The 65,146-nt window shown below is 33.1% G+C and overlaps 4 protein-coding genes across 5 annotated transcripts; 1 reads left to right on the top strand and 3 right to left on the bottom strand.

The window, feature by feature from the left end:
• Positions 1-14,977: 14,977 nt before the first annotated feature.
• On the bottom strand, positions 14,978-28,459 carry LOC133295468 (fumarate hydratase 1, mitochondrial). 2 transcript variants are annotated; one of them, XM_061494307.1, is made up of 19 exons: positions 27,389-28,459; positions 20,817-20,887; positions 20,607-20,724; positions 20,316-20,465; positions 19,912-20,022; positions 19,648-19,731; positions 18,948-19,046; positions 18,776-18,826; positions 18,639-18,688; positions 17,832-17,913; positions 17,599-17,693; positions 17,434-17,500; positions 17,250-17,300; positions 16,994-17,089; positions 16,034-16,132; positions 15,904-15,933; positions 15,761-15,826; positions 15,378-15,461; positions 14,978-15,082 (listed from the first exon to the last, which is right to left on the bottom strand). In XM_061494307.1, the coding sequence occupies exons 1-19, from the start codon at positions 27,518-27,520 to the stop codon at positions 15,062-15,064; spliced, it is 1,557 nt and encodes a 518-aa protein (XP_061350291.1). In that variant the 5' UTR covers positions 27,521-28,459; the 3' UTR covers positions 14,978-15,061. The 2 variants fall into 2 exon arrangements, with proteins under 2 accessions (XP_061350291.1, XP_061350292.1); XM_061494308.1 differs by lacking the exon at positions 27,389-28,459 and having other exon boundaries at positions 20,817-21,089.
• On the top strand, positions 27,421-31,160 carry LOC133295470 (probable polygalacturonase). Its single transcript, XM_061494309.1, has 6 exons — positions 27,421-27,530; positions 28,453-28,767; positions 29,157-29,277; positions 29,387-29,561; positions 29,651-29,721; positions 30,068-31,160. Exons 1-6 carry the CDS (start codon positions 27,519-27,521, stop codon positions 30,739-30,741), a joined length of 1,368 nt encoding a protein of 455 aa, XP_061350293.1. The 5' UTR covers positions 27,421-27,518; the 3' UTR covers positions 30,742-31,160.
• A 1,939-nt stretch (positions 31,161-33,099) lies between these two features.
• Positions 33,100-39,055, bottom strand: LOC133295460 (kinesin-like protein KIN-14I). Its single transcript, XM_061494300.1, has 19 exons — positions 38,854-39,055; positions 38,313-38,479; positions 38,087-38,230; positions 37,668-37,904; positions 37,487-37,558; positions 37,316-37,384; positions 37,084-37,158; positions 36,857-36,988; positions 36,686-36,767; positions 36,473-36,568; positions 36,192-36,365; positions 36,002-36,108; positions 35,745-35,923; positions 35,439-35,600; positions 35,087-35,340; positions 34,794-34,957; positions 34,511-34,699; positions 33,505-33,992; positions 33,100-33,395 (listed from the first exon to the last, which is right to left on the bottom strand). The coding sequence occupies exons 1-19, from the start codon at positions 38,960-38,962 to the stop codon at positions 33,269-33,271; spliced, it is 3,027 nt and encodes a 1,008-aa protein (XP_061350284.1). The 5' UTR covers positions 38,963-39,055; the 3' UTR covers positions 33,100-33,268.
• Positions 39,056-47,398: 8,343 nt separating this feature from the next.
• LOC133295465 (nicotinamide adenine dinucleotide transporter 1, chloroplastic-like) lies at positions 47,399-52,139 on the bottom strand. Its single transcript, XM_061494304.1, is given in 10 exon segments — positions 47,399-47,732; positions 47,734-47,934; positions 48,949-49,043; positions 49,124-49,212; positions 49,311-49,405; positions 49,980-50,089; positions 50,200-50,248; positions 51,260-51,366; positions 51,580-51,675; positions 51,795-52,139. Coding segments are annotated over 10 exon segments (954 nt in total). The 5' UTR covers positions 51,871-52,139; the 3' UTR covers positions 47,399-47,696.
• Between the last annotated feature and the right edge of the window lie 13,007 nt (positions 52,140-65,146).

The following is a 65,146-nucleotide window of genomic DNA, read 5'->3' as shown; positions in this document are numbered from 1 at the left end:
TTCTCAATTGACACTTAGTCTTCCCTTTAGGCAACATCAAAAGACATTAAATAGCCCAAGATATATGACAGAGCATTCAAATGATTCAAGTAAGTGTAAATATGCTTTAGAAGTGGATTTAAATCATCAAGTGTTCAATATATCATAAATCCAACATAAATGATACATTCAAGTCAAAACATCCAAATATAAGCATATGGTCCAAGTACAAAGCATTTATATCACAAAGATATAGGATATGCAAAGATCTAGGATATGCAAATAATAATGCAATACGAAGCATCAAATCCTAGTTGAACATTGCATAGAATATGACATGATTTTCTCCTATTTTTGCTAACATAAAATAATATGTACAAGTTGTAGGCATATGACTAGCATGACTTTGATAATAGCAAGCATAAGATTTGTAGACATGTATTAAGCAAGTGGCTTTGATAACATAAATCATTCGACATATCTACACAAATATTTATAGCAATATCATGTCATATGCAAGCAAATAGAGAGATTAGGAGACTTAGCTAACTTATGGAGTATTTTCCAAATTAAGCCTTTTTGAAGTATCTCCAATGTCGTTATTCTCCATTCTTTTTGTAAGCTCTTAACTTTGTTCTTGTTGTTGAGGTGGATTTTCAATTTTGACTTCTCCTCTTTACCACTTTTCTTCTCACCAAAAAGATGTGGGTCAACTTTCCAACAATATAATCATCACAAACATCCTTTCTAGCCACAATGAAGTTAGTCTCTTTAAAAGCAAAAATTATTGACTCTTCCATTGTCATAATTATTTTATAAGCCAAGTGATGGATATAACAAATAAATGCTAGGCTCCCCCTCAGATCATGCATACCAGTATAATATAATTCATATGATTACACATGCATGTATTAAGAGAAATGTATCCATTGTTATGTATTAAGAATTTTCTTAAACAAAAAAAAAGTTAAACTTTTCCTTTTTGAAACACAAAAGAGATCAAATGAAGTATGTTTGCCAAAACCATATAAGCATATTATCATTAATAAGAGCTTGGCAAAATGTACTTTCTCTTAATCCATTAAGTATAGATATTCTTAAACTTAATTCTCATTTCAAAAAGAATTTATGAATGATAAAGACGTTTTTCATTTAAGAAAGTATATTCATTGAGTGTAATCAAAAGAATATTGAAAACATCTCTTCTCTTTTTCTCATTAGTTAAAAGCCTTGAAATAATATAGAAATTTTGAAGACTAAGACTCATCTTTTGAATTTTCAAATGTTCACATTTGTAAATCATTTCAAAATATTGATGTTTGGAACTTCCTTAAATTTTCTCTCAATATTTGATAGCACTTTTCAAAGCAAGTAGAGAGACTGTTACATTTATATCATGTATCCAAACATTTTTCCAATTTTCAAGATAACAAAAAGGTGAAAGATACTTTCAACATCTTGAAATAGTTCTCAAGGGTATAAGGTTTTCAAAATCTTCTCTCAAATGACATAAGAGATTTTTCTTCAAAATCAAATCAAAAACTCATTTCATAACAAAAATATTTTCATAAGAATTGTATCACTTAGAAACAAGATGATTATTGATTAAAGTTTCATCGTGCTATTGGAATTAAAATACGTATATATTCAAACAAGGTTTACTCTATATACAATGACAAAATTCAAGATATAAGATCTAATTATACATTTTTGTCATGCTAAGCATATTTCTCATGTAAGGAAGGAACAATAATCATATCATTCATATTATAGAATTCCATAAGATTTAGGGATAGTGATACTTATCAAGATCAAATATGATGTGATGTTCTTTATTCATGGTGATCCTAGCCACTTGAGCTTTCTTCCTTTGTTGTTTTCCATTTGTGAGCAAGTGAAGAAAGTCTCTTTTGGTGCTACTCATTCATCTCTTTCTTTGTCCACATATGCTTGGCACTTCAATATTTGGTTGCCATATTTGATTACCAATTGTAGAATTAACTCTTAAAGCATTTCAAATCAAAGGTTAGTAACAAATATCATTTAAGCACATTTCCAAGCATAAATTACATTGATATACAACATAAGCCATTTATCATATTATCAACCATAAATATATATTCAAACATATAAGGAGCACACATGCTCTTGAATCTTAAAATATATATTTAAGCATATTCAAAGCATGATTCAAGATTAGCAAGAAATATATGGCCATCATCAAAATATATTGGGACATTTTGAAGCAAGTAATGATCATATAAGTCATGTTATTATAGATGAGCAATTTTAAACATAATCACATGCCAATCCAAAAGATACAATTTCTTTTCAAAAATCAATACTTGAAAGATCATGGAATTAACATTTTACACATATCTTTCTTGTTTCAAGAGTATGACATATATCAAGCAATTAATACAAGAAGATATTTAATTTCTTAATTTTCAAGTAAGCATGTGATACATTTAAGCACATAACAAAAAAGTGAAATCATTTTTGTGCATGTATAACTCCAAGTAAAAACAAGGATTTACTTTAAAGTTCAAGCTCAAAAAGATTATTATGCTATTGTAACAAATACATGTGCCTACTAGCATATATAATAACATTTAGGGCATATTGCTAGAATAACACAATCAATAGAATGTGTAAGCATATCAACTAAATCTCAAAGAAATCCCTAATTATCATGTATATAGCATTTAGAGCACAAAGAGGGATAAAAGTAACCGAATTTGAATTCTTTCAATTTAGAATATGGCTCCTTGAGATTATCATGAATATCCTTGTACTTTATTATGCTTGCATCCCTCTTATATGTTGGATACTTTCATGCTTTCCAAGTTTCAAGTTGAATAAACTTATTTCATTTGAATACATTCTTGAGGTAGTTGTATTCCTGTAATTCAAAGCATTTTTGGTATCCGTTTTGGATTCATAGGGGTTAGTCATTGATCATCAATTCATTATGCTCTTATAAAGATCAATAATATCACACACAAATTGAGCATAATAAGTTAAATAATTAATTTAGCATTAAGCACAAAGTTAATAATATTTCCATAGTTTCTTTTTCATAAACCCGTAATCTTGTAATTAAAACTTGGAATTCATCAGTACTTCAAAAATATCTAAATTTTGATATGATATAGTACACATCTCAAGTTTTCTAACAAGATATAGATCATGTCAATCAGAGTTCTATAGCTCAAGATATGATCAGTTAAATTTACTGCATTAGAAATAGAGTATTTAACAAAATAATCACAATCACGAATTTACTGGAACAATGTACACATCCAAAAATTCTAAAGATTTCCAATATTAAACTTAATTGAGTTATCTTTGTAGTGTCACTGGTTTCACTTAAAAACGATTTTCATAACTCAAGATATGCGTAAAACAATTCAGCTGTGACAGAAATCAACATATAAGTGAACACTATAGATATGATTATGTGCTATTCATAATTTTCAGCATTCAAAACAAGCACATATGATTTTATCCATTAACTAAGGCCTAAAGGATATATACCTCATATTCATTGGATTCACATGTGAATAAGCATAAGAGGTAAAGATATTTGATTCCCTGGCCTTTGTAATCAAGTGGAGACTTTTTCTTACTCATTGCTTCTCTTTTTGGATTTTGAACCTTCTAGGTTACACCTTGCGCATGTGAGAAGCTTTGTCTGTAGTTCCATTACTTCTTTGATTGATAATTCTATCATTAGGCCTACGAAGCATTTTCCTTGATGATTTCTTTTTCTCTTGACCTTTTTGTCCATAATTCTAAATAATTTTCTGCACATTGGAAAAGCTAGGAGGACTTTTTGGTATCCATTTCAACTTGGGTCCTTGAGTGTTGGGAATAACATTTATAGAAGTTTTGACAACCCAAACCAACTTATTTCTCATGCAATAATTTCTTCTATGATAGCCCAAATGAGAAATATGTCCTACTTTACCACAATAATTACATACAATGTGTTTGCAAGATAACTTGTTCTTTTCAAGCTCAACTTTCAAATTTTTGGCTTTCTTGCTATTATCATTATCCAAGCTATTATTTCCACAATAATTTATAGGTTTTCCATGTACAAAAGTATCGTTATTATTTTCATTGTCAAACATGGAATATGAGCATGTAAGATTATTAATTATGGAAAGTTTGGATGATAATTTCTCACTACAAGAAAAACAGGATTCGGCGTCAGTTTCTTCAGGGCGGTTGATAATCACCGCCTTTAAACCTGAAGCGTAAGGTATGTCAAGTGGCAGCTTCCAAAATTCATTCCTTATTTCTCCTAATTCCTTAAGCCAAGTTTTGTTCATTCTTATTCTCTTTGTTCCAGATTGATAAGTCATTTATCTATAGCCACACATTGTCTTACTATATCTCAAGCCATTTCCTGCGTGTTTATTTCTAGCACTCCTCTTTCTCTAGACCCCAATTTCTATTCTTCTTTATTTTCCCTAATTTATCTTCTTTTTCTGTGCCCTAACCTAATCTCATTGTTTCAGGTGATCCTTCCCATTGATGAAAAAACAACACTGGCTCCATATCGTGCTTGTGTTGCTGCGGAACAAAAGGTGAATGACGTTTTCATTTTCCGATTTCCGCTGGTACGTCATGAAGGAATGGACATACTTTGAATTTTGAATAAATCATTCTTTGAACTTTCTGATTCAAAGTATTATATATTTTCGATTTTTACTTGTTTTCCTTAATATATTATGGGTTAATCGAATGACACTCCAACTAGTTTGGGATGAATGTAATGGTGCTGTTTTGAGCATGATTTGCTACGCTTGGGTGACTTTTTTTTTTTTGATGTTCCAGGATTTTGATAGGGTTTGGCCAATTTTTTATTCGGCACAGCAATCGCGTGATTTTCGCAAGGTATTATACTAATTTTTGTTGCTTTATGGAATCCTGTGCTTTTGTGATTTTTTGAATAGTGGTGGAGTTGAATGTTTTCTTGGCCAGGTTGTGCAAGGGATTATTAGCGGGCTCGAGTCATAGGGTGCGCTTCCCAAGAGCAATTCAGGGGTTTCTTCACTTGCTACATGTTGTGGGCCTAGGTTGGTACTCCACATTTCTTTCTTTTGCTCCTGATTTTCTCGTTTCGAAAATTGTAGGATTTTGAATGCTGGGAATGGTTGCAAAATCTGCTACAGTTCTATTAAATTAGTTGTAATAGTTTCAGGTGATTGTGGATTTTAGTTGTCTTGATCCCAATGAGTAGATAGATATGATATTGATACCAACTGAACAAATTTAACTTGTTTAGCTTTTTAGTTTATTATATAAATTGTATATTGTTTGAGATAAATGTGTTGTTGATATAAATTGTATGGATTTGGTGAGAATTAAGAAAGAAGAGGGGTTAACCTAGACTAGTGGTAAAGTTGTTCCATTGTGACTGAAAGTCACGGGTTTAAATCTGGAAAACAGTGTCTTAATATGTAAGGGTTTTTAGTTAGTTAACAGAAATTGGGTAGTCAGGGGAATTGATGGACAGTTGGTATCTAGGGAGTGTATCAGACTTATTTGTTATCAAGTAACAGGTAATTTGTAAAATCTAGTTTGTTGAAATTCTTAATCTCCATCTTGATTGAAATTCTTGCTTTTCTTATAGTTATAGATCTAATCTGTGTCATAGTCATAGATTTAGTAGACCATCGCTTAAGCCTCGTGGCTTGAGAATTGAGAAGGTACCACTCTCTCAGTCGAACTCTAGACTCATCATTATTTGTATTTTCAACATATTTACTATTTTTTTAACATTTATTTTTTCAAATCATATATATCACATACGAACCAAAGCCCTTCGAATAGTGTATTCTTGCACTTCTATGATGGGGACTATGAGTGGTGTTTATAAGGTATTTTCTTCCCACTAACTGCGCACAGTTAGTGTGGGTTGCTGCATGTTTTCTATTTAATTATTAACAGATCTAGATTTCCTGTTTAGGAAGAAACAACTTCTCTGATAGTTCCTATGCTTAAACCTTGGATGGACCAATTTTGCTTCTATTCTAGAAATTTCAGTTCAATCTAAAAATCCAGATGATTGGAGTATCAGAATAGAGGTTAGTCTGGTTCTTTTTCTAAGTCTATTTTATCTTTCTTTTTTCTCCTAGTTTCATATGTAATTATTTTCTTCTTTTAGGTTTTAAAGTGCTTAAATTAGTTTATTCAGAATTTCTCAAGCCTCATTAAAAGTGAATGTGAGGGTAGGTTTGTTCCCCTTGTTAAGTTTCCAAGTCTTTGTTATTAGTTCTGTAATTATTTGTTTTACAAGATACTATTCACTGTAGTTATATTGGGACCATTGTGGAATACATATGTCTCCTCTTTGAGAGTTTATGAGCAAGCATCTATTGAAGGAACAGAAGATCCATATGAGGGAAGATATGATTCTGATGGTGCAGAGAAAAGCCTTGATTTGTTTGTTATCCAGGTGATGATACTAGCAATTTGTTATGTTTATTACGTTAATTATTTGATAATGCAAATGATATTCCAGTGTTTGCAATAACTGACTGATTTTAGCTATCATAAGTGATTTCTTCAATCTTCTTTTCAATGGCTTTTTATTTCCTTGTTACATTATTAAGTTGATCGCCTGCCAATGCTGCTTCTTATGGGTGACTAAATGGAGAAACTCTATAATATCACCCAATAAAAGATGCCCACTAATCGATCAACATGAAATTTGGCAAGGAAGACACCCCTGATTGTCAAAAGCAATTATTTGATAATTGTTATTTTTAATATATTGTAATTATGAATATTGTTTTACAATCATTATTTCTCAGATAAAAGATCCATACAATATAAATTTTTTTGATTTTTCAAATAATTAGTAGCATAATGAATTAAAAAAGACAACACAAAATTTTGATTGCAGAAACTCGTGGGCAGGTTCAGTTTTAGTATTTGAAAAGAATTAAGAAAAAAAATTGAAGTTGCTGACGGTTAGATTTCTTCCATATGGTAAACGTATAGGCAGGTTGAAAGTAGTCAGATGTAGGTTTAATGTACTAATTAATGGATTCAATTAGCTTGGTTTGGTTAGTTAAAATTATCTAACTAATTGATGAGGCTATTAAATTGTAGATCATAGGTTTCAGGACACACGTTACTCATTTTGGTGAGGCAGGTGAGGATTCTTTGTTGTTATATGTTAGAAATTTGAGCAAATCCAAATTAAAAAATAGAAAAGTTTAGTAAATTATTATTTGAGTGAATAATATAATAGTGTGTCCTGAAATGGAAGGATTTACTGGATTTCATATGATAGTACTAAATTTTCGTAATGCTCGGTTTGGCTCTAGGAAAGCTTCCTTCTCAATAAAATTGGTATTTGTTAAGATTTTGGGTTCGTTGCATTTTATTCTCATGGGCATGTTTACTGTTTAGTTTATTTACCTTGTAAGAGTCCCTTAATTCCTATTATCTATATTTTTTATGCCACTAGAATGATCATCATATCAGAGATGAACCATACTCCAGAGTATCATCATGTTCATGCTGTCCAGTTCTTTGTTTTTTTTTCTTATTATTATTTTTACTGCACGTCCCTTGGTTGATAGAGACGTTTATATAATTATTTTTTATTCACATTAAACAAGTTGATGAGTGATCATATTAAAAGTATAAAAATATACTAGGTTTTTTTTAACTGAACCAGGCTAATTAAAAAGTATATAAATAAAAGAATATGTTAACTAAATTACCCTTTGGAGAAGAAAGAGAAAGACCCATGATTTTCTTACTCTCCCGTTACAGAGAAAAACCTATAACTTTGCTCTGTGCTTGCAGAATTATCAGCACCCACTTCCTTGGGATATGTTGCTAATTGAACGGTGGATAAGTTTTATGGAAAATTGGAATTTTTGTTGGGGAACAGTGGTGGAGCATTAAAAGTATCCAACGGTTGTGATGTTTCTGGAAGAAAAGGAGCAATCTTTTCCATTGATGCATTTTGAAAAAGTTGTTCCTTGTTGGACGGTGAGGATGTTGCCAACAGGGCAGGAGGTACCAGAAGCGTGAGATTTGGCATCATGGGAGACAGCTAGCCTGCAAGTGAGCCTTTGAATTTATCACACTTTGGTAAAAACTGACGGGGAGAGTCATAAAGGTTATAAAACCTCATTTATGCCGCTACCTGTTTGGTTTCTAGCCATATTTTCCTTTTTCTGAAAGAACATAGGTCTTCTCGCCTATAGTATTCTCTATTGCAAAAGCCCTTGAGTTCACTATATTCACCACCCAATCACTTGAGAGTCCCTTAACAACGATCCTTGTTTCAAAGTTTCCTTCTTTTTCATGGAGGCGTCTAGTGATGGTAACACCTTCTCCAAAGATCTTCTCTTTTGAGCTATTTCATCACTTTGGGTCAAATCCACTATCTCGTATTCTTGTTTAGGAGATTATGTGATGTTGGGGTTAACATCTTCTGATAAAAGCGGCTGCTTGGGAAGTAGTGAAGGTACTTCTTGGAGAAAATTGTTATGCAAACACTGTGTTGATTATGCAAACCCCTCTTGGGGTCATTATTTTATGTTGATTGTCCTGTTTATATTCCTGTGGAAGTTCTTTTGTGTTTCAACTTGTTAAAAATCATGGTTACTGCTTTTGTTGCTTTGATTCTTTTTTTTATATGTCCATCTTGTTGTCCTCGTTATCCACTTTCACCTCAACCTCAATGCAATTTTGAAGAATGGTTGAGGGTTCACAATTCAAGGATATGTCCTCTTCTTGAAAATCATATATATTTTTCAATTTCAATGAAGCAAATACTTTGTATAGAAACCAAATTTCTATTTTCAAGTTCAACAAGCTATCATTCAAATCATTATACGCACATTGCAAATTATCAAGTGAAGGAATATAATCAAGTTTGGTATTTGTTACCTCAAGTTGAATGTCATCATCCTCAAAAAGAGATTTTGAGATTCCTTGATTACTTTCAATTCCTTCTTGAATATTTCTATCAAGATTGTCTTCCTCCAATAGGTTTTGCTCTACTTGCTCTCTATATACATCTTCATGCACAAAGTTATCATTAACAGGATAGATAGCAATAAGAGTATCTCATATATCTTTAGCATTCTTACAATGTTTGATCTTGGCATATGCATCATCATATAAACTTTTTCTAAGCATTTGCATAGCCTCTAAATTGAAGACAAAATATCTTTTATTGAAATCATTCATGCATTCTTCTATTTTCAATGAAAAACCTTTATCTACAACATGCCACATATAAAGAGGAATTGATTGAATAAAAACTTCCATTCTTTTTACCCAATATTCAAAATCCTCACCATCAAAGAATGGTGGTTTATCACATTCAAAGCCTTGCATTTTTTTATTTGATTTAAAATTAAATTATATTGGAAGCCCCAACAAGGATCTTTAACTATCGGTGGTTAAACCTCTAACTGAGCACTAAGCTCTGATACCACTTTTTAGGAATGTGACTTCCATATTTCAGAGGGGGGGTAAATTGAGTATTACAAGATTTTCACGAAAGCCCTATTCTAGTTTCTAAATAATCATTTCAAGCACACTTTGACATATGAAAAGCTAATCAATGCATTCAAACAATCCATAACATATAATGTATCACAATTGTAGAATTTATACTAGCACATACAAGATATCAAAGAAGCAATTAAAGTGCTAGAAATAAAAAGTTTAGAGTTTAGAGAATTGCAAACATTATATATCCTGGTTCGGTCACCACCACTTGTGACTTACGTCCAGACTGAAGCCGCTCGATCAACTCTTTCACTAATGGTCAAGCTTCACGGGTGCTTGACAAACCTTTACAATCTTCCAAGACTTCGGGTTCTTGGATACCTTTCAATCTCCAAGTTTATGGGTACTTGGTAACCTTACAATTCACTCCAAATTTACTTAGGTATTTGGCCACCTCTCAAACAATGGGTCTCACAACCCTTTCAACTCAAGAATACAAGGAGGAAAATATTTAGAAATGAATATACACTCTCAAAGTGTGGGTATACAACTTGAAGCACTATGGGTATATGAATTTTCAAGATGTGAGCTCAAATATGTTTGATCTTTGAAAGATATCAAAGAATATGAAAATGATAGTGTAGAAGCTCTCAAAGAATGCTTAATATGTGTAGAAATGATGCCCAATCTTTTTGAGTCATTGTGAATGCATATATAGTGTATTTTAATTGAAAACTAGCCATTTATAGCCGTTGGGATCTCATTTGAAAAACTAGCCGTTTTATAGCTGTTTATAGCCGTTGGGATCACTTTTGAAAAACTAGCTGTTTTATAGCCGTTGGGATCTGTTGCAGTGGTAGTCGATTTCCAACTTGACAACAAGAACATTGTTTTGTGTTTTGGCTATAATTTGAGTTATACTTGTCGGATTGATGTGATCTTGGTCTCTTTAAAAAGATAAAAGAGATATCTACAATTTTTATGAAGAACACAAGATCTAAATCCATCATATTAGATACAAAAAATTGTATGGAAGGCAGAAGTAAAATTAAGCAACAAATTTTAAGTTCAAATGTGTTCTAGCTTGCTTCCAACTACTTTTTGTGAAAGATCTTGACTTGATAAATATGTTTTGAAGTTATAAAATATGTCAAAGGTCTTTTCCATGAATATTTCAAATTTCTTTCAAGTATATAAAGGTTATGATTATGCAATTTGAAAAACACATTTACTTTGAGAAAAACTTTGAGCTCATGCAATGCAATCTATCATATACCCTCACATATATTCTAAGTCCTAAAGATATATTCTAAATATGATTTTAGACTTAGTTTCATGTCTTGTGTCTTGGATATTTTCTTGAACTTGATGTTTTGACTTGTTGAATATGACAATACTTGACACTTTGTTGGTTTTGATTATTTTTAATCATGGTTATGATATTGAGCTTCTCTTAGATGTTGTCCATGGTTAGTTGTCTTTGATCTTGTTATTGCTCTTCTAATTATTCATTGTTGCTCTTGATCCAATGATCTTGCCACTTTGATATGACATGACTCTTCTTGTGTGGCTACATCATACATCTTCAATATCCACATATGGTTGATGCTTTTTGCTCTTGATCAAACGATCTTGCTTTTTTGTTGTTGCCACTTTGTTATCATCAAAACATACTTTGTATCTACAAGAACAAGATAAGAAGAAGAAGATAAGTTGATTTAATTTCAAATTTTAATAGCAAAGTAGAAACGTTATGGTAATCGTGGATTAATTCAAAGGAAGAGATTATTCGTGGTTTTTATTTTTTTGTATTTTTGTGGTTTCTACCGTGTTCAATTATATCAGATTCAAGGAATTTTGAAAATTATACTTATCTAGCAGAGTTATCATGTCATTAATTATTGTATGGATTTAGATTCAAATATAAATTGAGGTTGTAAATTACGCAAATCAATAAAGAGAAAATGGAGGAGAGAGAAAGAGTGCGGGAGGCATTGAGAAGAAAGAAAGAGAAAAATGGTTTATTTTATTCCACAAATATCCACTGTTGGATGATATTGCAATTTAACGGTGTTGAGAGGGATAGACAAAGATAGGCAAAATAAGAATAGGAAGAATAACCTATCCTTATATATAGGGGTGCTAAACGAACCAGGGGCCTTTGACTCGGCTCGTGAAGGCCTGAGTTTACATGTCTAAAATTGATTGTTGGCACTAGGCTTGAACTTGTATAAAAGCTCGTTTAATAAAAAAGTCTCAGGCTCCAATTCAAAAGCTCGACCTTGGAGCCTCTCAGGCTTGCCTAATATATTATTTTTTTTATACTACTTATAATAGCCCTCTCTTTCTCCTCAATCCATTTCACCTAATTTTATTGGTTAAACAAACTTTTTGAATGATTTTGTTTTATATTATGCTGTTTGGATATACATTGAATTTATGAATATTTATGAAATTACTAGTGTTGTTGATTGTATATTTTATTTAGATAAATTTTTGTTGTCTTATTTTTTTTAAACAGGTTAAACCAGACTTTTATATTTTGTAAATAAGTCAGACCACAAGCGGATAATTATATTTATAATAGGTAACAGTTTAGTCAGGCTGACACATTTAAACACAGACTTAACCTTTTAAGATCAAAGTTCAGCTCGGCTCGGTCCATTAACACTTTTACCTCTGTGTGTGTCGGCTGCGAGAGAATTTATTGTGGTCCGGGACCACCATTTTTAGGTGGTCCCTTAGTGTAAATGAGAGGATAAAATTGGAAAAGAAGAAAAATAGAAGAGGTAAAAAAGAAAAGAAAAATTTAATACTGTGAGAAAGAATACCAAATTATTGGAGAGCATAAAAAATATTTGCGTCGGCTGCAACGTTTCTCTAATATTAACCACATCATAGTTTTAGCCCCTAGCTATATACGTAAGCCAGCATCTTTTTTTTTTTTTTTTTTTTTATAACATAAGCCAGCATCTTTGTGCAGCTCTTCTGACTACGACATATAAAAAGTCAAAATTTAAAAAAAAAAAATTAGCGTATCAAACATGTACGTATAACATGATCCAGCCATTCTTAATTCTATTTTACTCTACACTACCGTCCAATTAATGAATATTCGTTTGTATAGCATGACATACATGAAGAATATCAAAACCGAATATTCAGAGACAAAACCAAATATCTTTCTAAAAACAAACGATCTATATTGCTAATGAAATCCATAAAGAATAAAATAATACCATACAATATTTAATGGACGTGTGATCATTGGTCGGACAAATCAACATAAGCAAATCGAGGAATGAATATTCTCTTTTGACATGACTATAGTATTAGGAAATTTTATTTCTTAATAATTATGGGATGCAAATTAAATTATCAATTATATTATATTATTTAATTATGGAAAATGATATTGTAATAATCAATTAGTGTTACTACCAATCAATTTCACCGTTAGATCGTTATGTTGATCGAACAGTTATATTTATTTTCATCTTTGTATAGTTATGATTCTCCATATTTTATATTTTATATTATTTTTACATTTGCATGGTTATGATTTTTCATATTTAATGCTTTCACATTAAATATGGTGAATCATAACTGTACAAAGATGGAAATAAATATAATCGTTGGATCAAAATAATCGATCTAACGGTGAAATTGATTGGTAGTAACATTGGTAGTAACACTAATTAGTAGTTATAATATACTACCCTTTAATTATTGAAAAAATTAAGTGATTAAAAGAAAAGAGCCTAATCAGATTCCTAATTTGGTATGGACTAAGAGCCTGTTTGGATCCTCTTCTTTTTAAGCTAGAAGCTACTTATAAGCTAAAGCTAAAAAAGAGAGCTTAAAAAAAGAAGCTAAAAGCTGTTTGATAATCACATAAAAGTTTTAGCTTAAAAGTTAATTAAAAGTACATATTTCAAGAAATTTATCTTTATCTATTTTTATAACTCTTTATTTAAAAAAAAAAACACAATTCAAGAAAAATAGATAAGAGCTTAAAAAAAAGCTTTTCCTAAGAGCTTTTAATTTTCAGCTTTTTTCTTTATTATAAAAAAAGAGCTTTTCATTATAAGAGCTTTTTCCAAAACCTGTTTGGCCTAACTTATACTTATAAGTAACTTCTAGCTTAAAAAAGATAGAATCCAAACAGACACTAAATCAGTGAATACCTAATATTGGTCCAACTAGGTGCAATGGATGCCTAATGAGACAATATATAAAGAAACTAAAAATTAAGATTATGGTCTCCAATATATCAAATTCTCCCTCAATTTCTTTTTTCCCATCTAGAAAGAGAATACCCACTATGAAAATAAGGATTTGATTGAGGAAGACCAAAGTTGTAAGGAAAAGGTTAAAGGCACAAAGAATTCAAGGGTTAAGGACAAATAGTTGTTTTTATGAAAAGAGAAACTTTTTTTTTTGATATCCTCAAAGAGATACTCTTTATTTGTTTAATTTCCTTCGCGATTCAATATTAGGGGTGTAAATAGGCTAAATTTTAACTTAAATATGACAGATTTGTGTAAAAAAATTGGGTCTGACCTGACTTGTTAGCCTGTGTAGGCCCCAAATTACAAGGTTGACCTGACATATATTTAAAAAAAATTGACCTAGGCCTGTTAGCCTGTTTAAGCCTATTAAACATTCAACAATTAAAAGAATAATTAAAATAATATTATTTTATTATTCAAAATTATTAAAATAATAATTTATTTTATTTTATTTAAAATAAATAATATGACATATTATAAATCGATCTGTAGGCTTCTAGGCCCGACATGTACAAAAAAAGTCTATGCCTTACTTTTTAAATAGGTTTTTTTAAAAGCCTAGGCATGTTCTATTTTATTATTTGTAATAGGCTAAGTCACCTAATATAGGCAAGACCGTAAGTTCCTATAGACCGACCTAGCTCATTTACACCCCTATTTAATATGATGTATATCAATTTATTGAGCAATGATTTTTCATCAAAAAGTAAAACGGAAAAGTGAAAACACCTCAACAATATTATTGACTTAATTCTTTTTTTAAAAAATTATGTTTATTTTCCTTTCATTATTATTTTTGAAAATATTTTATGTATAAACTGTACATAAAAATAATGAAGATATGTATACTTTTTTTATAAAACAATCAAAGTATAAAAACAATACATAAAAATAAGATAATGTAATTTTCCAAAAAAGGATACGAATACAATTAACAATAACTTCAGAAGGGATCAATGTACTTAACCATAAATAATATAATCAGTAGTACTATTGTCTCTTATATCAAGCAATATAAAGAGACTAAGGAGTTAATTTAGACAATAAATTAACCTTTAAGCGATGTACCGGGTAAAAATCTTGGACCATTCTAGCACTAAAAACGAGCATGCATTATGTCAAACTGAAATATGGTGAACAATTTGGAAATTTGGAAATTCAACCCGATTATTAAAAACAAAAGGAAAGAAAATTGCACTGAAACAACAGGGATATTCAGTCAATGTGTAGATTTAAGCCATTTATAATTAAATTATAAAAGATACTCTTTTCTGGCTCCCCTTCCCTTTTTACTACCGACACAGATTCGTCGCCTGTGCAAGACAGAACTAGATATCAACAATAACTCAAATATTACAATCCAGAAATCACTATAGAAACAAAATTATAATGCAATGACATGAAATAAATTTTTTTCCTTTATTTGGGTCAGTAAATTTCTGCACATGGTCTGGTTACAAATTTGGAGGAGCTCTTCCCTCAAGAATATCCACTTTGGAAGTCAAAATTATTGGTTATTGGATTGCTCTTTCTCAATTTAAAGGGTACAATTCAAAAATACTACTTCAACGTAGCTGATGAGGAAACAAGGAAATATTTGAACTAAACCTCAGATGGGCCAATCATTTTCTCAGGCACCACAAGATTGTCGAAATCTTCAGAGCTCAGTACTCCAAGCTTCAATGCAGCTTCCTAAACAATCATTTCAAATTCGATATTTCAGCCAAAATTTATTGGACATTCCCGAACAGCACAGAAATCAGTGGAATCAATTCATCCGTATAAACATCATTACTATTAATAAGTCAAACGAATACAAGAATTGGAATGGTTCTGCAAGCATATTTGCAGAAGTATATGCTTCTTAAATTTAATTTGCTAAGAATTAATATAAGCCATAATAAAAAAATTTATATAAAATTTATTATTCATTAAGAGAGCTCAAAGTATGCAAGACAAACAGAAAAACAAAAAGAACAAGGCACCATCACCTTAAGAGTAGTCCCCTCTTTGTGTGCTGTCTTGGCAACTGCTGCTGCCTTGTCATACCCAATTTTCTGGAACAGAATTTAAATTTAGTTTCAAAAGAATGTGAAATTTAGGAAGTGACAGGATTAGACGAATGGAAACTTACTGGGTTCAAGGAAGTGACGAGCATTAGTGACTGCAAGGTAAATTAAAAGTGAAGCAACAGAGTACATTAGCTTAGGGATCAAACATTTGGCATCATTGGAGACTTGTTTTCAAATAAGTCATCAACTCACCTCATGCAGTAATTTTGAAATTCTTTCCCTATTAGCTTGAATACCTCTTACACAATTCTTTTCGAAGGAAGCAGATGAATCTCCCAGCAGTCTCACTGACTATCAGAATCAAAAAATCGATTAAGTACATCTTTTAGGTAATGAAGTAGGATACATTATTCCACATTGCATAAATTTGGAATCAACAACATAAAAGCCAACATGGTGTCATTATAGTGCAAACACCTCAGCCTTTATCTTCTTTTTGGGGTCATCACCATAAACCATGTCATCACATAGACACATAAGCAGCCTAAAAAAAAAATCATGAAACATAATGTATCCAAAGTATCTTTCATCCTCATTTCTTACTTTACTGACATAGCAAAGAGTTCCTATCTTTACAGCCAAGTCTATGTCAGAAAATTTCTGATGCCAAACTGACATACAGGAACAGTATAGAACTTGAATTTTGATCCTATGCACCAATGGTGCTTGGACCAATTCAAAAGTTCAAGTCTTAAAGCATTCATCTTCCTTTTGATATTATTAAACTCAGGGCCAAAATATTCTAACTAAGCTTATAGCTGATCTAATATCAGGTAACAGATTTGAAACAAATTAAAAGCTAGCCAGAAGTTCTACATTTGCGCGATTTATAAATTAGAAATAACATAACAAGTCAATGGATATATATAAAACATGGCTGATGACCATATTGCCCTTGTTTTTTAAAAAAATTACCACCTTACCTCCCTTCCCAAAATATGTACCAATCTGTCACTCTTCTCAAATTATTTATTAATCTGTCCCTGTTTGACTCATGTTTGACCGGCACTCAGGTAAGTTGAGAGATAGGTCAAATAGTGTCGTTAAATATTGGTCAAACAAGGGCAAATTGGTATATTTTGGGAATGGGGACAAAGTAATAAATTGATTTTAAAAGGGGAGGAAAATGGTCGATCAGCCTGCAAAACATACATGCAGGAGACAACTGGCAATCATTGGCTTGAACACATTGAGCTCAAAATGACCATTTGATCCACCCACTGTGATCGCAACATGGTTTCCCATGACCTGAAATTTGTAAATTAACACCAATTCAGAAATTGCTAGAGTTACCATAAAATTCAAAATACATGACTTTAATACAAGTTGTAGAAACTGTTCCCTAATTAGTACTCTATTAGTCATAACATAAAATTATTTTAGTAAAATGAAGGGAATTGATGTCTACCTGTGCACAGACCATTGTCAAAGCCTCACACTGGGTAGGGTTAACCTTGCCCTGAAAAAAAATAATTTTGTAGCTCAACGTCAAATCCCAACAGTAAGACAAATAAAATAATAAACTATAGCATGTAACAAGAAAACAGCTCGTTCTGTGACAAACATATATTCATTTAGCATGAGGACCTTACGGGCATAATACTGCTTCCTGGTTCGTTTTCAGGAAGAATGAGCTCACCAAGGCCGCAACGTGGACCGCTATAATAGGATAGCATTAAGAAAATCCATGAAAGAATATGAATAATTTTTTAAACAAAATGAAATATATCAATCAGTGTCATAATCTAGCAACCTACCTCCCTAATAACCGTATATCATTAGCAATCTTCATTAAAGAAGCCGCAACTGTGTTGAGGGCTCCACTGGTTCCAACAAAAGCATCATGGGCAGCCTGCAAAAGGAGAATATGAGCATGCCGCAAGCCAATGTCAGCTACATACGATGCAAGATTAATGGAAGAAGCTAGTGAAATGAAAATAACATACGACAAATTAAACACAAGGAAAATAAATAAGTTTTAGTAACAAACCAAAGCCTCAAACTTATTTTCTGCTGTGACAAAAGGCAGATTTGTTTCCTCAGCTACTGCTGCTGCTATCTTAACATCGAACCTGAATATGATCCAGAAAATTACCACTGCTTAACCAAATTTATTTCTTTAAGAAGTAAAACCACAAATGTTTTCTTAGGCCTGAAAAGCAGGCCTAGGATATTTATTTTCATAATAAAATAAACTCATATCGATAAGATCTCTAGAGAAATTGACGTTAACTTTTATAAATCACGTCTGCCAGCATCAACATCAATTTTATCCCAAACTAATTGTGCTCAACAATAGACAAACCAAAAAGAAAAAAAAAGAATAAAAGAAAAAGAAAAGCAAGAACAAATTGCGGAAAAAGGAAAAAAATAAATAAGAAAAAAAGACTAAAAAGGGTCATCTAAAATATACAGAAAAAAATCTAACCCTCCACAATGCGAATGGCTTTCTTCCAATCTAACATAAAGACAGATGATACACCAATCTATTTCCCACTTCATTAAGTATGGTCTTACTAATTTTTCGCACGAGGAAAATTAAAACCTAATGGGAGAAAACATGCATGCAAATCCGTCCAGGAAATGTCCATTACATTTTGGTATTGGAATTTGGATGATAGTAAGAAACAAGACCATGGCTGATGAAAAGTTCATATCAAATGGAATAATATGCCAACAGTAATAAAAAGAAAGTGGATATCATACTCATTTAGGTAGACATCAAATACCAACGTACAAAAACAATACAATAAAATAAAAGAAGAATAACAACTTAGCTACCAAAAAGCATACCTACCCCTTCTTTGTATTCAATCCAGTCCCTACAGCTGTACCGCCCTGAGCAAGCTGGTCAAGTAACAACTCTACTCAGTCAGAACTCCAAAAGCAAATGAGTGAAGAACAAGCAGTTAACGTTTGTATTGAGTGTCTAACCTGATACATGTGTGGCAAAGTACCAATCACCCGATCAATACCGTATTTCACCTGCCGATTAAAGGAAAAAGTAATGAGAAATCACTCCCCACAAATTGTCAGGATTTTACAACGCATTCACCAATAATAAACAGAGTAAACAACAGCATAAGCTAAATGAAAGTAAGCTTACTTGTGTAGTATACCCACTAAACTCCTGTCCAAGAGTCAAAGGAGTTGCATCTTGAGTATGAGTGCGTCCAATCTTGACAATATCTTTGAATTCAATTGACTGGTAATTTGTTTTTTTTTAAAAGGCAAGAAAACAAATTAATAGTAGTAAAAACAAAGATAGTGAATGATGATAAATGTCATTTAAAAAATAAATAAATTACAAAGCCAACTTCGTTCAGTTTATAAAATTCCATCTTAGAGGCCAAGAGAAATAAAGATGTTATCGAAGTTAAAAGGTCTCTAGCATGTTTCCTGTAACAATAAGTCATTAGTTATTTGCAAATGCATATTGCATACTTGATAGACCAAAAGGAAAATTGAGAGAAAGAGCCAGAGAAAACCATTAGCTAAGAATAGAATTAGATAAATTTATCATGCCAGAATTCAACCAAGGGAGCCTTGTGTTGAATATATTCGTACTGGTGTTGGAAAATGGCTAAAACCATACAATAAACAGACAAAACTGAACAATATATTAAACCGTCACAATTTTTATATTTATATCACAAATTTTGATGTAGTATGGAAAAAAGCATGTCAGGTCTAACGCAAATCATTCAAAATCCCCTCTAACCAGGATGACACATGAGATAGCACGAGGGGGACTGTAATCTATACAACATACTATAACTTGTCTAAAAGTAAAGTAGAATTCAAACCTTTGAGTTTAGTGTAGTATGTAAGGTTTTCAAGCTGGGGATTAGTCTTGAGTTTACTTCCATTGCGGCTGCAATGTGCATTACCTGGAAAGAGGGAAACAAGTACAGATTAAAAAGAAAATATATTTTTAAGCAACAAGAAAAAAATAGTAGGAAAATAAAGCATTAGAAACAGTTTACAAGAAATTGTACTACACAGATAGCAAGCCAATTTAATAAGAAATTTCTGATGAAGAAATTGCAAAAGATATAAAACAATCTTACAGTTGGGAAGGTATCGTTAGAAGATTGTGCTTTATTGACATGGTCATTTGGGTGCACAAACTTCTCACCACGCTTATGGCCAAGAATCTCTGCTGCTCTGTTTGCAATAACCTGAAAAGTTCAACACAAACTTTCTTTTTTAAACAACAGGTCACTGCAGTAAATTAGATTAACCGCAAAGTCAGGACAAAACAAAAATTGGGAACATATTACTTCAGATATAGTCCTTGGAAAAAGAAAAAAAAAATACTAAATGGATTCTCAAGTCTTTAGCATAATTATATAGAATATATAATAAAGATGGATTTTTATTATCACAAGTCCACTAAACTTAGATCCTTAATGAGTGGCGTAATATTTCTGTAAGCAGGAGCGAGAACAAAAAAACAGTATAAAGTACTAACTTCATTAGCATTCATGTTACTTTGAGTGCCACTGCCAGTTTGCCATACAACGAGGGGAAAATGGTCATTTAGCTTTCCCTCGGCTACTTCTTGTGCTGCTTGCATTATTGCTTTCCCAATGTTTGGATCAAGACCATGCTCCATGTTCACCTATATTACAACAACAATTGAGTAATTGAATGAGGATGATAGAATTTAAATTCCATAATTCTTTAAAACAGACAATTATGTGGAAATCCACGACGAAATAACTAATAATAATTATTATTTTTAAAAAAAAAAAAAAAAAACCTTAGCAGCGCATTTCTTCAAGATGCCGAAGGCGCGAATGATAGGTTCAGGCATGCGTTCGCGGGGCCCACCGATATCGAAGTTTTGCAACGATCTCTGAGTTTGTGCTCCCCATAATCTAACGGTACAGAAAAAACAAGAGAGTTATTAGATGATGAAAAAAAAAAAGGATGAAGGAGGAAGAAGAAAGGAAAAGGATAAGGAACGAACTTGTCAGAGGGAACTTGAATGGGTCCGAAGGTATCTCTTTCTTCCCTAAAGGAAGAGGAAGAGTAGGATCTGGAAGATGTAACAAAACGCAAGGCGAGGGCCGTCGTTGAGGTCGATCCAGCTGATAAACGGCGTGACAGCACGTACAACGCCATTTGAGAGGAGAAAATAGTGTGTGTGAGTGATCAATACAACTGGGAAAGGAAAATGAAGCTCACCTACGCTTTTCAACTAATGAAACAATAGCCAATAAGGGCACTTAACGCCGCAGTCTTCTTGGAACCAGCATTTTTTATTTTATTTTTAAAGCAGACATCACAGTATTTTTCAATTGTACGATTTTTCTTTCGTGTCCATTAAAAACATGAAAATGGACCACTAGTTTAGCCCAAGCCTTAAAAGCCCAATGGTAATGAAACAATTAGCCAGCCCATGGGTAAATGCTATCTGGACTCATATTGCAGGAATAAAAAGAAAATTACCTTTATAGTCATTCACCTATTCCTTTTTTTTTTTTTTTTTTTTTTTTTTTTGTATTTAGATTGGTCTTTGTCGCTACGTTAAATCGCAAAGAATCATGCAAACGCTTTTTCTTATGAATTGTCTTCACTTGTATAGGATTCTATGCAGTTCGTCAAGACAATTTTGACTATATAAGGTGCACCTCATCATCATCATGACTTCATGTCATTCGCTTTTAAACTGTCCGCATGCCTATAATGCACATTCTTGTCGAAAGCTATTCGCACGATGAATTTCAGCTCCCTTTCATAAGCAATCGCGACTTGCTGTTTGCATGAGAATGGTCCTTCCCTTCACGGTTTTTGCAACCAAAAATTCACTTTTTAAGTCTTACTCGAGCATTTGCACAAGCGTTGTGTATAGTGGCATAGTGGGGGCCATTGCTCCACAGTGATTCCATAATTCAGTTTTCGTTGTTAGTCGAAGGACAAATTTTGATTAGAGAATTACGTTTTATGAAATAAAAAACCTTTTTAAGAAATTGAAACTAGCTTGGCTATGTAAGGATTATGACATGTCCTAATATTAAAATAGAACAACTTTTTTATTCATTAAAAATATCAAAAAACTTTTGCACTCAACTGTTGTTGCAGCTTATCTAAGATTTAGAAAAGAAGAATTAAATGCAATTCCATCTGCAATTAAACAAAAAATTGGATCATACCAGATCAAAGATAATATAATCACTCCGATTCAGAAAGGTTATATCTTTCTAATAATTCAATCTAGCAACCATTATATATATATATATATATATATATATATATATATATATATATATATATAACATATGAATCTCTGGTTTATTTAAGCCTAGAATATTAATTGAAGGGGCATCATCACGTACATCATGATTGAGTTGGTAAATGCAGACCCTTGGATTCTTTCTCTCCAGAGGGATGGGGCCCTGACATTGCTGCAAAGAATCACCAAAATAGTCTCTGCAATTAACAACGGCACCTGTAAAAGACTATATATAAGGACAAAAAGGCCACATTATCGTAGTTACAACTTACAATAGACAATATGCCTTAAATGCGTTGTACCGCATCAGATTTAAAGCGGTGCACATGTGGTGTCACTAGTGTGGAGTTGCTCTACACGCCACACTGCACCTACCACTCTCATAGTCATATTCCAAAATAATTTCATTAAAATTTGGAGTCTGCCAAATTATCATCACCGCAACCACTTATCAGCAGTCAATTATCATAAGGACTTTCTTACTTCTCCTGTCTCATTTGGCTACTATAGTTCATGTAAAATTTATTAGATCAAAGTTTGATCATCCGAATTTCACATCAGTTCAGTTGAAAATATGTTAAGCGTACTATGATAATAGTTTGCTCAATTACTCACGGATCTATCACCAGTATTTTTTTTATCTTGCAAGACAATTGTTATGTGCGCGCTGATCAATAACTTGATGACACGGCAAAAATAGGTTTCACTCTCTAATGTGCAAATTGGGCATTTACTTCAGGGAGTTTAATGATATGTTGTTTGGTAGCTTAGTTTTTGATGTAGTTAGCATTTAATTCTGTTATTACTCTCTTATCAATGTGAGACGCATTTAGCAATCAATGAAATCAACATAAATTTTATGCAAAATCTATTAAGATGGATAAAATTGAAGGGAATTTTTTTTAAAAAAATAAAAAATATTGAAGGGAATAAAACAGTTAGACTTCTATAAGTTCTAATCATACCGTAAAGTCGATTTGTTTCTTTGAGTTTTATTTCCCTGTTTTACAACTACAACTAGCTACTAGGCAGGGAAAGTGAGAAAGTGAAAAGGAAGGAAAACGGAGTAAGTTGTTTTTGGTATTTTTCATGAATCGGTGGAAAGAGGGTAAAATGGTTCTCAAGAGGGAACCTAACGTGACAGTGGTACATAACATTACATTTGTTTAGGCTTCAGAAAAGGATGGTTTCTTGTTTTTTTATTCATAAGGTGCGTTTCAATAATATACACTGTTGGGAGTATCTAAAAAATTAAAAAAACTCATTAAGAATGATATTTGTGGGACCCGTCAATGAGACCCCCATGTACTTCTCATCTGGCAAGCCAAGTAATGCCACCCTAGCATTTTCCACACATTATTGTTGCGGGTCCCGCTCTTATATTCTTGTGTAATAATTGTAGAACAATGTAGAGAAAATTTGTATAGAATTTAAGCAATTTAATAAATAAATGAGAATGATTCTATAATAAATCGCAAACATGTAATAAAAAAAACTCATTTAAATGTCAGTACTATTTCCATTTTGACTTTATATTCATAATAAATATTCATTCAGAATTAATCAATTATTAGAGATTTTTATGATAATCTTATTATGATATATTATATTAGGTATAGGAGCTGAATAGATAGGAACAAGAGTATGTGTTCGATTTTTCCTAATATTATTTTTTGGAGAAATTTAAAATCTTAATTCTGGATTAGCCCTGAACATGATTGCCCACCGTGAAGAATATATGTTATTTATTCAAAAATTAAAATTATATATTATATTATATGTGTTTCTTTTATTTAAAATATTTAAAAGTTATAGTATTTTTTTTTTAATTTCCCAGTCCATCATACAGAGTTATTCTCCAAAGTTCTGAAAACTTTTTTCTTCAAGTTTCGAAAAGTTTCATTATTCTCTTATCTTGACCATAATTATAAAAAATATAATATGATGTAATAATGTTCAATGATTTTTATGGTTGATTTCATATGGGGCAAAAATATCACTTGGTTACTAGGTGGATAAAAAATCAACACAGAAAAGTATGGTTACTTGCATTTAGCTTTCAATTGCCCAACAAATATCTGCCAATGCTTGTCCAAGCGAGCTATTTTATGTTAGGCCTATTAAATGTCATGAAAAAAAAATACTAAATCACAAAGGAGTAATGTAATAAACACTTTCTTCAACCGGAATTTTTTTTTTTTTTTTTTGAAAAAAATAATATTCAATCGCTTTCTAGATGTTAGTAGGACCCTAATATTTTCTTTGATAAATCTTCTCTACCTAAAATTCTTCATCAACAATTGCTACATCTTGACTTTGGAGATATTGAACTGTTAGATTACATGTTTGTTACGAATAAGTACAGAGCGGAAGATGAGGGTAGGGCAAATTAAAACAAGATGAGTATGAAAGTTGGTTTCATCTTGACTTGGAGATAGTGAAATGTTAGATTACACGATTGTTACAAATCAAAGGATATAAAGAGGGCAAAGTAAAACGATACTTTGTCACATGGGAGTGAAAGTTGAATTCCACCTATTAAATTACAATTAATATCATCACATATGCTTAAAAAATGCGAAACATCATTAAAACTTTTGTAACACATAATTCCATTATTTCATAAATTCAAATTAAATATTATTGTGAACGTAAAAAAATTTACATTGTTATCATATTCTATAATGAAATTTACATATCATAAATTCATAAATTTATAAATAATGAATGTATGAAATTGTCTATACCTTTAATGAAGACCACCAGTGGCAGCTATTGGATCTGTGATGCCGGAATTTGGAGGCATGAGATGACATTGGGAAGAAGGCCAGTACTAACTCCAGCATTAAAAATGTTATTTAATGCCACGCATATATGAAAGTCTCGACGCGGTCGAAGTGGAGTGCACCTAGATAAAGAAATGAATTTCCTGTTATCAAAAAAAAAAAAAAATGAAATGAATTTCCATTAAATATTTCTTTAAGAAAAATAAAAAAAATTAACTCAAATAAAGTAAAGTTTGTGGGATATCATGACTGACTCGCTTCAAAATAATAATTAGAGTCGATATAAAAAAAAATTGCATTCTTATTAGTTGAATTATGATCAATTGTTGCTTCCAGGGGCGATAATTCCTACGGTGTTGGATGGATAAGAGTTTCTGTTGTGGAGAGTGAGGTTGAGGTCGGAGAGCATTTTGGGTATAACGGTAGTATTAAGAATTTGGTGTGACAATATATTTTAGATTAAGTCCGATTACTAAGAATTAGTGTAAAATACAAAAGTAACTTTTTTTATTCTCTTTTTTTAAAAAAAATTGCTGATGTGGCTTAATGTTATTAGCTTATCGTAAATACAACGGTCGTATTATAAATTTTTTCAAGGTTGAGATATCATAGATTGGTTCTCGAAGAGCACAGATGCTAGTGCTTCTAGCATGGAGAAAGAGTGGTTGATGAATGCACTATTGTAACGGATATTTTAATAAATTAGAAGAAAATGTAAAAAGAGTGAGAAGAAGGAAAAGATTGAAGAAACAAATGAGATGATTGAGGAAGATTTGCATGAAGGGGAAACAAAAATTAGATTAGAGATAAGGGAGAAAAATTAGGGAATATACATGATTTTGGGAGGCAAGAATTGGGGGAAAGCGAGTGAGAGAATCCAGGGTAGAGAAAATCGAGTAATTTCATCATTCATATCCCTTTAATTACAATTCTCCCTACTAGTAACAAATGATTTGTTGCAATAGAAAGATAAAAATACATAATAGAATTGATATTGAATCTAGCCTAATAAAATTAAAAGAACCTAGGAGAATGGTGAACTGAAGGGATTAGGTCCCTTTATACATCTCCAAGTAGCCTTGATTGCTACATTGATCCCCTGCCCCCTCCCTCTCTTTAAAATACAAATAATTATTAATTATTAAATTATACACCTATAAATATTCAAATTATGTAAAATTTGATGTACAAGATGATTAAAATAAGATAATATGATTTGATAATTAAACTAAGGGTTTAAAGTTTCTAAATAAATAATTTTATCTAGTGTTCATCAAAATATACAAAAAAAAATATACAGGGTCCATATAGACCAATGTGAAGAGAAAAGAAAAAAATAAAATAAAACATGAATTTCACACATTTTTATGTGTATATTTTGGTAAACATTAGATAAAGTTATCTACAACTAATTTTAGAAACTTTAAATCCTTAAGTAATTAACTTTTCATTTTATACAAAAATTAACTTTAAACCCTTATCGAAAGTGTCCAATACTTTACACATGGTGTATTATTTTTAGAGATATTTCAATCGATTTATCACTTTGTCACTAGTTCGATTTAAGACGAGTCTCAAGATTAATGCTATAAACTCCCTCTAAAGATGATATTGGGAATGATCAAACCTATACTCTTTTTTTCAGCTACTCAGTTCCCTAACACCAACTGAGTTACTATTATTTGATCACTCCTTCATGCATTGTGAAGTTAAATGACATGTGTTGGAAAGAAAATACAAACTACAGGCAAAACAACTTAATTAGATGCAGATTTCAAATAAAGCAACTCTCAAAAGAGAATTAAAAAAAAAGGGAACCACTTAAACTTCAGTTTTTTAAGATTATATTTGTATATTAATTAGACTTACCAAACCAAAAATTCATTCACGAGTTTACAAGCACAAAATAAAATCTGAATATTTCAACTCTCAATTATTACATTCTAGATTTTTTCATTTTTGTTTTTTTCGTCCCTTTCATTTATGAGAATTGTTAAATCAAATAAAAACAAAAATTGATTCTAAAACAAATAAGGTATTCGCTAGTAGCATTTCCAAAGTATAATATATAAGAGCAATGATTAAGGGAGGTAGAAAAACTGATCAGACCTGTCACTAGCTCAAATTGTCACTTAAGCGAGAATCACGTAATTATTTAGTTTCCACATTTAACCAAAACAATGAGCATAAAATATTATTTCTCTTACAATTCGAAAGCACATTGACCCTCTCCAATCTCCATTTGATAACCTTGGGCCGTGTCCAAAGGTTTTTATGTCGGCAAGAGGGAACCTCAAATTGAGATTTTCATGGGAAATTAAGAATTTAGAAATATTGTTATTAATATTACACTGTCCTTGTTGAATGCGTGGAAAATTGTTTAATACACATAAATAAGGTAAATGAATATCAGAGCTGGCATTTTCCTTGATAGCCGTCGCTTTCAATTACCTCCCCTCGTTTGTTTTATTGTTTCTATTACTTTGGTTGGCATTATATACGAGACAGCACCAAGGTTGTTCTGTCCTTGTGTTCTTGTTCTTGTTCTACTTCTACCCTCTTCCTCACTCCATCCTCTTGTTCCTGCTCTGCTTTTAGAGAGGTTGCTGTTTCACTTTGTTGGGGTTGAAGAAGAGGGGAACACACCCCCATGAAGAGGCTAGTAAGTACGTTGTTAACAAGTTAAAGAGCCAACAAAAAAAAAAAAGATATATATATTTTTTTCACTGGAGGTTCATTTGTTTGGAATTCTGTTGCAGCTTTCAAAATATTTTTGTTTATTTTACACCAATACCCACAATTGATCTTGATGTTTGTTTTAGCTTTTGGAGTGACTTCGAAGGTTATATTGTGTAATAATGTTTGGGCTTCAATCATGAATTACTGTCAATTCCTTGTTGTCAACAGTGATTTTTAAAATGGTTTTTGCGGAAACAAAATTAGTGAATATAGATTGGTGATTGTGGCAGGTTGGTTGAGACATTGTTTTCTTGTCTCTGAAAATGGGTCTAGAGATCTCTTTTTAGTCAACATTTATGATTTATTGCTTTCTTCTGGTCTCTTGATAAAAGTATCAAATTGGAAATCTTCTATTAATGGTTTGCTTGCTTGAATTACATGTTTAATTTAGTTTCTAATAATCCTATTTTAATTATTTTAAGTATAATATTCTCCTTGCAAGATCTCTGATTTAAGTGTAGGTCGTTATTTGTTATGGTGTTTCAAAAGTATCCCTGGTTGCTTGCTTTTTGAAAATAGGAAGTGTTCATACCTGTAATATCACATTGCATCTTCTATCGGTTTGTTTTTTGTAAATTATTTTCCCTTTCTTCTTGTCCGGACCGATTACTTTTAACTAGCAATGGCTTGGTTCTCTGGGCCAAAGGCAAAACCTCTTCAAGCAAAAGCTGAAATGGAATATTTGTTTTGAGCTTCAAGATACTATTTTATTGTTTGGAAGTTTGATGACTCACTGCTTTTAAATTTAGTAATATCTTCTGTTCTGGTGTCAACATTCCCCTCTCTACAATTCTTATGCAGCTAGTCCTCTACTTTAAAATTTCTCCCTTTCTCTTTTCTTCTAGGTAATTGTGCTTGTACTTTTAGCATTAAGCATTGCTCTAGAAAGCAATGGAGAAGATGATCGTGGACCATGTAAACAGAATGCATTGGATCCTAGGCCTCACAGTGTGTCAATCTTGGAGTTTGGGGCAGTTGGAGATGGAAAAACATTGAACACGGTTGCATTCCAAAATGCAATTTTTTATGCCAAGTCATTTGCTGATAAAGGTGGTGCTCAACTATATGTTCCATCTGGCAGATGGCTTACGGGAAGTTTTAACCTTACTAGCCACCTCACCCTCTTCCTTGAGAGAGGCGCAACCATCATTGCATCACAGGTTTTAAATCTTTAACCTAATTACCTTGCCTGTTTCATTAAAAAAAGTGAGGGATACCAAACAGATTTGTTTCTCGCACTCCATCAAAACTGTCTCACTCACTGGAAATTCAATCAGGGTGGGAAACTCACGTAATCAGTTCATTTGGCCGTCTACATACATATATAACAGTAAAGGAGCAGTGAAAGGAAAAATGGAATGACTTCTTTAATGCCATTGTTTAAAAGTTTCATAATCTTGTTATCCTGCTTACGAGCATAAAAAGTGTATATGAAGTGATTTTTCTGCAACCTACCGAAGGAACTACTAATGAACTATATTTAGTGAAACACCAATTTTACTTACTTTTGAAAATTACACATGTTCTTTTTATTTTTTTATCATTTCAGGATTATGCACAGTGGAGTGTCGTGGATCCCCTACCTTCGTATGGGAGAGGAATTGACGTTCCGGGTCAGAGATATCGCAGCTTGATTTATGGACAGAATTTAAGTGATGTGGTGATTACAGGCAGGGATATTATTCCATTACAATATTGTCTTTGTTGAAGTATTTATTGGATAGAGTGAGCATTGCTGTGCTGCCATACTCAAATTGATGTATTTAATAAATGTATCAGGTGATAATGGAACTATTGATGGCCAGGGTTCTGTCTGGTGGGACCTGATCAATTCTCATTCCTTAAATTATAGCAGACCACATATTATAGAACTCATTGGTTCTAACGATATTATAATCTCAAATTTGACATTTTTAAACTCTCCTGCTTGGGGCATCCATCCGGTATATTGCAGGTACAAGTGGCTCATGTTTGTGATCACTCTTATTTCTTAAAATGGAAGTGCTCTATTTTATATGTATCTTTTTTACACAATGCATGCAGCAACGTACAAATTCAGAACATAACAGCTCATGCACCTGCTGAATCCCCTTACACAAGTGGTATAGTTCCAGGTAAATTGAGGAGTTGTTAGTTGTCACATATCTGATTCACGATACTGCACAAAACCCGCACACCTGTGAATCATGAAATGATTTAGTTAGCTAATTCTTCTATTTGGCAAGCAGTAACAATTCTAAATATGATTTCAGAAAGCTTGGCTTTCTGAATTTTTTTATTTGATTATTCCCTTCCACAAATCTTCTGATTTTGTTTCCACATTTCTAAAAGGTGTTTCTCATTATATTCCAATATTCAACGTGTGGTTTAGTCATGTGATAATTTCATGTACATTGCTTTTCTGTGAAAAAAAAAATAAAAGTTGGCATTATGAATCTCATTAATATTAGCCACTTGCAGATTCTTCTGAGTACATTTGCATTTGCAACAGCAATATTAGCACTGGTCATGATGCAATTGTGCTGAAGAGTGGTTGGGATCAGTACGGAGTTGCCTATGGCAAACCAACCTCGAGTGTGCACATAAAGGGTGTCTACCTACAATCATCATCAGGTGCTGGCCTAGCATTTGGAAGTGAGATGTCTGGAGGTATATCTGATGTAACTGCAGAGCGGCTCCATATTATCAACTCTAGTATTGGCATTGAACTGAAGACAACTAAGGGTAGAGGTGGCTATATGAAAGATATATTCATTTCTGATGCAAATTTGGAAAATATTTACTTGGGTATCAGCATGACGGGATACTATGGTTCCCATCCAGATGACAAATATGATCCTAGTGCTGTTCCAGTCGTTAGTAGCATCACTTATAAGAATGTGATTGGCGCAAATATTGCTATTGCTGGGAATTTTTCAGGACTAGTTGATTCACCATTCACATCTATCTGTCTTTTAAACGTGACTTTTTCTATCAGTTCTGAGTCATCTCCTTTATGGTTTTGTTCTAATATAACGGGTTTCTCTGAGGAGGTGTTTCCGGAGCCATGTCCTGATCTGCAGAGCTCATATTCAAACTTTTCCTCTTGCTTTTCTTCCCTATATCCATCGTCTAGTTATGTCTCAAGCGCATGAGATCATCATCTCCAAGAATCTAGTCATTCCTTTGATTCAACCTGTACATGAGACACAAAATTCATATTCCATCAAGAACTTCTTCATTACAATTTTCCAATAAAAGGAAATTCTTGATGTAAAGATGTTCTTTCTCTCCAACATTTTAATGTACCTTCCTTTATCTGTTTATGAAAAGTCGTATGGTGTCAATTTCAATTAGTATATTTATGTACAGCCTCAATTTCTTCATTCATGTACAAGAATTTTCTTATGTTGGTGTACAGCCTAAGACCTATCTGCTTTCAACTTACCATGTATAATGTGGAGAGTCATGTATAATGTGGATTGCTATATTGATTTGTAGTAATGGCAGGCCATTGAGAGAGTGTGCAGTGTGCTGGTTTTGACAAAGCTATAGTTTTCTTTGCTTAATTATAGTCGTGTTAGATCAATGGATTAATCTCGTGTTCATGTTAATGAAAATATTTTCAGTGTTATGGAAATATCAAGTATTTGGTATCTCTTTTATTACATATGACAAAGAGTAATATATTTATATTACTTTTATCTTTTTTTCTTTTTTTTTTTAACAGGAAGTATTTTATTGTTGTTGCATAGAAAATGTTGTTCATATGTTTATTGCTTCTGCTGATTTACTTGATGTTGCATATCAAAACGCATGAATGATATTTATTAGCTTTGAATTTTAGGATGCTATTTTGCTGTTATGACAAAGTACAACCTTAAACATTGATACGAGTCACGGGAGTTCTTTCGATGATCAAGGTTGAAAGATTCCTGTCCAAAATGTCGTGTGAGTGGTCTCGAATCATTTCAAGCATTTTCCCATTGCTGGACAGTCATTCTTATCTGTACCTAATATCCTTCCACTGGCAAGTCTATTTCCGTGTCACCATTAATTCCATCTATGACAACTCACATCTAGCATGCAAAAAAATAATGATCATTCATGAAATCTAGTGGCATGTTCTATCATTTAATATGATTGCATGATTTTTCAAATAGCTAGTAACTTATAAGGGGGGAAATTTAAGGTGCACTCGTTATAGTGAATTTAGTGCGACGGTAATATATTTTTATTAGAATAGTAGGTAGATTGTGGGGTTTTAAAAATTTACATAGAATTCGTCTAAATATCCTAGTAAAAATGCACGGGTACACCAAAAATTTATTCTTTGCAAGGAATCTAAACTCTGATAAAATATTATTATTATTGTACTGGTACAATTATTTTTTTATAAAGCTAAAGGTTTAAGTAAAGTTAGATATTAGTATCCCACCAAATCTGGGAAGACTGTACTGGTACAATTATGACGCTTATGAATGTGAGCTTCCCATTCTTAAAAAGAATTTATGCGGAGTTGATCTATTCGGAGAATCTTTTAAAGATAGTTTGACCTAATAAACCATTATGTAAAAAATAATAAATAAAATAAAAAATTCCCCCACTTTTATCTACCACTCAAAAAATTTCTATTAATTGCAAATTAAAAAAAAAGCGTAATATTATTTTAAAATATTTTATCTAATTAATGCTTATATCTTGTACGTATTAGGTGCGTGCATAACTAATTAATTAATTATGTATAATAATTAATATTTTTCTATTAAAAGTAATTTTTATAATCAAATCTAAATAATCACTTATCAAAATTATTTCATAAATATAAATTTTAATATTTTACTACATAAATTTTATGTATAAACTTAACTCTCAACAAAAATAAATAGAGGTAAGAAATCTGCTTATCACAGGGATATATTTTATAAGTTTAATTTTGGTCAGAATTAGTATAAAAAATAGAAAAAAGTTCAAAAATTCCTCCAAGATTTACTCCAAAATCATTTAACACCCAATACTTTTTTTAATCACTTATCTTATCTTATATTGTTATTATTTTTTTTTTGGTATCCTATCTTATATTGTTATTTAATGGTGTGTTGACACCCTCGTTTAATTTTTTTTGACAATTCTTGTATTTTGAAACTTACTAAATAATACGATAAGACATCAATGTAATTTTGCTCACCGAGAATACATATAAATTAAATTCATCTCCGATTTATTATTGCTTCACAGTCGTCATGTATGACTTTGAAATCAAACAATAAAAAGAAAGAAGGAAAGAAAAGTCGGGAAAGAGGAAAGAAAAGTCGGGAAAGAAAAACCAACAGAGGAGATAAGGAAATAGACTTGACCAGAAGTTGCAAATCAGACCATTTTGCAACTTTGATCATTGCAGAAAAAGAGTTTGGGGTTTTGAAATTTTTACATCACCTAAAAAGCAAGCTATAGTGTAAAATGAAAGAATGCCAAGGACCCTTGGTACAAGCAACAGCATTATTGCTCCATTATCTGTGTAAATACAAGTTACAAAACTCAAACATAAACCAATAAGGTAAAAAGAAAGAAAAATTATTGCAAAAGCTCTCTCTCCTTGAACTAAAAATTGAAAAAATAAAAAGGAAAGAAAAAAAAAACCTCCCTTTTGACTTTTGACGTGTCTTACAAGTAACAACATGTTCACTTTCTATTACCAGTTTTACGTTTCATTTCAACTGGAGCTGGATGTCTTCCTGTTCGATGTGAGACAGCATTTGATTGTTTCCGTGAAGGTGAAGGACCAAGAGAAGAATGAATAATATTCTTGCTGGAAAAATTGCAAAAAATTATTAATATCTAAAAACGAAAAGAGAAAGAACCTATTTGAAGTGAAGCTATTTGCACATAAATCTCAAATAAGACCATTTTTGCATTACCTCAATTCTGGGTTTTTGGCTGACTTTGAGACAGGTCTCCTAGATTTTGATTCATTTCCATTGGCTACGCTGGCAAGTTTGGAATGATTAAATTGCCAAAGTACGTCAGGTTCCGAGGAATCACTGGTTGCGGCATCAAGATCATCCATTTCATCTGAACCAGCAACGTTAAACTGGTTGCTTCCCATGAATGTATTGTAGGATTGTTCTGAGTATATTTTAGAAGAATCTTGGAGATATTTCTTATAAAAGACCTCGGATAAGTTCCCATTGTCTGCCTCCCAACACCCTAAGATGTTTTCAGTTTTGTTTACATCTTGTTTGTTCACCATGACCTTATCAACCCACTCTCCACAACCAGTTTCTTTATCATCTTCCCCATAGTTTTGTCCAGGACTATTCACCGGGGGCCATGGTGGTGAATTTGCTGATATCTCATCAAAATCAAAGCTCTGAGTTTTTTGCCTCAATGTGGTATTACTGTGAAGCTGGAGGATCAATGGTTAGAATTCCAACAGGGTTCAACAAGGAATAGCAATAATCAAACAAATTTTGCATGATATATTTTTGCATGCTATGCACTCATAGTCCCTCCAGCCAATAGATAAGTAAAATGCCTGCAATATAATTTAAACAATAAATAGTCTCTGATTTCATGCTTGAATTAGCCCACTATGCCAGTTTGTGGCAAAAGTTGAAAACATTCAGCATTAAAATAAATAGAAACCACTATTTTGAGGATCCATCCATTTTTATTGGTACATATGAATTTTTTTCCTAAACCATATAAGGAGTTGAGTCCATAAAACTAGATTTTGAGGATCTCATTGTACTATTAACAAACATGCCTTTATTCCAAAATCATATCAGGACTTACATTCTAAAATTTCTGAATATCACTCTGAAAATTTAAGGGGGTAACTCTTTTCCTATACATTTGCAAAATTGGGGAAATTATAATTGTTTATCAACATCAGAGAACAACCAGCAAATGAAGTATACATACCTCTATGTTGCCTACATCAACCATTGGTTGCCGGCACACAAGGGGATCACCCATAATATCTGCCCCCCTCTGGTTTGCATGATAAGGTGATAGCTCACTAGTTGTCCTATATTTTCCAGCGCTGCCAGATAAAGAATGTTCTGATTCCCCCTCTTCTTTTCTTGCCAATGCTGCCTTAAGGCTGGCGATCTGTAACACAATTCTAATGTTAAACTTTCTTGAAGTGGTACGACTTCGTAAGATTATTATGAACAACAACATAGGTCAAATTTTGAATATCAACTTGTCCTTTGAGCTCTTTGACATCTGAACCATCCTTGTTTACTCGAGCAGCACCAAGTTCAACTGTAGCAACTCTTTCTGCAAATTTTAAGGTGCTTATTGTTTCTCCAATAGCATTGACCTCTGGACTTATGTGAACAAACATTAGTGTCTTGGCCTGTCCTCCTGAAATAAACCTAACCAACATTATGACAAGTTCAAATTTGAGAGTATAACTCAGGAATGGAAAAGAATATAGCTGTCTGAAATACAGTTACAACTACTCTTCTAGAAAATCAACTTCTTGAACCTTACCAAGTGAATCTTGGAGTAATTGTGTGAGTTTGCTATTTCTGTAAGGGACATGTTGGTTTTTCTGAGCAAGGGAAGCAATGACATCACCCAAAGCTGAAAGAGATTTGTTAATATGCTGTGCCTCCTTTAGTCTGTCTCCCGTTGCCTCAGATTTGTCAACTCTCTCACTTCCTGCCAGGTCAACCAGATGCATGCATCCACGTAGGACAGTTCCAGATGTCAAGTCTCTTCCTTGAATATGAACCGTCAAGCAACTGCCAAATTGATAATTTCAGAAGCCAATGGTTAACTGTTTCATAAAAAACACTACCATAGGAAAAAGAGTGATAACTGGACAATGAATAGGATATACCTGTGAGATCGGCTACTACGATCATTAAGGGCTGTTGCTCCTACTGCACGGTTCCTTTGGCCCAGGTTCATTAATTCAATAACATCATTTGTTGATGATACTGGGACAAGGCTTGCATCTGGTACACTGAGCCCTCTATAAGAATTACTACGAATTTCTAATGTATAAATGGTTAAGGGGTGAGCATCATCAGTAAAGGCTGCTTTCATCTTATGCTTGACAAATATTTTTTAAAAAAAAGAAAAGAGAAGCTGAAGGCAATTATATACATATTCTATAATTTTAAGGTAACTCGTAAAAGGATATCTTTTGTTTGTTCCATCAGTAACCAATAGATCTCTGACTTGCTCATTATATATCTCAATCATTTGAACAGACACATCATAGCGAAAAGTGTCCTTTCTTTGATCTGCTGTAAGAAACAAATCACTTAGAGCCCTGTAATTTACACCTTGGCTTTTTTCTGTGATCTCTTTTGGTCCAGTCTACAAGTAAAAAACTTTAATTAGAAAAATATCATCAAAAATAAGTTTTTTAAGGTGACAACTTTAAGAGTATCTTACCATAGTGAAAGTTTTTCCTGATCCTGTTTGGCCGTAAGCAAATATGCAAACATTATAACCATCAAGAACAGACCTAATGAGTGGCTGCATGTCAGAGAAGACCTCCGCTGAACACGACAAGAATTTTTTTTTAATAAAATACTAAAATATAATAATCCTGGAGATAAATGAAACAGAAAACCAAACCAACCTTGGGCTGCAGATGGTCCAAAGACTTTGTTGAAGTTGAAGGATCTGCGCCCTTTCGCATTCTTTGATGGAATATTAATTGTGATAGTTCCATCTTCTATATTATCCACTGTGCTAAAATTATTTGGTTGTCCAGGTAAGAAGGGTCTTACTCGACAATACACCCTAATACTTCCTGATCAAACAAAATTAAACCCTTAATTTTATTTTGGGATAAAATCCTTACAAAGGCATGAATGGGAGATAGGCTTAAAGCAGTCAGCCAACCAGTAATCTTCTTACCCTTAAGATCCTGGACTTGATTGTATAGTTTGCGATTTTCTTCAAGAACTCTATGATATCCAGAAGCAGCATGAGCTAAGCCATGAATGTGTGTGCCTATAAAAAATGGAAAATCAAATAAGATAGAGCATCTCATCCACCAAGGATAAGGAAAAATAGAAAGGAATGAAACAATAGAGCAAAGAACTTCACAAATTGTTACCAAAATATTACCTAGATTGGAGAACTCCTCATGAAATTTCATTTGCATGAACTGCATACCAGCTTTTGTGATGTGAATTGTATGCTTTAGTTCCTACAAAGACATAAGGATGGTAATATTTTACTAATTAATAGAAAAATTGCAAAGTTAAAATGATTAATACTATCTTAGCAGCTCCCTACTTGAATATCTCTTTGCTGTTGGTCAAAGAGCATTTTGTGCTTCAGAAGTTGCCTTTGTGATTCCTCATCAGCAACACGGTTTTTATGGATGAACTTCTCTTTCTTTGTTACCATAGGAATCTTGTTATCCAACTAATCAATCAAAAACTAGATGAGCATAAGAATTCAAGCATTTTAAAGTTTCATGAAGGTCCTAGAATATGTTAATATGAGAATAATATTATTACCTTTTTATTTGCCCCAACAAACTTCGATACAGATCCATTGCTTTGAGACACAGCATCTGTTAAAGTTATTTTCGTCTGCAAGTTATGTGATAGATAAATAACCAAGAACACAACTTGTCATAACATTCAACTTTAGCAAGAACAAGATTTTTCTAAGAATGAAGTAAAAAGAACATAAAATGCCAATCACATAAAAACTAATGACATTACTAAAAGGTGAAAAGTTCCATACCTGTTCACCCTGGCTTGCAATGCGATGCTCAAACTCCTCTACAACCTTATTCAAGACGGATTCAACCAACTGTTCCATGCAAAGAACAATATCACTTTAAGAAAATAATCTCTAAGGCACTCTTAGTATTATGAGTGACAAGATTGAAATGCACTCTTAGTATTCCCTCACCTTTGGTACTTCTTCTGGCTTCTTATCATATAGTATTGCACGAACAAGCATACTCAAAGAATGAGAACCAGACTGCAAGCATAAAAATAAAAATAAAAAATATATATATTTAGTTATTCTTTATGTGTTCAACTAGACAAATCCGGAGTACGTATAAATGTAAAACATAAAGCTTACTAACCATTTTATTAGATTCAACATCCGGGGTAAAAGCAGTCAAAGATTTTTCATCGATGGATGAGTTCCTTGACAAGGAATTAGTAAATGGCTCTGAGTTTTTTCTCGCAAAAGATTTTGCAGACATTGTGGGTTTGATAGTTCCTCCAAATTTCCACATACCATTAGCCCCAGACTGTTTCCATTCACTATAGGATTTAACGGCCAAGACGCTGTTCACAATCCTGGCTGATTTCCCTCCCTAAAACATAAACCGATGATTTAGCAGAAAACCAAAACAAAACATTGTTAAACTTCGAAGTTTGCAATGTTATTAAGTGCCAAAGGATCATCTGGTGTTGTGTTATTAACAATTCAATTAACCATGACGCATTTTTTACACAAAAATTCGAAATAGTAAGAAGTTTCTGGTCCTTTACATACTTGTTCCAGATCAGATGCCTCAAAGGTAGGAATTCCAATTTCCTGGACAGCCACCAGAAAATTCCTCACATTTTCGAAATACTGAAATGCCGATAATGGTGCTCCATCAGGGATAAGTGCAGAATCAACAGGACTCTCGACAACCTTAAAGAAAATCACAGAGCTTACATTAGCAAATAAACAATTACTAAAAGACTAGAATAAATCAAATTAGGATCAAGCTCACCTTGGGTACAGCACCAGGTTGAACCTTGTTAAGAACATTACAGAGGATGATACCACTTCTCAAACCAAGCCTAAACCCTTCCTCAGAGGGTTCTGCTGGTAAATCTTTAGCCGCAACAACTCCAACCATTTTTCTTAGCCACCCTGCTGCTTCATACCTTCTGAATGCTGCATATTAAACATTTTCAGTCTCGGGGTAACTGATACAAAATCCAGATAGCATTTTTACAAGAAATTGATATGCATCAAGCCATCAACCTTCAGTAAAAGCAACTATCAGAGGGGGAAAAAAATGATAATTAGACACATTCATGGAAAAAAAATGACAATTACACCCGGAGCAATAACCTTCCTAAAGCTTTTCCCATCATTTTCAGCAATTAAAAAAATAGCATTTCACAAATTAGATTATAGATGTAGGAGAAAGTATAAGATACAACAACACATATAAGAGACTTGTCACAATGAAAAACACATACAACCAACAATTCCAAAACTGTATTTTCACAAAAAAAAACCCAAATGGGAAATTCCGAAATTACCAGCTTCTTCTGCTTTTCTAGATTCCAAATCAAGATCTTGGAGACGAGTACCATGCTGTTGAAGCACATCCTCCACCACGGATACCACTGAAAACGACAATGCCGCCATAACAAACAACACCAGACACTAACCGAACCGCAAGCTGACCTCTCAATTCCCCACCAGAGACAAAGTTCACAATTCAACTCATCAACATTGTCCTGATCAAGAGAACAGAGAAGAAAGAAAGAGAGAGAGAGAGAGAGAGAGAAATCAAAAGTCGATGAAGAGTGATCTCTTCTCTCTCTGTCTCTGTGATTTTATATTTGATGATGGTATTGAGTGAAGTTGAAATTTCTATCTTTGTTACCAATTCAAAACACACATACTCAGATTCTCTATCACCTTTTGCTTTTTCTCTCTTTCTCTGTAGAGATACAGAGACAGTACTCGAACAACACAAATACCTCTCCGTTTCTCTTTCTATATCCACTTTATACTCACTACTACTGCGTTGGTTCTCTCCTTCCCATGCCTCAACTCCGAACCTATCTATGTTCCAAACCTCTGTTTCCTTATTTTTAAACATTAAAAAATAGATTTTAATGTTTTGTTATGTTCCCTAACTACGTTATCTTCTATAATGTTTTCTCTCACTTCGTTTCACGGCGCGTGCAATTTAGCCTCCCAAACTGCGGGTAAAGTTTAGGACTGTTAATTTTTATAGCTAATTTGTGTGGGATATTTTATAACGTAAATGGAAATTATGATTGGATTTTTTCACAAACTAAATGAACCTTTTAACCTGCAATGAATGATTGCCGCGTTTTTCTTTTTGGCGGGTTTATTTGTCCAAATTATTACCAGTGCTGCAAATCACCCAATGAATTTCTCATAAGGAAACTGAATAATTATTTCATAAAAACTTGATTCTCGTGAATTACAATGAATTTGTTTGATTAATTATAGTAAATTTAGTATTAAAAAAAATTCATTATATTACTTGACACATGATATCATGTATGGATAGAGTTGGCAAAGTGAGCGGGTCACCTCGTCTGCTCCGCCCCACTATTAACATGTCAAAAAAAAAAGCTGTCTGTCCCGTTTTTAAAAATGGGCTAAAAAATAAAGCCCGTCTTGTCTCGTTTGGCGAACGAGATGGGTTGGTCCGCTGAGTCGAACTTATTTTACATTGACCCATCTGGCTCGCTCCTTCTCACTATCAACCCTTCAAAAAGTGAGCTCGTCCCATGCCAGCCCTATATATGGATACCAAGACATTTATTTACGGAAAAAAGGTTCGTCATTTTAAAGGATACAAGTTGTGTCATTTTAATTTTTAACATTATGTACTACGGATAATATATAATAATAATAATATGAAAAGTTTTTTTTCCTCTCTCTCCTCAATCACTTCAACTGACATACATGAAGAGAGAAAAAAAAATAATTTTTCATATTATCATTATATACCATCTATAATACATAATATTAAAAACTAAAATAACATAACCCTTTATTTATATGATAGTTCCAACTTGGTGATTGTTAACCGACCAACCCTGAATGCCCAGTTTTCATTTTAGGTGCCCCGTTTTTACTGCTCCATTGCCACCAACCTACTTTATGAAAAACCAACTTGTGGGCTTTTTATTGTTTTGTTCCTATGCGAATTATCTTTTTCTTATTAATATATTTCCAAGTTCCTAGTTGAAGGATTTCATTAAAAATCAAATATATGAATATTGCACGCGTGAACAATGCGCTTAGGATATGAGCATGAATCATAAGTACCTGTCCTTAATACTCATAGGTTATATTGGTTGTTGCCATAACCTCTTTTTCTCTATACTTTTTTTTTTCTTAAACAAATTTAAGTCTATAGTACAAGAGTGATGGCATGATGACAGTCACTTAATGCCAGGACCGTTGAGACGACCCTCCTTATTCTATATAATATGCTGCCCACTCAGAAGGGGGCAGAAGATAATAATCCAGAAAAAAGAAAAGTGAAGAAGTATGTTCTCCTTAACTTAGAATAAAATCCCTCCTTTGAGGATTCAAAATAAAAATAAAAATAAAAATAAAGTGTGTGTCATTTTAAAGGATGTAAAGTTGTGTCATTTTAAGAGAGAAAAAAAGATAGATAAAGGAGGAGAGAAAGTTTACAAAAAAAATAAAGGTGTGGATCCCACTTCTTTGTGAGAGTGAAAGGATATAAGTTGTGTCATTTAAAAGGACAAACATTTTTTCCAAAAAAATAATATATAAACACTTAAAAAATTCTCTTTGAGAAGTTGGGGGTGGTTGGGTTTGTCTACTTCGTTAATGCTCATCCACAAAACATCACGTTTGGTCAATCAACTTTGTACTTCAAAAACATTATTTGGCTCATTGATTCAAAATATAAGAATTTAGTTGGTCCCCCTCCTACCGCTGGAATTTCAAATTAATCATGGTTTTCACATTATAAGAATAAGATAATGATGATGATGATGAGCTTGTAACACTAAGATGCTCCTAATTAGCTTTATGCCCATCATTGTTTAGGCTAATTATCCTGAAGAATAATTTAACTAAGCCAATGTATGTTTAATGAATTAGAATTTTGTGAGAATGTGTTCAGTTCAAAGAGGGTCAGGTCATTATCTGATGTAAAGTATCTAGCTTTTTTCTCAAGAAGTTATGACGCACATAAGAATATATACGTAGAGTTCAACATTTTGATCCATCATGAATGGAAGGTGGTTAAGTTTCCAAATTACGAAAGTGGATTATGGATAGGCTTCAGCGAAATTGCTGCATACCTATGTTGGCTTGAGCAAGTTAACAAAAGTTGAAAGCAAGCATTCACAATTTCACATAGTCTTTTATAATAAAATAATAATCCATCTAACTCTTAATTGTAACTTAAAAATGAGTGGGGCATGTCACCACATCAGTTGGTAGACAGAACGTCTCTGTCGGTTAGTGAAGCGGTTGTTGGAAAACAGTTACCTCTAATGGTGCAAGGATTCAAGTTTTAATGATGAAAAATTAAAAATCAACGTTGCAATTTGCAATGCGATGCAAATCAACTGTGCCCTTCTCATCCAAGTCAATTAAGTTCGTATAGTAGGTTTTCCCCACTAAAGTAGGACCTAACCCTGAGAGTCTTGAAAGTCCTACATTGTTTTTTGAAGAGTGAAATATAATTCAATGGTTCTGCGTATTCGTTACATTTTTCTTATTTTAAAAAAATAAAACCATTTTTAGTATAATTATTATGAATAATCACATTCACCTCCTTAAATGCGTAATCAAATTACAAGAATCTTCTTCTGATTTAAAATATTATAATTGAATCTCTTATTATACTGATTAATGTGGCATTATGAAAATCTTATCTAGATATGGATAAATTCTGTCGATATTATGTTTAGCTATCAAATTTAGAACTAAATAACCAAAGGGTGTTCATCCTTTGTTGCTCTGAGTGAGTTGATGCACTCCGACCATCCTTGGCCGTTAATTCAGCGAGGGTATTGTATAACCTATGGTGAGATTCTCGTTATTTCTCTCTTATCGTGATATTCTGATTCAATGGTATTGAAGATGATTAAATAAGGTAAAAAAAAAGTAGGTAGAATAATCTATCCTATTTAAAATATTGGATAAGATATTATTACTATCAAATAATGTTATTATCATGTCTTAGCTGTTAATTTTTGTCAATCAACGATTATTATTTTCACAAATTAAACTCATTAATTAATTATTAATTCAGAATAAATAATAATCGTTGGTTGACAAAAATCAACGATTAAGATATGATAATAACATTATTTAATAGTAACAATATCATATCCTATATTTTAAATAGGATAAATTATTTTACCTAATTTTTTTTTTTTGTTTACCTTGCTTAGTTATCTTCAATGCCAATGCATCAAGAAATAGTGAGAATCTCATCGTAAGTTATACAATACCCTCGCTGAATTAGAACGTGGAACGAGAATCAAAGGCCAGGGCACAATTGTGAAATCGATTACCGTATCACCGTAACGTTCGAAATATTCAAAATGGTGCTTCGGGACCAAAGCGATGAGGTTCGGGAGCATGGTTAAGGTAAGGGCCACGTAGAGCATCTAAATGGGACCCACTTCGCGGGCAATTAGAAAGCATTTTCTATGTAATGGGCCCACGTACTCGATCGCAGGTCATTTAGAAGAAAGAAAGAAAAAATCAGACGAGTGGGATAATCTTTTCCTACGTGGCTCATCATAACCGCCGGCAACTGGCAACGTGCTACGCAGTATTCACCCCCTCAATCCACTCTCTCCTACAACCACTTCCACCTCAAGCGCGTGTGCACTGCTCTCTACACACATAATGGGATTAGGGAATACAACACAAGCGTTTTCGTCGCATAATAATTTCCTTCTTGACAATTCAGACTCTAAACCTATTCATTACTCTTTCTTAATCTTACCTAGTAACGTAACAGTTGGAAACATAATTGTTATGTAACATGAAATATATATATATATATGAATAAGAAAAGTTATATTGACAAAAAAAATTTCTTACAAACTACACTAAGTCTGATTAGTCAAGTTTCAACCAAGAGTATATGACTAGTCAGACTTAGTGTAGTTTGTAAGTTTATAAGAAATTTTTTTTATCAATATAACCTTATCCTATAAATATATCATTAATTACATTATTATGATCAATATATCCTCTAGCATTTTTTTTATATACAATGATGACAGTGATGGGGAATCTATAACTTGATACATACTATTCAAATCTCTCACCACTGAACCAATCTTTTATTATTTTGTAGAGTATAATTCAACGATTTGCTAGCCAGAGTATAATCATATATGATTATATTCATGAACTCCCTTTCTGAGGTTCATGAATTCAGTTTAAGTAAGGAAGAAAGTTAATTAGTAACAGTAAAAGGGCTAAAGCTAGCTACTGCTTTAGCGTTTAGATATTGTTAATCAGGTCAACACCAAAGGTAGTAAATTGTTGGATTATATGTGTGTGTATATATATATATATATATATATATATATATATATATATATTGTTAATGATTCTGGAATTGTTGGATTATAATTTAAGATGTTGATGAATCTAAGGAAGCTTCATAGGTACGAGATTATTATTGAAAGGTTAAAGTTGTATGTTATTGCTTTTTTCTTTATGACTTTCACATGATAAGTGAGCCCGGATGCTGACCATAATATATGATTATATTCATGAACTCCCTTTGTGAGGTTCACATCACTTTGTGGTGCAGAAATGTGCAGATTCATGCTGTCAACCCTGAAGATGGCAAGCCACATCATACAATGGAAGCACATGCACCCTCATTTTGTGGAAAGCAACACTCAATCCCGATGACCAAAAATAAAAAATAAAAAAATACTCAATACCCTCCCAAAAAGAGAAACAACAAATTAATCCTCCTCTTAATGTATAGGCTTATTCTAATTTATTTATTTTTCCTTAATGAAATTGTATCAACAATACAAACGTACGTGAATTTCTTTACAAAGATTGAAAGTCTAGAGATTTCAAGTTTAAATATACTTGCCTTAAAACAAGAATGAGATGTTTGTAAACAAATCCATGTATTAATCTGTTAAGGACTGATAGTACTAACTAATTACTATTACCAGTTGTTTTGAGTTTTGACATTGTTGAAACATGAAAGAGGACAAAAGTTGAGCATTATTACAATCTGGTTGGTATTCCTCTTTAGTCTTTATGAAATGTAGGTGTACCTTTTGGCCATGATCCATAACATGATCCCCTAAATATAAGAAGATTGTCACCTACTCTATTCATCATAGCAGTGACTTTCTGGAGGGTATAACTTTAGTCTGAGAGCCCCTTTTTGCTGTCATAGTTAAAGCATTAATCATGGTCGTTATTACTATCATAAACTTATTATATTTCCAATGGCCTTCCTCGGAAGATTACACCAGCTATAAATTGCATGCACACAATTTTTAAACCAACAAAATATATGTACAAAACTTGAATAAACGGGCATGTAAATATTTATATAAACAAAAGAGAAGCCTAACCTTTACTCTTAAGGGAAAAAAGAGTTAGTTGCATTACCAAAATGTGGCAGTAGGTGGGTTTAAATTCTTTGTTTGAAAGGGGAAAAAAAAAAGGTTAATTTCTCAGTTAATTAATGGAATACTAATTCTCAAAAGGAAAATGGTCCAGGAAGAAGAAAAAAAAAAAGTTAGTTCTTTGTCATGTCACTCTTTCTCCCCCACAAGCACCGCACTCTCTAAAGAGGTGGGGTAGTAAGCATTCCAAAAGGAATCATGAAAGCATAGCACTCCCGGTTGCTTTGATATATTTATGAATTTTGGACCGACCAAACTATGATGAAGGTGAAAGTGAAAGAATAATGTTGCCCTTGCTCTGCTCCTTATATCCCACTCCTTTTCCTAGGTCCAGCCATGTTTTCTTCCTGTTATCCTCAACGTATGTACTTGTGTTGAAACCTTGTTTCTTATATCACAACAGCGATAACGCCACTCAACAAAACATTTGAGTCCCCATTGTCAATTAATACCATCTTTGACTTTATTCTAACTCCTACCCTTATCTGAACAAAAATTATAAATATAAATTGTGCTTATATACGTTCAAGAAAGCTGAAAGTAAGACCATAGTAATTTTTCTTTTGTTCCCTTTGGATGTGATGGAACATTACAAACGAATCCAATCCCATGTGTCTTGTCCAGGGATGTCTCAAATTTTGGATTGCCAAGAAGTCGACATCTTCTTCTGTACATTTGTAGTGGGTACATCTGTCATTCAACAAGTGACATTTGGATAAAAAAAATATTTTTCTCTCCTTTCCGTACAAACATAACAGTCATTCTTCATTTTTTATTGGATAGATGCACTGAGTGAATGGTACAGTAGTACTAGAATAAACATTTCCCAAGAAGTGGTTGCTAATCCTTAGTCTTTAATCTCCTTAGTTAGATGGTACCCCCACTTTATATTTACTAATGAGTTGTCCAATTATGGACCATCATTACCTTAATTTGCATGAGTTAACTGGCATTCTCATGGAAAGAGGAGATGAATTTTCTAATCGAGATCCAGCGTTAAATTAGAAAGCAAAGCAACAAAACAGGTTTATTTGGTTGTACATGATAATACACTTAAAACACAATATAATTGAACCAAGTGTTCCTATGGGGAAAGGATTGGATGCTTGGCAAGAAAGCTGATTGAGATGGATTCTCTTGATGGAGAAAAACCTCCCAGCTGTTAGACGTTTAGTTAGGCATTCAAAGTGCCTCTGATTATGATGAGTCAACTAGCCTAAAGCTTCAGTCCTGATAAATTGACACATTATGTTATGACATCTGATCCCGTGTTTAGATTGAATTTTCTTCGTTGTTTAATAGAATTTTAGATGAGGAAAGCAAGTAAGCAACCCTCCTAAAAGATTCGATCCTCCATTTTGAGTCATTTCGGGCCTTCGTCCCGTTTTCTTTACTACATTTTTATGTTTTAAACATCCAAAAGGAAAAAGCAGTCATAGACACTTTCTACTTTTCAACGACACAAATTTATATCCTTTTAAAAGAGAGATAAATATGAAGATGTATGAATTCTATTAAAAAAAATAAAAGTGTAAATCTTATCTCTTTCTTAAAAAGATATAAGTTTGTGTTTTTTAAAAAGACACATATTTTTTCCTTTCCCGTCCTTTTCTTTCTGCCTCCCTTCCAAAGGCATCTCCCGCTACCCCCTCTACAATAATAACAGGTAACACTATATATATATATATATATATATATAGATATAGGGTGGTTGCGTTCAACCTAAGTTTAACCGGGGCCTACTAGTCCTTAAGGTATTGGGTTTGCTCCTCTCCTCTACGCCTTTCTGGGGCATGACGATAAGGGGTCACATTCAGAACCTCCCAAAAGGGGCACATAACAGCCCACCACCGAGTATTTCAGCAACAAAAGTGCTGAGTTGTACCAGAGGTGCCCCTGTGCGACCAGAGACCTCAAAGTCGTGATTTTATTTCCTAGTAGTAATATTCCAGCCTAGGGAAAATATTGGAAAGTCGGAACATCTTTGTGACATTTAACTAAATATAAAATGCTTGATCCACGTCAATCAAATATTAACCGTAGATGAGTAAATGTGCATACATACCATTAACTAAATTGAATTTCGTTTTCTCGTAGAGAACGGAAAAAAGAGGGGAGGGGAGAGGATAGATTAGTTAGTGAATAATGAATTATAATGCTAAAGGGGCAGCGACTGCATCATCAGATTATGTATTAATATATTTAGCAGTTTTTGACAGCCAAAAAAATATATGCAATCGATTTTACCACTCATTAACATGCGCCCTATCTGTACAACTTTAACTCGCTAAGGAACACGAGTTTGATGATTGATATTGTAAGTAATGGGCCTATGAACCAATATTCCGGGATCCTAGATGCATGAGATGCGAAGCAAAGATTGAGGTTGCGAATGTTTAACAGGATCTGATTATTCAGCAGATTCAAAATAAAATAAACAACGCCACGTTGTAACACTAACATCTTTATCGTCATTATCACTTTCCAATATACATTAAGACCTCCGTCCACCACCACCAAAATCAATTAATTTGCAGGGTTTGACGGGGGAAAACGACTAAATTTTGGTTCAAATGATGTGGAAATCTACCATACATAACAATTAAGAATCGCAAAGAATAGGATCTTAATCACCAAAAAAAAGATTAGTTGGCTGGACTAGCTTACGTTTTGGAACCATTCTACTGCTGCAGATTATAGACAACCACCATGCTCCATCATCACAAAATGTGTGGCTGTGGGTCAGAAGGAAAAAAGTGAAACAAGAAAACGGTGCATCATTTCAAAGCTGGTGAATGTGATTACAGCAGCTGGGGTTGTCCTCAGGAGATTGGTGGCACACCCGCGGTAAAAACCAGGAAGCCCCTCTTGTTGAAATACCTTTCTAATGCAGTCAGTCATACCAGAGTACCGCTTCTCTGAGTGGTGCCCTTGTTCTTGCAATCTAGAACGAACAACCTGCAAACAAAAATACAAAACCATTCGTTACTTTCTGATACACCCCAAAGAATGGAAATGAGGAATTCATGAATCCTTCTGATAGGGATCAACCCAGAGAAATAAGAGAATTAAAAAGAAAACAGTATGACTCTTGCATTAACAATAAAACTGCGATACAAACAGACAAATTACAAGCAATGAAGAACTAACACATTAAAATAAAAGAAAATAAGGATATTCCTGAGCAATTCGAGAGGCTCAAGGTTCTCTCCTAATATCCAAAAGGATCCCAATACTTTGCAAAGATGATTCTTCTTCAGTCTTCCCCTCTCTATATATAACAAATTGATTGCAAATAATGTGACTCCTCTAACCAACTTTCCCTCCATTCCCCCAATACTGACTCACCCTTTAATTATAACATATGCTGTGCACATGGGTCTTCTAATCCCCTACACCTCTTCCTCAGATGTATTCTTCCATATTTTTTGTCGTACAGTATCAATACTCTCCCCCCCCCCCCCCCAAAAAAAAACCTTTCAACTTGTCCTCAAGGTGAATTTCAGCCCCCATAACCTTATTTCGGGATCCCATTGCTTGAATTGTAGGGATCCACATATGCAAGAAGTATGATTACATCCTCCAGGGTAAAAAAACAATACGGTTATATACATAGCCAAGGCATTCCGGTAAGACTCTTGGGTTGGTAGCTTCGCCCCCTAATGGAGGATTGGTACCCCTGTATAGCATTTTACATGGTGACACTCCCTGCTCGACGGTTGGAACTTTGGAGACTGTTCCTTATTCTAATGGATTCCTGATTATGGTACCCCTGTATCAGTCATGGTACCCCTGAAAATGGCAAAGTGATTCTAATGGATACACTGTTCCTTATTCTAATGGATTCCTGATTATGGATTCTAGAAATGGCAAAGTGATTAAATTCACAAGGCTAAACAACAAGGAGTATGAGTATCCATGATTAGGCATGAATATCTTCAACTAAACTAAGTCAATCTTTCGGCAACATACCTCATGAGGATATGTTAGTGTGGATGCGAAAACTTTGGAGACTGATGAGGCAATTGCAACATCACGAACACCGAGCTTATCAATTGCTGTGTTATCTGATACAAAACAATGATCAAATTAACTGACCGCAAAAACTTTCAAGCGGTTGCAACAAACTAGAACTGGCATTAAATACCTTGTTTCGCCAAATAAAATTTAATTTTCTCATATGTTGGAAACTGTATGGCAACATGACTGATACCAGCCAGAGCAGGTACAAGGCCACTGTTTATAATAAAGGATATTTCAGATGTCAATAAATTATTAATTATATAGCATTATACATTAACCATGATGTTACTTTAATGATAAGCAACGCCAACCTGTATAGCCCTCGGATGCCCTCCTCATGAGCAATTCTCTTCAAAGCAGATAGTGTGCTCCTATATGGCACAATACCAGGTCTCATTCCCTGGGTCTGCAGTAACAAAGGAAGCAAACTTATTGTGCAGAATATACATGCACACACGCACTGATGATAAGCAGGGTAAAGTAAGTCCTGTAGTTTTAACGTACATACATCCTTGAATACTTATAGGAACACTAGTATTCTTATAATAGCAATCTGTTCAACGACCATATATCCCTGCTCCTAAAGGGATAACATGATCCACCCAAGGCAAAAACATAAAAACCAGCAGGTTTATGAGTTCATTTTTTTCCCAGTCAGAAAGTTGTCATCTTGCATGGATGTTATACTCAAAGCCAGCAAACTAAGTCAAATTTATGATGCCTTTGTTGCCTTCTCATCTGATGAAGACATAGTTCTAGTAGTGGTATGCCAAAAAGATAATAAAATTCTAATATATCTACTTCCAAGACACTAATGATAAAAGATACATCAAAAGAGTTTTTAAACTTAATAAACAACTAATTGAATATGTTTGAAGCTTTAATGCACTCATTAATCATGTCAATTATATATGATAGGTTGATAGCATAAGCAAATCGATGATAACATAAGTTTCAGCATGAACCGAAAAGAAACACACTTGGAGTCTAGTCTTGACAACCCAGAGTGGATTTGTAGCAATGGTAGTGGCAGCTCCAGCACCTGAAGCAGCTAACATGTTAGCTCCAAATGAGAGATGATGGCTTTCATCTGCATATGTACCATAGCTATTATAATTTGCACATGTCACAAATTAATACACAAACACAAAAACAGCAAGTTAGCAAGCTCAAAACAAAAGTAATCAACAATAAACTAACCATCAGAACAAAGTAGGCTCTTGAGCTGCTCATACATTGTAAAATAGACCTGCATAGTAACAAATTGATACATTTTAGAATATTAATATAATAGAACAGTATTCTGCTTCACAAAAAGACTGTAGACAGACTGAACGCCAGTATCATACAGAGATATGTAGTGGACAACAAAATACATTATCCAATAGTAAGTTACATTGATTAGGCAGCAAGAAAATACAAAAGGCATAAGGTTAAAAATCAAAAGATCTCATTAGTTTGGTTTTAAATTAAACATTAGTGCTGATGGTAATACTTATAGCTCTACAGAATCATAACTATTTAGATTTATCAGGTTTATTATGCAGTCAACTAGTGCTACTTTGGTTAATATTATATTGTTTGGTCCAAGGGTATATTAGTAATTTTCCATTGGTGTCTTAAAGTTAGGTATTTAGCCTGATCAGTATACGTGCTATAGTTTGTGAGCTATTCCTTGTTTACTTAATTGGGTCATTCATTTTGTTTATTAGTAGCAGATTTATCAACTTGGGCCTTACTGGTATTTCGTCCTAAATTTTGACTTGTCCTACTTAAGTGATGTACTCAACTATTAAATAATAAAGAAAGACCAGTTATACAAATTATTGCAGTCAGATTGCTCCGTTCTTGATTGTGTGATGCAATCATACCAATCATGTAATCTAGGTGTGATATCTAGGTGAATTTCTACTTATCAACATTAATCTCTTTTCTCTTGTTTTATAGTCTGCCGATACCCCAATCCAATAGCATTCCTACACAAACCTAGTTGATGATTGGTTAAACCTACCTCAGAAACCATCAAACCCCATATACCATATTTTGCAGGTATTACTCACAGCACACAATCAGTCACCAATGGACTCTTTAAACACCATTCTATTGGCTACAAATCACCCTTTCTTTTACGCGTGTGCCAAACCTTTTCAGTCCACCAGTTTTAACTTTTAAGCCTACAGTCGTCTTTTTTCATAAGTAGTTCATCAGGAAAAATAATGCGTACAAACAGACATCAGCAAGAAGCAAGAAGTGAACGCACCGCCCAGTTTGGAAGTAAGGCCAGCACAGTTGGGGCTAGCCCACGGTACATGCCACGCAATCCCTCCTTGTGAAATATTTGTTCCAAACTACCAACTATAACACTGCCTGATGACAGAAACACCAAGTTTTTAAAATGTTTTCAGTCCGTTTCCATATATTAACAAATCTAAGAATGATGAATCAAACTTTAAAACTAAGATAGTAAAAAGAAAGTACTTTGTATAAGTAACTTACAGGGCAGTCTCCATTGTGTTGGTTTTTTCATAGTAAAAAGGTTTATACTATATCAACATAAGAAGCACACAAGTCAGCGCATACCTTTAACACTTCCATTAGCGAGCTGAGGCGTTCCATGAACCTGAAACCGAGTTTTGATAACATCTAAAGGACACACAAACGTAGCAGCAATAACTCCTGCATCAATTTTTTTTTTTTTTTTTTTAAAAGTATGAATAAACGATTTTCTATGATTAAAAGTGTTTCTATGAATAAAAGGATGCATAGAAGAAAAGGATGAAAAGAAATTGGTATACCAGCGGCAGCACCAGCGCCGGCATTGCAGAGGAGACCCTTGGGGTAGGGATTAGGGGCATGTGAATCGAAGGACATGATCGGTGAATTGTGCAAGAGTATCCGTATGCTGAAAAGAAACTACGAGTTTAGAAGCGAAATCAAACAAGTCCTCTGTGGAGAGGGCGAAGGGGGAGAACCAGAGTCGCATGGAGTCTCGTTTCGAGACGAAACTTTATTAGGGATTGAAATTCTCTTCTCTGGTTTTTGGTATTTAGGGGAAGGAGATAAACAAGAATAGGGTTCAATGAGATCGAAGCTAAGCGAGATCGTTTAACTTTCAATCACCAAAACGACAAGATAGTGTTTTTAAAATCGACGCCGATTATCTAGCACCTATCATCAGTTCGCCACCCTGACTATTCGCCGCGATAGGTGGGACCCGCCGTTTTATTTATTAGTTTTCCGAAATATCAGTAAGTAAGAAATTAATTTACGTGACACGATCCACCTCGAATGTGAAAATATTTTGGATCTAGATCTTTCACGATTAAAGTTCACGTCATGATGTCATGTGAAGAATCATAACTATATAAAAATAAATAAATAATAATAAAAAAGGAGAGAAAAATATTAAAATAGGTAGTTAGAAAATCATAACAGTTCATTTACCTTTGTATAGTTGTGATTGTAGTTGTTAAAATCTCAATTTATTACTACGATTTTACGTTTTTATGATTTTTCTTCATCAAAACGATTTTATCAATATTCCAAACGTTTTTACGTTTTTACGATTTTTTACATTACGATTTTACGTTTTACAATTTATTAATCACCTTCCGATTTTACTTAAAATCTCAATTTTAACAACTTTGGTTGTGATCTTCGTACATGACTATCATATTTTTTTTTCACATAAGAAGATATTTTCAAACTTTTTTTAATCGGTATTACTTTATGCATATAATATAAGTTCTAAAATTAAATTAAATCAAATCAAATCACGTATTTAAAGAACTCCATCTCCTTTCACTTGAACTAGTAAAACATTGTTAAATTATTAATTGTAGCTTTGATATTATTTGTCATAAATGATAACTATTTAATTATAGGTTGTTTTGGAGGCGCTGCGTTTCCATTACATTGGGGTTTCATAAAGGAAAGAAGAATGTAAAAGTATCGTTTTGATTCGTCTGAAAAAATGTGAAAAACCAAATTAAAGAAATTTAAGTTTGAATATATTTTAGGATTAAATTGATAAAAAAATAGGATAAGGACAAGAAAAATAAAACTCTTATCATAAAAGTCTTTGGATAAGACATATCATATTTTGTGTTTGTTGCGTATTAAATAGTATTATTATTTTATATTGATATATATTTGAAGTGAACTAGATAATATCCGGATATAACATGAATAGATAAAAATATATTTTATAATATAAATTTTAAAAATATTTTAAAACTATTTATCACTTATTTACGTACAAGCTAATTTTTTAAAAAAATATTAAAAAATTAAAATCATAATTTTAAATAAAATAGATGAAATAATTTATAAAATTTACCAAAATTAAAAAATATACATATATCTTCTTTAAAATAAAATTTAAATTTATTATCAATATTGCTGACAAATGGTTAGTGATAATAATCTAACAAGCACAGACACAGATGTTTTTTGAAAATTTTGCGTGTCGGACACGGAAGGATATGCGGTCAACTCTTCGACACGCTCCAATATATTTTTTTGACACGCAGATAATTTTTTCCGACACGTTCCGACACGCTTTTTTTTAATCTTAATTTTATTTTATTATCTAAATATAAAAAAAAATTTGTTATGAAATTTGACATGAAAAATTAACAATGTACGAAAAATTATTTTTTTATATTTATGTTATGAAATTTAAATATTTGATTGGTTATATAACTTATTATGAACTCTTATATGTATTAAATATAAATTATATTGTATATATTAAAAATTTTATTTAATATAAAAACATGTCCCAACGTGTCGAAATATGACATTTTTTAGAATTAATGTGTCAGCATGTCGTGTCCCGTGTCGATGTCGGTGCATCATAGATAACAATAATAATAGTAGTAGTGGTACATATGGGTGAAGCTCGGTAGTAATTCTGAGCCGATAATTGGTGATGGTTGTGGCGCTCTTACGTTTCCTCACAAATTTTTAATAGAAGGGAAACAAATTGCATAAATGATATAACATTGACTCCCCAGATAATCAATTGAACCAATATAAATGATATCACGTGGTCTCGCCAAATAATGAATAATATATATATATATATATATAGAAGTAGGATCATTTGACACCAGTGTTAAATTTCAAATTTGACACCATATCTGAGAGACATTCGATCAAAAAACAACCACGACTCTGATTTGCAAGCATGTGACACCATTGATCTTTTTTATCTAATGTCTCTCAGATATGGTGTCAAATTTGAAATTTGACACTAGTGTCAAAGATCCTGCCTCATATATATATATATATATATATATAGGCAATTGGACAAGTTATTATTTTGTTTTTTTGTTTTTCAAGGTATCCTCTAGCCGACGGTCGAAGACTAATCCTTTCGAGGCGGAAGATCACATTAAGTGGGTAAACCTCTCCCAACAAAGCTTTTTCCATACGCACAGCCAAGAATCAAACCCCTGTCAGCATGCTTAAGGAACCTAGCTATCTACCAACTGTACTGGACTTTGTTGGTAGGACAAGTTATTCTTACACATTGTAAAAATAACAAATTTTACATTAAATTTAGGTTATTGATTTCCTTGCATTAAATGGCTTACATGTCTAGTAAATCAGAATTGTTAGATAAAAATAGGATTAACGGTCAAGATTGAGAGTATAACTTAAACGGATAGGATTAACGGTCAAGATTGAGAGTATAACTTAAACAGAGGTAAAATAACATATATATATATATATATAGGGAAAAATGTTTCTGCAGTTACTGCAGATAACTTATCTGCATTTTTTTCAAAACGACGTCGTTTTGGTATTAAAATTTTAAAAAATTATAAATATAAAGACTATTATAACCCTGAAATAAATTAAAATTACAAAAACACCATGATTTCCGCCTCAAAACGACGTCTTATTGGGCTTACTGCAGATAACTTATCTGCAGTAACTGCAGAAAAAGCGAACCCATATATATATAGGGAAAAGTGTTTGTCATTTTAAATGACATAAAGTTATGTCATTATAAGATAGAGATACACACAAAATAATTTTTTTATTTAAAATTTAAATTAAAAAAAACTACCCATTTTCTTTCTCCCATGATTTTCATTTTTTGTGCCTATCTCTCTCCTAAAATGACATAACTTATGTCATTTAAAATGACAAACACCAAACCTATATATATATGGGAAAAATATTTATGCAGTTACTGTAGAAATGTTATCTGCAATTACTCCCAAAACGACGTCGTTTTGGGAGTAAAAAATTAATAACAATAATTATAAAATTTTTAATAACCCTGAAATAAAATAAAATTACAAAAGTACCATGATTTTTGTAACACCTCGTATATATCTGGTTTGTTATCATATCATCGTATTAAGTCATGCTTAATTTAAAAATGCGGAATATTTTTTTCTTTTCAATTATGACGTCATTATCATTAACCAAAGTTTAGTAACTTAATTCATTTCATAAAACATCGTCTGTATGTAAATTGCAAAAGACAGCTAACTGAAATACCTCATAACATAGATGTGAATATCTAAGTCACGAATTTACAACACGTAGTCCGGACAACATCCTGATACATTATTAATTACAACTAGAAACAACTAAACATAAAGTCAAGTCAATGTGGCATGGATAATCCCCATGCTCACCAAATAAGACAACAAAGCCCCACAGCAGTCTCAACAATAACATCATGAAAACAGTCAATATCCAGCATCCAACATAAGCAGCATAACAACATATAATCAGCTAAGCTCCGGCCTCCTGCCGCTAGAGGTCTCAACCCCCACATTACCTGAACCTGAAATATGTGCCCCAAACGTGGGGTGAGATCTCTAAAAAGACATCTCAGTAAGACAAGGGGTCCTCAAGGATCTTCCACCCTAAGCTCACTTACATGTGCAATATAAATTCAAAAGCAGTTCAACAGTATAAGTTCCAAAATAGAGCAATGCAGCAGATAATCATGTCATGTGTGTTATAACAATTCTACTGATCAGAGAAGTGCAGGAATACGTCTATTACCCACACAGTACCAGCCCATGCTGTACCCTCCCCCAGTACCAACCCATGGCTTCCTGACTAGGCGAAACACCACATACATATCATAAACATTTTGCACTTAATAGCTCCATAGCATTTCAATAAAACAGTACATGAAAACACATCATGCATATAAACCATCCCCCCATGGGACATGATGGAACATACAATGGCTAAACCGAGGACACGAAAGCTTACCTTGCAAGCTAACAATCCAAGCCAAGAGTCCACACAAGCTCAAGGTCCACACACAGCAGAATCACAATCTGTTTTGGACCAGCAATCATATCAATAACTATAGCTCACAAGCATATACATAAAGACAACATTTTTCCTTTGTGTTCTATGTCTTAAGGCTTCTCACAAAGCCACAAGCCTTTAATCCTTTGATTCTGACTTAACTAATTATTACAGAGGTTCAACATAACCCATCATGGGTCCACAAACCCATAAAAATCAATCTGTATGAACATAACAGCTTCTGTTCTTCAAAAACCCAGAATATCCGGATATTCATCGGGGGCATATCCGGATACCAATATCCGGATATCTCTCTCTCAATATCCGGATATTCAGATCCCCATATCCGGATATCATATCCGGATATCAATATCGAGATATTTCGCGACAGAATGCAGTTCTGTATTTCGCGAGATATCCTTCCCAAAGGTGGTTCATTTCATGCATACCGAAGCTCAAACATGCGATTTAAGGTGTGTTTAGCATTACACAACCTTAAGTTATCAACTTTAGTTCATTACATGCATCAAGGTTTCATTTTTAACAAAGAAACTCAAGCACAAGGGTGATGATCATACCACAAGCTCAAAACAGAGCAAGAAGGTGCTATTGGAACTCTCTAGCAGCTCCCAAAGGTTCTGACTTTGCAAAGAACGAAAATGACAACAAAGTAAGGTCATTTCTTCACAAAGAAAGCTTCTTGAAGCTCAAAATGCCAACACCAAGGCTCCCACAATCCAAACCAAATAAGTCAGCCCACAAAACACTCCCTAACAGCACCCTCTACTCAGCAAGAGCTGGACCTCATCCTCACAATGCACTCACTCAAGTGTTTACAATGTAGAAGAGGAAGAAATCAAGTAAAAAGATGACAACTTGGTGGTTTTTCAAAGGAAGGAGAGCATGAACAGAGAGGAGGCTGATCACAACTCCAAAACCCACGTAGAACTCAGATTATGGCCAAGGGTTGAGTGCCAAAAGTTGTATATATAGTCACTTAGGAATTAAACACACAGTATTATCGTTAATTTCTACGCTTAGAATTTTAATCCCGAACTTAGGATTCTGAACCTACTCAATTTTACAAGATTTATCATATTTTTATTTTATTTTTCGCAGCACCTTTCCGGTACGCGCTTTTCCATAGCCAATATCAGTTCTGGCACCAGTTCTTATTATTTTAACTTGAAACTTAAAATCACAGTTCTACATATTATTCTAGGAATATATACTCACTTATTATAATTTTCCGGGATACTACATCGGTACGCATTTATACCGAGTAAAAGAACCGGTATCTGCCCTTTTCGTCAGAAAAGCGACTTTCAACATTCTTACTCACTTTCTCTATTTATTTAAGCCTTCTCATAATTATTAAGGTCAATTGTGGAATTATTTCCTTAAACTCATAATTAATTAAATTCCTTAATTAATGGTACTGGTTCTTACAATTTTCGTCCCAAAACGACATCGTATTAGGCTTATTGCAGATAACTTATCTGCATTAATTGCAGAAAAAGCGAATCCTATACATATATATGGAAAAAATATTTCTACAGTCACTTTAGATAAGGTTATCTACAGCTACCCCAAAAACTACGTCGTTTTGATTAATGAAGGGTGTTTATGTAATTTTACGTGAATTAATGAAAGGGTGTTTCCGTAATTTTGTTTATTTTTTTATCATATGCATTTTACTGAAACACCCTTCATTAATTCACGTAAAATTACAGAAACACCCTTCATTAATCAAAACAACGTAGTTTTTGGATAATTGTAGATAACATTATCTAAAGTGGTTGTAGAAATATTTACCCCTATATGTATATGTATATATAGATATATATATATATATATATATATATATATATATATATATATATATATATGTATATGTATATATTATTTTATATTTTTATCTATATTTTTTTATTGCCTACCTTACCCATCACTCTCCAATACCATTATATTAGAATCTCAACTAACATTTATCATTTCTCCCTCATCTTGAGATTATGATATAACGGTGTTAAAAATTGGTAGGTAAGATAGACATAAAAAAAGGTAGGTAGAATAACTTATCTCATATATATATATATACATGGTTTATTATTTCTCAAGTCACTTGAGATAACCTTATCTCCAGCCACTCTAAAACTTCGTCGTTTTGGGTCTTAGGCGAATTAATGAAAGGTATTTTGGTAAAATTCATGTAATAAATAAGGAGTTTGTTTTTCTCATGTAGGAGAAAACAAACCTCTCCTACAGATACTATAAAAAGGTGTGCTACTCTTTATGTTTTTATTAATAGGTAGACTCCACACTTATTGTATCTATGACGTGAGATTAGAATTTTCCTACAACATGAGACTTCTTTTTTCTAATAAATAAACAAACGAAAATACTATAACACCCTTCATGAATTCTCCTAACATCCCAAAACACCTTCATTAATTCCCTAACACTCAAAACGACGTAATTTTGGAGTGGTTCGAAATAAGATTATCTCAAGTGACTTGAGAAATGTTAAGAACTGGATCCATTTCTCAACCACATATCCCATAGGAGATCAGAATCTATCTCAATCTAATCACAACAGCATAATCCAAGGAGGATCAAGGAATAAGATCCTTATCCCCAACAAATTCGGCAGTTATCATATCAATCAAGGGAGATCTATAGCCCAAAATCCACAAAGATAAACCCTATAAATAAGAGGCTGAAGACCCCAGGTATACACTTTTGACCTATTTACTATTGCTGTCAACATTGTGCACACACCCACGTCTTGTCTATACGCCTCTTGTCTGTGAACAATGATTGATACATTGGCTTTAAGCCAATAAGATATCTCTTTAATAGGATATCTCTTTAATAGGTATCTTTGAGCGCATACCTTTACGGTATAAATCTACGGTTCACTAGGACTGAACATTGGCGCCGTATGTGGGAAACGATAAATTTCGATTCTCATTCTGTGATGGTAGTAAACACCCGAAGCGGAGCAAACAATCCCCCATCCCCCCGTCGTCACATCAACAATCTGCAATGGAGAGGCTTCAAGGCGGCGGAAACCTAAACCTAGAAGAGGTACATGTGAGCAACACATGATCCGAATCTGCACCGGCCAGAAACCATGAAAATGCGACGATAAACTAACCTCGGTACCCTCAAATATAAGCTAGGCCTATGGCGGACATTAAGGTCCATCAAACCGCTCTCAACACCATCCTTCAAAGGATACAAGACATGGAGAAATCCACACTTTGTCTACCCTATTTGTCTACTCTACTCTTTGTCTCCATGTCTCTTTTCTGTCTCTTTTTCTTTATTTTATACCACGTTATCAACACAATTTTTCTTTAAAGAAAATTTTCATTTAAGTTTGTTCGATTCTTCATCATAACATTACAATCATTGCCATTTTAATTTCTTTGAATTAATTGGTTATATTGTATATAAAATATAATAATTCGATAAAGTGTCAAAATATACTTGACAATATATCATCCTCCTGCTCCTGAAGTAGTAGTGAGTGTCTTATCTTTAGAAATGTCCTTATTGGATATTTGAGAAATTATATCATTTTGCTCTTGAAGTAGTAGTGAATGTTTGACAACAATCCTTATTATTGATTTAAGGATTTTTCCAGTATAGTGTTATGTCAAACATTAGAAAAGTGTAAAGAACCTTGAGATACACCACCCCAAAAGCTAGCTCAAAGGGTGGGAGTGCCCAAGGCCTTATAAAGGCCACATTAGCTGCACATCTAACCAATGTGGGACTATATATCTCAACACGCTCCCTCACGCAAGAGCCTTTTGGGCTAGAAGCGTGGAATTGCACATGCCCAATTTTTGGTTTACCTTTTGTGTTTTTTATTTATTTATTTTAATTCAACTTTAAAGTGGGGGGCCGTGAGAATCGAACTTGTGACCTTATAGTCACTCAAGCTCTGATACCATGTAAAGAATCTTGGGATACACCACCCCAAAAGCTAGCTCAAGGGGTGGGAGTGCCCAATGCCTTATAAAAGTCATATTAGTTGCCCATCTAATCAATGTGAGACTATATATCTCAACAAAAAGCCATATTTTCACGTCCTTGAAGTGAGTGAAAATAATTATAATTTTTGACTTCTTGGTTCAAAAGTATTTCTTAAAGTAAATGCCAAATTTATGAAATAATCTAGCTATTTTGAAGGCTATGAGTGCAAGTTATGATTTAACCCCTGAAGGGATGATAAAAAATCTAACATTGGGTCAAATCATGAAAAGGAAATAAGTCGAACAAAAGTGGCTAATAAAATTGATATAACTAATTAAATAAAGGCAATAATGATGAATTTACGCCTTTGAAAATACGCTCACATCGCCCAAGCTGATTTGAATATATTTGACAATGGATTTCTTCCATCCATCTACCTCATCTTTCAATTTGTACAACCATCCATGGCGTAATTGATCTTTTCTCAATTGATCTTTTCTCAAAGGACACTTATTTTGTTGCCCTACCAACCCACTAAATCGCATCACATGTAGCTTCATGTTATTGGACAACTGTAGGGAAGATCCACATAATGCCTCAGTAAATCACCAGTGATAGAGATATCATGCTTATAAGCACTTCTGGCATAATTTATTTAATCTCTAGGGAGTTGTTCTCCTTTATAATTTTATGTATCATCCGCAAATGGATGGCCAGATCAAGCAAGTCAACCATTATCTTAAGCAATAACTTCATACATTCGTCAATGAGTAACCATCACACTACAACAAAAGAGGTATACGGCGGCGGTTCATAAGTCATTTCAGGACGGTTTGAACCGCCTCCAAATGCAAGTTTCGGCCGTTAACCAACCGTCGTAGTTACTATCGTCGAGAGGCAATTCAACGACGGTTTCACTAAACCGCTGGAATAACCGTCGAAACAGAATTCAACGACGGTTGCAGAGGCGGTTATCATCGCCTTAAAATATCCTCAAAAAAATCGATGAATAAGAATTCAAAGGCGGTTTATAACCATCGTGGAATTCCACATGACGTCATTTATTTAACCGTCGCGGAATAAGTATTCTAAGGCAGTTGTATAAGAGTCGTTGAATAAGAATTCAAAGACGGTTTATAACCGTCGTGGAATTCCACATGACGTCATTTATTTAACCGTTGCGGAATAAGTATTCTAAGGCGGTTATATAAGAGTTGTTGAATAAGAATTCCAAGGCGGTTTATAAAGCGTTGTGGATTAATAAATATTAGGCAATTTTGTAACCGTCGCAGAATAAGATATCAAAGACGGTTATCTAAGGGTCGTGAAATAGGAATTTAAAGGCGGTTTAATTAACAGTGAATTAAGGCGATTTAAAAACGTAGTTAAAAAAGATGTCTCAGGGAATAAGAATTTAAAGGCGGTTTAGAAATGTCGTTGAATTATACAAATTTTTATTATAATTAAATAATATTTAATTTTTTAAGAATTTTATAAAAAATTAATGCAATATTCTCTGTTGTCAACATAAATATAATAATTTTTTTAAAAAAAATTTAAACATTAAACCTAAACATTTATTTTTTGAACACAATTATATATGTATATATATATATTTAATTATTACGAATGGAAAGTTGGAGAAAGATTGAAGTTTTAATTTTTTTAATTCAATATAACTTTGTAAATAAATTAAAAATTATGCTTTTCATCCATAATTAAAGTTAGAATCAGTAGACTTTTCTAAACACATGCACCAAATTCTAATAGTTATAAAATTGACACCAAATTCTAATAATTTTAAACCTAAATATAACTGAGAAGTGTAATTTGTCAATATTGTCATAACATTAATTCACCCTGACAAATAGGCACCAAAATATAAAAGTTAACTAACAAAAAGTCATTACAAAAAGCCATCACCAAAATGTCATGGGTGATATTGTTCTGAGAAACATAAAAAAGAGGACTATTTAGGAGATGGGTGTCCTTGATTATGAGGTTCAGGTGAATTTGGTCCTTGTGCATTTGGTACATGGCTAGCAGAAGAAGAAGGCCTGAGTCCGTTAGGAGAGCCCAAATCTTGAGGCTGCATCAAAAATTTAATAAAAAAGCTAAATGTCAAATGCATAACATCAAATAAAAAATTAAAAAATAGGTGAAAACATCACCAGTAACAATTTTAAAGCAATTAAAAGATAAGACAAGTATGAAGGAAATAAAAGGAAATTTCATCATAATATGCATTAAGACTTCTAATCAAGCATTAAGTTTCTAAGTTAGTTTGTTGAGAAGGCCACATGGGGATATGGTAGCTAGCTTTCCAAAATACAAAAGAAAAGGGATGGGAAATGCCATAAATGTTAGAAAAGGTTCACAAGAAGAACTACCAGATATGTATGAAAATGTATTCACCATGATTTATGACAGAAGTGGAGGCTGTTTTTGCCTCTTTGCATGTAAGATTGTTCCCTGGATCAACTAGCTACTGTTAATGGCATAAAGGTGTTTCTATCATTGGAGCATTGTGTCAATGATAAACCTCAGTGACATGTCATGATTTCAAATCAACTTAAAAAGTATTTAAGTGCTCTTGCTTAGAGAGGACATATATAAAAAGAAAAAAATAATGTTATTAAAGGTAAACTGAGAAAAAAGTAATGTCATACGTATTAATTGAGTGCCTTTGCTGAGCACACTTTTTTTCTATTTATTTTTGCTTAAAAGTGTCTATTAAAAAAATCATTTTTGTTTACTTGAGATGGAGATGTGTCCTAAACTTTCTGGAATTTACCACGAAAAATCCAGAGGGAACTCAGCTAATTTATAGAGAACCATATATCATATGTATCTGTTTAATTGTTTATATCCATAGTCTAAGTCTTAGACTAAAGAGTATTATTTTGAAGAAAGCAATACTAACAATGTCAACAATAACCAGAATAATAGTCAGAGTCCTACAAAACACTATGATTAAAGGTAGACATAAAGAAAAGTACACCCAACAATGTAATAGGTTCAAGATGCAGAAGTCACTCATGAAACAAAAAACATAAGTCCCAATCATAATCTCAAATAGAAAATAAAAGAACAATTTGGTAAATATTGTATTATATACCTGTTGCAATCCATTTGATGCAAAACCGGGGGGCATTTGACCCCCAAAGCTACGTACAAAGAAAGTCAATGCTTCCTCCAAATATTGAACCTTAGATTTCAACTCGTTAATTTCATTGGATGTAGATGTTGAGGAAGATGATCCAGAACTAGAACCACGTTTAAAAACTTGGGAAGGGCAAACCCCAAATCCCATACCCCGTACACGTCCAGGGTGCTCCAACCTATTTTGTTAAATTTCATTGGATGTATAATATTATTCTTCGTGTTTTTTAACATGAACTGATTTTGTTACTTTCTTTTTGATATAGTACGCCAACCTATTATGTTTAAAAATATGATAAACAAACAAATCAAATATGACAGCGATCAATTTTTTAACAACGAACCCTTCCCGTCTTGCATATTCATCATAAAAATACTTAGCAGAATTTTCAATCAGTTTTTCGTGTATTAGAGGTTATTTCAATTTTGAATTTTGAATTTTGAATTTAATGTAATAGGAGTTGATTGCGTCCTATTAAATACAAAACACAATCATCTTCTATAAATACAAAACACAATCAGCTCCTATTACATAAAATGCAAAATTCAAATAACCTCCAATACTGTGTTTGTCTCATTCAATCAATGCTTTCACGCTCATTTGGGGTATTTAATCGATTAAATATAAGTTTTAATCGATTAAATCAATTAAGAGGGAGATTTAATCGATTAAATCTTCAAGTCAACCGTCGTGAAATATTATATTCTGCGTCGGTTGTAACCGTCTTTAAATGATATATTCTGGGTCGGTTAGACAACCGTCGTGAAATATTATATTCTGCGTCGGTTGTAACCGTCTTTAAATGATATATTCTGCGTCGGTTAAAGAACCGTCTTAAAATTGTATATTCTGGGTCGGTTGTAACCGTCGTGAAATGATATATTCTGCGGCGGTTAGAAACCGACTCTGATATCCATCGTAGAATACTTGTATTCAACGACGGTTCATTACAGCGTCGTAGCAACGGTCGTGATACTGTATTCCACGACGGTTTGCATCTAACCGTCGTTGATATTCAGTCGCGAAATACACCTTTTCTTGTAGTGTCATCGTGGGTCAAGTATCTCAGCCAGATAGAGTATTATTTTAATACAACCTTTAATTGTTCCTTCTGGATAACCTTTATGAAGCAATTTATGGCCTCCCTCCACCTTGTCTTATGACTGATGTCTCGGTGACAATTCGATAGAATTATTGACGTTGATCACTATTCTCGGGACTCCATCCTTGTAACACTAAAGCAAAATCTTTAGAAATCTGAACCATTTATGCAAAACCAAGCTAATAAAAATAGAAAAGACATTACCTTTGCAGTCGGCAACCTTGTTTTGCTTAAGTTGCAACCATACTAATAAATTTCACTACATCATTGTCCTTCTCAAAAGTTAGCTCTTCATTTTTATGAACACTTCGAAGTCTTGGAACATGATTTGGTTTCCTAGAGTCTTCGTCTTTTGAACACAACAAAACTCCACTTCGTTTTCCATGTTTATCTTTGAAACCATTCCGACAAAGGAGACAATACTGACTTCATCCATTGCTAGCCACAACAAAATCAATGCAATTGTTGTAATGGCCTCCGTTATCATCGTGTCGCAAATTATACGGGGATAAGGATAAATGGTTCCCCAGGTGTTGATCGATTGGGTAGACCTCTACCTAGAGGATTCTACCTGGAAATATTAGCAAGACATCCTTCCAAAT

This window comes from Gastrolobium bilobum, unplaced genomic scaffold, assembly GCF_033153095.1.
Source record: "Gastrolobium bilobum isolate Gb01-03AN ecotype WA unplaced genomic scaffold, APGP_CSIRO_Gbil_v1 utg40918, whole genome shotgun sequence".
Classification (NCBI taxonomy): Eukaryota; Viridiplantae; Streptophyta; class Magnoliopsida; order Fabales; family Fabaceae; genus Gastrolobium; species Gastrolobium bilobum.
The sequence above is the reverse complement of the archived record's forward strand: the minus strand, read 5'-3'. Positions and strand labels throughout refer to the sequence as shown.

Coding starts and splice junctions, on each gene's coding strand:
- LOC133295470 (XM_061494309.1), top strand. Junction 29,562..29,650: donor ATCCATCCGGTATATTGCAG/GTACAAGTGGCT, acceptor CAATGCATGCAG/CAACGTACAAATTCAGAACA. Junction 29,722..30,067: donor CACAAGTGGTATAGTTCCAG/GTAAATTGAGGA, acceptor AGCCACTTGCAG/ATTCTTCTGAGTACATTTGC.
- LOC133295468 (XM_061494307.1), bottom strand. CDS start 27,520: ATGGGGGTGTGTTCCCCTCTTCTTCAACCCCAACAAAGTGAAACAGCA. Junction 20,725..20,816: donor ATTCAAGTTCCCTCTGACAA/GTTCGTTCCTTA, acceptor CTGTACCGTTAG/ATTATGGGGAGCACAAACTC. Junction 20,466..20,606: donor TGAAGAAATGCGCTGCTAAG/GTTTTTTTTTTT, acceptor GTTGTAATATAG/GTGAACATGGAGCATGGTCT.
- LOC133295460 (XM_061494300.1), bottom strand. CDS start 38,962: ATGGCGGCATTGTCGTTTTCAGTGGTATCCGTGGTGGAGGATGTGCTT. Junction 37,159..37,315: donor TTGCAAGCCAGGGTGAACAG/GTATGGAACTTT, acceptor CATAACTTGCAG/ACGAAAATAACTTTAACAGA. Junction 36,768..36,856: donor AACAGCAAAGAGATATTCAA/GTAGGGAGCTGC, acceptor ATGTCTTTGTAG/GAACTAAAGCATACAATTCA.